This window comes from Rhinoraja longicauda, chromosome 6 (assembly GCF_053455715.1).
Source record: "Rhinoraja longicauda isolate Sanriku21f chromosome 6, sRhiLon1.1, whole genome shotgun sequence".
NCBI lineage: Eukaryota > Metazoa > Chordata > Chondrichthyes > Rajiformes > Arhynchobatidae > Rhinoraja > Rhinoraja longicauda.
Genome location: NC_135958.1, coordinates 33235223 through 33307311, shown reverse-complemented (window position 1 = coordinate 33307311; position 72089 = coordinate 33235223). Strand labels below are relative to the sequence as shown.

At 42.5% G+C, this 72089-nt stretch overlaps 1 protein-coding gene across 1 annotated transcript; it reads right to left on the bottom strand.

Annotated features, from left to right (window-relative positions):
• Window positions 1-14562: 14562 nt before the first annotated feature.
• mphosph6 (M-phase phosphoprotein 6) lies at window positions 14563-48848 on the bottom strand. Its single transcript, XM_078400760.1, has 5 exons — window positions 48582-48848; window positions 41470-41582; window positions 22765-22855; window positions 19166-19263; window positions 14563-15522 (listed from the first exon to the last, which is right to left on the bottom strand). Exons 1-5 carry the CDS (start codon window positions 48630-48632, stop codon window positions 15390-15392), a joined length of 486 nt encoding a protein of 161 aa, XP_078256886.1. The 5' UTR covers window positions 48633-48848; the 3' UTR covers window positions 14563-15389.
• Window positions 48849-72089: the final 23241 nt, after the last annotated feature.

Sequence of the window (72089 nt, the reverse complement as noted above, 5' to 3'; positions counted from 1 at the left end):
ATTCAAAAGCCTCTTAAATGCCATTATCATACCTGTTTCCACCACCACCCTTGACAGCACATTGAAGGCACCCATCACTCTCTGTGTACCTCGCTCCGCTCATCTTCTTTAAATGTTATCCTCTGAGCATAAAATGATGAACTCTAGTCTGTCATTTCTACCCTAGGAAAAACGATTTGGCCAGTTTACTCTATTTCTGCCTCTCACAATTTTATAAAATTCCATCGTCTCCTCTCCACCTCCAAAGCACCAGATAAAATAACCCAAGTTTGTCCAATTTCTCCTTATAGCTAATACCTTTTAATCCAGGCAGCATTCTGGTAAACCTCTTCTGCACCCTTTCCAAAGTCTCCACATCCTTCCTGCATTGGGGTGACCAGTACTGCACACACTACTCCTAATGCGGCCCAACCAAATCCTACAAAGCTGCAATATAACTTCCTAACTCTTATACTCAGTGCCTTGACTGATGAAGACAAGCACATCATATGCCATCTTTACCACTGTATCTTCATGTGATGCCACTTTCAGGAAGCTGTGGACTTGAAATCCAAGGTATACTTGTACCTCAATGCTGTTAAAGGCCTTGCCATTAACTGTACACTTTCCGCTTACTTTCCCCTTATGTTCGATCTCACAAAGATCAACACCTCACTTTTGCTCAGCATAAACTCCATCTGTTATTTCTCCGACCACATCTGGAATAGATCTAAATCCCTTTGTGTCTTTTGACAGCCTTTCTCACCGTCCGCAATTTCACCAATTTTGTTGTTATCTGCAAACTTACTAATCAACCCATCTACATTTGTATGCAGAAACAAAAAAAGACACAAAGTAATTCAGCGGGTCAGGCGGATTAGCGGATTCAGCGGATCTTTGGAGAACAAGGATAAGTGAACATTTCAGGTCAGGACCCTTATCCAGACTTCTGAAAGCCATTTTCTTTAATCCCCTTTTGGCCCTTCTAATTGCCCAATTTAGTTATTTCTTGCTCGCTCGATGTTCCTCAAAGGCCCTGCCTTATTTCATCTTCCTAAACCTGACATATACTTCCATTTTCTTTTTGACCAAATTTAGAACTTACTGATCATCCAATGTTCCCTTTTCCTTTGCCATCCTTATCCTTCTTCCTTACCGTTCCAGAACTCTGATCAGCTGGGCTTTAGATGACACCTACATGTCTGACATGGACTTACCCAATAAAGTCTGCTCACAATTTACTCCCTAGCTCCTGCTTAATAATGTCGCAATCTGCCTTGTCCCAATCTAGTACCTTCCCCAAAGTCTAGACTTATCCTTGTTCATAACTATCTTAAAACTTATAGATCTGTGACTACTGTTCCAAAGATGCTCTCCCACTGAAACACCAGTCACCTGAACCAGGCTTGTTTCCTTAGACAAGGTCCAGTATGGGCCTTCCTCATGTTGGACTATCTACAAATGGTTTCAAGAAACCTTCTTGTATTCACCTAATAAATTACACCCCATCAGCAAAAGGATTGTCAGTAATGATGCAGCATGTACAGATAGTTGGAGGCACAGTTTTATAACAACTTTATTGGTGTTCTTCATTAATTTATTTACCCCAGTTTTGCAGGGTATTTACTTTCCCTTCCCTATTGGCCTTTTCTACTCTTCTTTCATCTGACTCTGGACATTCTCTGACAAGATATTTCTACATCACTTCATATTTGATTTTCAAATAAACCCAAGATACTTGGAATAAAATTTATTTTGAAGTATCTCCAAGAATACTAATACTAGTTTAAATGTTATTGTCTTTCTGGGGGTGAAAAATTGACCAATTTTTAACTCCATACATTAGTGAGGTTTACTATTTTCCAAATTCAATGAAAAAGTTATCTGAATCTTCCCCCTGTTAGATTATGGAAATGCTGAATAGCAAAAATAAAACTTTTCAATATCTAGATATCCTCACCGTAATAGATTTTAAATGGCCGCATTTCTATACATATAGGGTTTTTTTCCCTCAGGCAGCAAAACAATCTTAACGTTCTGCATGCCTCTAAATGTGAACCTGAAGCTAAACAGCAATTGAATTTAAATTTGTCATTTCATAACCAAAGTGCAAGTAGAATTGGATTGACCCGAGGCGATGCTAATCTATAGCATTGGAAGGGGCAAATATCCATCTTACACACTTTTGTTGATTGAACAGTGCATGAAGAATAACATTTTAACCATTTGTAAAATATTAAAAGTGCCATCTGAAAGTATGTGGAGCTGAGTCTCCACAAATCAAGCATTGATATGGATGCAAAATAATGTTGAAATATCAGCGATTGTGAATTGCAACCTCACACTTTATTTATCTATACCAATCAAGACTTCTGGGCCTTGAAATGACAGCTGCATCTTGGCATCAGAATACTTTGTGCATTATCCTAGTCTCATAAACTAATGCATCAACAAGTCCATCATATGCAATGCCACGGGCATTCAACTAATACACAAATACCAGTCTAGCCCACACGCATCAATCATCTGCTCTCACATAAAAAAGAGCTTATTGACCTGGAATTTAGAATCAATTTCAATTGCCCTCTGGTTGAGCTCAGCAGGTTTTAAGTAGCTGAATTTGCTTATTCAGAGCAGGAGCAGAGCAGGTCAGCAGCTAAACATCTCCGCTCTACTTCAGATGTATGAGCCATCCTATGGGTGATGTATGAGGAACATAAAATATACCACATTTGGAGACAAAGTGCAGAAATGTTATACTGTTACAGGCAGCAGTGCAGTGATGCATGTTACATTAAGGCCTGCGGTTTAAGATATGATGAGCACCTTGCAAAATTCCAATAAACTGAGGGCAGGTGAATGATAATGATTGAAATGAATAAGGTCTCAGTAGTTCAACATTTTTCAAAGCTAATGAAATAACAGCTGTTCAATAGCAGATGCCACCACCACTTTATTTTGCATGTAGCTTTTCACCGAGACCACCTCAAACATGCACTGCAGCCCTGTTTTAATATGCTGTAAATTAAAATCAATAAACACATAGTATTGTCCTTGAACCTTGAGGTTAGTGCTCCTACTTAAAACTAAAGAAATACAGTGCTTGTTTCATCAGGGAAAGGAACTTAAATCAGACAACTGTCATACGTGCATTTACATTTCAGCATGGTTTCATGTGACAAGGACAGGGACACAACATTGGAGCAACTAATCATCTTGCAAGAATGAAGGTGACCTTCTTGTTATTCGAGCACAGTGTCAAGCATGAGCAAATATCTGCTTATCCGCACTGCTGATAAAATGCGATGTAGCACTTTTTAATTGGTGTCACATCCAAATATACAGAACTAATGCTATGTTTTAGCTACTTGTATAGTTGTTTATACAGAAATATTAATGTAATCATAATCATGGAAAAGGCTGGAAATTATTATAATGCCGAATGAGATTTAAGTTAAGAACTATTTTAGGAGACAAATCAACAGTTGTGAAATTTCGAGAAAATCATATCCAATTTTGCAAAGCTATTTTATTGAAAGGCTGCAGAGTATTAACTGGAGAAGCGCAGCACAGTGGTGCAGCGGCAGAGACCCTGGTTCGATCCTGACTACGGGTGTTGTCTGTAAGGAGTTTAAACGTTCTCCCCATGACCATGTGGGTTTTCTCCGAGTGCTTCGGGTTCTTCCAACACTCTGAAGACGTACAGGTTTGTAGGTTAATTGACTTTGGTAAGTTGTAAAAATGGTTCCCAGTGTGTAGGATAGTGTTAGTGTACGGGGTGCGGATTTGGTGGGCCTGCTTCCATGTTGTAACTCTAAGTCTAAAGTCTAGGTATCTTAGATATAATATATCCATATAATTACAGGTCAAAATTATTAAACACATGAAACAGCATTGCCCAACATTATAGTCATAATTACTTTAACTGGGAAATGGTTCCTGTGATGAACAATTTTAACTATTAAATGTGACAGAACATGCTAGTGTTACTCTTCTGGGAGCTAAGAAAGCCAAGAAGAGATTTTGCAGAGCTTTACAAAATCAGGTCTGATTTACTGTAGATGCAGTAAAAAGGTGGACGCTGTTCCATTTGCTGATGTTTAAGGACGATACAAGGCCTTCTATGCCCGCACCTCCAGACTCAGGAACAGCTTCATCCCCAGGGCCATAGCTGCTATGAACCGGTCCTGCTGAGCCGGATGGCCACAACGCATAGATCAACTTGCACTTTACCCTGTCCAAAACTGTTACAACTGTTTCGTTTCGTTGGGTTGCTGCTGTCTAAATTACCTAAATTATTGCATCGTATGGGAGGCGCATTCCCAATCTCGTTGTACCCCTGGGTACAATGACAATAAAGATATATTGTATTGTATTGTATTGTATTGTATAACATTTTAGGCATTAGATATGAATGAGGAGGTTAGGAAAACACTTTACACAGATAATAGTTTTGATCTGGAATTCACTTCCTCTGTCGGGGTTATGGAAACAAAATCTATGTCTTCAAAAGGAAATTAGAAGGTACTTGACAGAGAATAGTGTACAAGTCTAAGGGGAACAAAACTGGGCATTGCTCTAAGAGCTGGCAAAATCTCAATAGAGCAAATTAGTTCTTTCAGTGCTATAGAGTGTGATTAGTTCCTCAGAACTGCCTCCTTCCATAAAGTAATGGAAATGGTCACATAATGGTTAAGTTTTTGTATTTGTATCAAAAGCCTGAAGCATTGGTAATTAAAAATTAATTAAATACATTTTGAATAAAATAAAACTAGCAGCAGTAATTGGAAGGCTGAAATTACTTTACGGGAAAGATGGAGGTGGTCAATGCATTGTGAGTAATGCTGTCTTTAGATGCAATGCTAAGCTGAGCCCCCCTTCTGCTCTCTCAGACATAAAATAAATCATATGACCCTGTTTTAGAAGAACAAGGCAATTATTACTAATGTCCAGGCCAAGATTTAACTGTTAATCAAATCACAAAAACATGTTATCTGGTCATGCTCACCTTGGTCCTTTTTGGAGTAAGTTGTGTTTAAATTAGAAACCTTTTGTTCATTACATTGTAATACTGTAACTGGAACCTCAAGCATTGCATAAACTCTTTTGGATGAATCAAGTCTGTGAAAAGTGCAATGGTGTTCATTAACTTCCTGTTATTTCATTTGCCCTTTGATAATTTATTATAATATTGTGGAACTTTCATTTGCACTTTAATCTTACATCATTCTGCAGTTGTGCACTCGTTGTACTTATCATTACGGTTTGAAAACTGTCTACTCTGTAAGCTTCATGTGAACAAGGAACTGCATTGTTTCCTTGTGTATATGGCAATAATATAATCGGAATCTGCCTGTCCCGCTGAGTTACTCCAGCATTTTGTCTCAATCTTTGGTGTAAACCAGCATCTGCGGTTCCTTCGTATACATTTAGTCTGTTAAACTGCAAAGTCTCCTCAAGGTATGCCTACTTTGAAGAGGTTCTCCTCTGTCTGACGAGAGTTCTGCCACTCTCACTGCTCCCCCTCTGTGATTCCTCCTCCTCTCCAGCTCGAACCATTGTACATTTCCTTGATCATCTGCTTTGATCAGTCCTCTTCGCACCTTATTCTCTTTGTACCCTTCCATATCTCTCGTTTCCCTCTCCTCTGACTCTGTCTGAAGGATCACTCATTCCTTCTCTCCAGAGATGCTACCTGTCCTGCTATTACTCCAGTATTTTGCATCTATCTACAATATACATGACCTGTGTTTCAATCTTTTCATGATTTATGTACCGTTTTGTTCTCACCTTGCTATGTCCAAAGCAAATAATCTCACAGTAAACTACGATTTTTCCACTCCCTCAAATTTATATTTCTTTGTAGTTTAATGCTTTCATTTTCACTCTTTACAGGCCTGAAAATCTGGACGATCCATAATGTTGGAGTAAAAGACAACAAAGGCTGGAAATACAAAACAAAAGCAAAATTGCTGGGAAGCCTTGGAGGTTCAAGCAGCACCCGTGGATAGCGTAGCAGGGTCAACATTTCATGTAAAGGAACTGGAAAAGTGAGAAAACAGATGTGTTTAGTTACAGTGATGGGGAGAGGTGGAGACACAGGGTATGTCTGTGGTAGGGTGCAGACAAAAGATGCCAAGATAATAATTACTACTGAAAACTGGCAGTGGAGAAAGTGAGAGGAGGATAGAAATTGGCAGCAAAGATAATGACATTTTGGAAGAGAGACAAAAAAAAGCTGGAGCAACTCAGTGGGTCAAACAGTATCTCTGGAGAAAAGGAATAGGTGACATATCGGGTCAAGACCCTTCTTCAGACTTCTTCTCCATCCAAAACGTTATGTATTCTCTTTCTCCAGAGATGCTGTTACTAAACTAAAATAGACTGTCTGAAGAAGGGTCTCGACCCAAAATGTCACCCATTCCTTCTCTCCAGAGATGCTGTTTGCCCTGCTGAGTTACTCCAGCTTTTTGTGTCTATCTTCGGTTTCAACCAGTATCTGCAGTTCCATCCTATACATTTTGTCTACTAATGACATTTTGAAGTTCTATGGGTGTGCATGAGGCAGCTCCATACAGTTATCAAGGTAACAGAAGAAGAGTTGACTGAGGAGGCCTGAATAGAACTGAAACAAGGAATATTCCATGTATCCAATAAAGAGACAAACATATTCACTAATTCCTCTGGCTATAACTTAGAGAAAGGGAGTGGAGTTAAAGGAGAACGTGAGAACATTCAACGTGAGAACATGTTCAATCAGGCAGAGAGTGGCGGTAAAAGGGAACTGGTTAGACTTCTGTTCAAGGATGTGAAAGACTCTCTGATTAATGTTGTGTGGGGTGGAGGTACAGAAAATTGGACATCCAAAGTGAAGAGTTGTTTGGCACCAATAAACTATTAAACTGTTGAAGTGGTGAATAGCATCAGGGGAATCACATATGCCAGTGCAAAGACCTGGACACGATAGAAAGAAATAGAATCGAGGTAGATGAAATAAATTACATGGACAATGGCAGGGTTTACGGATGAAATATAGGGTTTTTGGATAGAAGGAATGGGTGCCGTTTCGGCCCAAAACATTACCCATTCCTTTTATCCAGAGATGCTGCCTGTCCCGCTGAGTTACTCCAGCATTTTGTGTCTATCTTCGGTGTAAATCAGCATCTGCAGTTCCTTCCTAGACATGAAATATAGGATTTACCAGGATGGTCGTGCGTGTCGAATGAGGACAAGGGAGAAACAACCATATGTAGGTTTGGGCTGTGAGGCCAGTGGTTATGGAAATAATTTCTTCTGAGGAAATGAAATTAGTGATCCTCCAGGAGACAACGGCATGTTATTCAATGGTGGAATAATGGGGTCTTGGTGAAGTGGGAGATTTGAGGCAGATTCTGAGAGCTTTCCTTGGGAAAGTTGGTGGAAATATATGGTGACTTGGTTACAGTGAAACTAGATGTGAAAGTGGGATTGCTTTGTGAGCTGTCATAATTGCAATGGGTTGAAATACCCTCCTATGCTGTAAGGAAATGTGAAAAGTCACAAAAATGTATTTTTTGAGTTGTTCTACTGGTCATAGAATTTTAAGTGTAATGTAGCTAATTAAAGGTTACTTTTTAAGTTGATGACGTAGTGAAGTCATTATTGGTCATCACTTTAGTGTGAGATGAATGAATAGGTACTACACTGAAATACTCTATTGTAGGAAAAACAGTAGTATAACTAAAGGCCACAGAATATATTTTATCCCTTAAATGAAATTAAAAGTAATGATGGGTAAAGACTGATCCTTTGCTTTGAAAATACATGAAGTTGGAAGCTGCTATCAAGAGATCTTTAAGTGACGCTCCAATCCAGGAAAGATGCTATTTTACAAGATTTAAGATTCTTGTTAATGTTGCCTGAACACAGAAATGAATGTACTGAATGCAAGGTTCATTAAAAATTCTCTTTACAGTAAGTTTCATGGCATTTTATGGCAAGAGTTGAAATTTATTTATTAAAACAAGCTTGTAGAAAATAATAATTTTAAATTCTGATTTCCAGCATCCAGCAGATTTTGCTTTGCCTTTGGGAGTTTTTTAGTCTGTGGATCAACTAGTTAACCAGATTAGTTTTTAATCTGAAGGTTTGTAAGACACCAGAAGGCAAGTTTTTTTTAAAGAAGGTACACATGCCAACTCCTATTAGTGTCAAATAAATTTTCTGAATGTAAATGTTATCAGATGCATTAAAAAAATCATTCTGTAAACACCAATTTGGATTCTTGTGATCAGCCAGTGAAATATTTTCTCTTCTCCAAAATCAGTTGAAGTAACTTATTGAAAGGTAGAACACAGAGATTTAAGGAAATCTTGGCAGCAGGAATGTATTAATCTTACAAATTGAATTGAAATAAGTGATGATTTTCAATTTAAGTTGAATTTTATTGTTATGTTGAGATTATAAGGTAAATTACAACATAGCTTTATTTACATTTTGTTTAATCTTACATCAGCATAAAATTACTAACACAAATTCTTCAATGGATTTGTATCAATTTTATAAATTAGTTTGTAAAAAGAACAAATATCAAATGTCTGCGTTTGGGTTTGCATTGTTTTGGAAGAGCATTTTGAACACCAAGGCTATTGGATGTTACTGTTGATAGTTTTGAGCTCAAATCAATGGCATTGTCCAAAAGGCATATTGGCACAATATTAATCAAATTAATGTGTGAATGTTGTAGTATCTTTGAATCAGTTTATGGCAATCACCACTCCGGATTGGAGCAGCTAATTTCAACATTTAGGTATCATTTTTTTTAAGGTATCCACACTGTTCATATTATTTCTATTAAATTTAACTTGCCAAAAGTATTTCTTTTGCAATATCAACTCTACATCATCTTTAAAATCTGCTTTATGAAACTAGAATTTGACATTCGAATATTTGAAGAAATAGTGTGCCTCATTGATCTTTCAAGAGTTTATTTTTTAAAATGCATTATGCAAAACTGCGGAATATCAGTCATTCCTGTTACAAACCATGACTCATTCAAAATTTCACTCACTGGAAAAAATGACACGATTTTCTGCAAAATGCTCTATGTATGTAAACGGATAGTCAATTAAATTCTACCCTGTCCTGGGGTGGAAAAGTTAAAGATTAGAGGGCATAGGTTTCAGGTGAAAGGGGCAAAGTTTAAAGGAGATGTGCGGGTCAAGTCAAGTTTTTTCCTGAACTACAGCCAAAAAGGAACACGATAGCTTGACAATTTTAGGCCCACCTTACTCACCGCCGTCCCTTTGGTGCTAATGGAAGAAGTTTCATTGAAATCGGTGTTATATTTTTAAAGTTGTTCACATTTTAAAGTTTAAATCTATCTCCTAGGCAGGGAGGGGGGGAGGGAGGATAAGGGTGTTGAGGGGGATGGAGTGGGGGGGGTACGGGGAGGGGGGTGGAGAGAGGGGGAGGGGGGGAGGAAGGGTAGGGGGGAGGAGCAGTGCTGCACCAATGCAGGAGAGGTTTGGGCCCAATGTGTCCGCTTGGTCTAGTTTATACTAAAGGCGGTGGAACGTATCGTCATGTGTAGTAGTAGTGGCGGCAGATGCAATAATGGCGATACAGAGACTTTTAGCTATCCCCTTATGGAGGGATATGGTTTATATGCTGGCAGTTGAGATTATTTTATCTTGGCATCATGTTCAGCAGACATTGTGGACAAAACGGCCTTTTCCAGTGCTGTAATTTTCTACATTCTATAAATGCTTGCATATATATATGCATTAAGAGACAGCTCTGAATTATTGTCAAGTCATTCACTGAAGATAAGCCTCACACTCACGATTGGTAAAACAAATGTTCTATAGATCCAGCACTACCCTTTTACAATAAATATCCACAACTCTAAGATAGATGGAAGATAGACACAAAAAGCTGGAGTAACTCAGAGGGACAAGCAGCATCTCTGGAGAGAAGGAATGGGTGATATTTCAGGTCGAGACCCTTCTTCAGACTGGTTAGGGATAAAGGAAATGAGAGATATAGACGGTGATGTGGAGAGATAAAGAACAATGAATGAAAGATATGCAAAAAAGTAACGATGATAAAGGAAACAGGCCATTGTCAGCTGTTTGTGAAAATGAGAAGCTAGTGCGACTTGGGATAGAGAGAGAGGGACTACCGGGTCTACCTGAAGTGAGAGACATCAATATTCATACCACTGGGCAGTAAGCCCATTCTCCTTCCCATTCCTACACAGACCTTACTGTCAGTAAGGTCTGTGTAGGAATGGGAAGGAGAATAAGTGTCCAGCAACCAGGAGATCAGGTTGGATCTTGCGGGCTGAGCGAAGGTGTTCTGTGAAACGATCGCTCAGTCTGCGTTTGGTCTCGCCGATGTATAAGACTCCACATCCTGAGCAACAGATACAGACGTTGAGGTTGGAGGAGGTGCAAGTGAACCTCTGCCTAACCTGAAAGGACTGTCGGGGTTCCTGGACAGAGTCGAGGGAGGAGGTATAGCAACAGGTGTTGCATCTTCTACGGTTGCAGGGGAAGGTACGTGGGGAGGTGGTGTTTTGGGTGGGAAGGGATGAGTTAACCAGAGAGCTGCGGAGGAAACAGTCTCAGCGGAAGGCGGAAAGTGGTGGAGATGGGAAAATGTGGCCAGTGGTGGGGTCCTGTTCGAGGTGGAGGGAACTTCGGAGGATTATGTGTTGTATGCGATGGTTGATGGGTTGGAAGGTAAGGACTAGGGGGACTCTGTCTCTGTTGCGACTAGGGGGAGGGGGAGCAAGGGCAGAGCTGCGGGGTACTGAGCAGACACGAGTGAGGGCCTCATCTATGATGGGAGAGGGGAACCCCCATTCCCTAAAGAATGAGGACGCCTTCGATGTTCTAATATGGAACACCTCATCTTGGGCGCAGATGCTGCGTAGATGGATAGATGGATTGCTTTCAGATCTTGGAACCCCTCACTGAAAGCAACATCGGTGATGAAATTCACCATCATCTTCAGCCTTTGGCATTCTGAAGAAAAAGGCGCTTGCAGATCAAGAAGTCAACCCTTGCAAAAACCATGGTCTACTGAACAATAGTGCTGCGCATCCTTCTTTAGATTATCAGATTGACAGGATTGCTTTGAGCTATCACAGATTTGATGGATCCAAGGCCTCTTTCAATATCATAATAAAATTATATGTTTATGGAGAATGCTCTTTGCTATAATTTTCTGAATTCTTTCACTTTGTGCCATTATGATGTGGTAGATTTTAGGAAAATAAATCTTACAAAGCAACTCACAAAAGATTCTCTTGGAATAGAAAAGAATGCTGTAAATTGTATTATTGATTAAGTGCAGGATTGTATTATTTCTTATTCCTAATTATAATTATACCCAAACAGCTCTAACGCAGAGTGCAACACATAATTCAGTTCTGAGGTAGGGATGTCCTTCCAATTAAGCCAAACACACAACACACACATATCTCAAACAGATTTTCATGACACCATGTTTCCCAAGTTGAACTTCATCCCTTATCCTCTAAAAAGATTGCACATTCTGAATCATGAAAGAAGCAATAACATGGTTTAATGCTGCCTATATTGAAATTAGTGTAGGAAAATAACTGCAGATGCAGGCACAAATCGAAGGTATCACAAAATGCTGGAGTAACTCAGCAGGTCAGGCAGCATCTAGGAGAGAGGGAAAGGGTGATGTTTCGGTTCAAGACCCGAAACGTCACCCATTCCCTCTCTCCTAGATGCTGCCTGACCTGCTGAGTTACTCCAGCATTTTGTGATACTTATATTGAAATTAGCCTGAGTTTTGTTTTAGTTTTTGACATACAGTGTGGAAACAGGCCCTTCAGCCCACCGAGTCCGCACCGACCATCGATCTAGTTCTATCCTACACCCTAGGGTTAATTTACAGAAGCCAATTAACTGACAAATCTGCATGTCTTTGGAACATGGGAGGAAACGGGAGCACCCAGAGAAAACCCACACGGTCACAGGGACAATGTACAAACTCCATACAGACAGCACCAGTAGTCAGGATTAAACCCGGGTCTCAGGTGCTGTAAGGCAGTAATTCTTCTGCTGCACCACTGTTGAACCTGCACAGAAACTAGTGCAAATTACTCAAGAGTCCACATTAACTGAGGTCGAGGTGGTAGATGAGGAAATAGCGAAATAGAGATTTTTTTTAAGTCTTCTGAATTTGAAACATTGTTTGGCAGAGGGAGATCAAATCAATGGCTAATATTGTTATACAGAAATAACAGTCCACAAATGGAGTAGGATTACATTTTCCAGTACACATGTGCAGTTCACAAAATTCAGAAAAATGCTGTACGTTTATATAATTTCCACACTATTTCAAAGCCATGAATTCATGATACCTAGTGGTGTACTACAGTCATGCAGACAAACTTGACAAACATTTGGTCTCAGGAAGATTTCAATAATGAGAAAGTAACATTTATTTTCCGGGATGGATTATTGGGCATAATACAAGAGGAATGATTGGAAATTCCTAGCATCTTTAGCATGCTCCACTTTAATCTGAAAATGCAATATATGTCACCAGGGTACAAGAGCTTCGGCTCGAATAAAAAAAGGTTGAGTCTGAGATAGGAATGGTACTCTGCCAAAACGATTTACTTGGAATGAAAGCTTTTGTGATAAATGGGTATAATCTACATTGACAATTATGGAAAATACTCTTAAAATATATCGCCAATACTTTTTGCATCAGCCCTTACAAGATGTAAATTTAACATTCAGCCCTTAAAAAGCGACTCAGCAGTTTGTTTCTTTTCAAAGTTCCCAGCGGTCTATGAATGTTGACAATGAAAATCGATGAAACCCTTGCTGCATTTGTAATGCAGAAATGCATTGTAATTCAGTCATGCTGCAGTATCCCTTACAGCTTTTCAGATATGAGTTGATTACTGTATCTAAAAGTAGTAATGACACTTATTACAGTGTAATTTCCATACAACTTTGTCACTACATTCAAGATTCACAGACTTTTGTTTTCTTGACAATATGATTTCCTTATGTGGTCCTGCTTCTTCTAGAAAGTACAGCCCATCTGTCGATAAGCCAGCAGTTATTCCGCATCTGTTCACAAATACCAAAGGAGTGTCTAATTTAATGAAGATGATTCTGAAAATTATCATAGCCATTGATAACCATGACAATACTTTAGCAACAAGCTATTTTGGTTGTCTTTCAAACACTTTTTCTTTCAGTGTATTATTTCAAATAAGATCTTAGGAGACAAAAACTAAACAATCAGGGGGCCAACAGGTTGCACATAATAAATGAAAAAATGAACTGCTTTCACAGCATTTTGTATTGTAGTTATTGAAATCCCAGCTATTGCAAGGATAGAATGAGAAAATACCTTTTATGTATCACAACATATCTAAAAGGCCAATCGTTGTTGTACAATGTGACACTATTAATTTCCAATACAAGATAACAATTAGGCTCTCTGCATAGATTGTCAAATGCAGATCAGTGTAGTGGCCAGACCTCGACTTAAGACTCACCCAAAGTCACTGTGTATGGACGCCATTCCCAGCATAGAATATTCTTATTCCAACAGTCTGGCCTTAATTTCAACTATCTCAATTCTTCCATTTTCCATATTTTTATTTGTCCACAAACTAAAATATCGTGTGAAAAATGTAATGTGGCTGGAATATGAAAAAATATCCAAACATTCACGATTATCTAAAGTTTCACAATTTGTCGAATCATTCATGTTGATTTTATTACATTTATCCAGGCAGAAAAATGTATCCAATTTTAAATGAACAATCCAGGCAAATTGCTCATTCCCCCACCTCACCAATGAAAAAACAGCTGCTGTTAAAATGCAAACCAGCCACTTCACTATTATTTTCTCAGGTCTTCTCAAGGTCACGCTGCTACATGGCGAAATAAAAGGCACCACGATAAAAAACTGATCTGATGTTACTCGTGCTCAAAATTCATCTAGTAAGTTATACCATTTCTTGTTCTCAACAAGTTCCCTCAGCAGCCAATGACTAGACTTGGACTCTTTAACTGGATGCATGACATCAGTGCTCAGTTGGACTCTCCTCTAACTCAATGAAATGTCTGAAATCCCAAAAGCCCAGTTTTTGCTGTTAATTTCCATTATTCTAAACAGTTCATAAGTCACAGGTGCAGAATTAAGGCCATTTAGCCCATCATGTCTACTTCACCTATCAATCATGGCTGATCCATCTTTCCCTTTCAACCCCATTCCCTCTCAACCCCTGCTCCCCATAACCTTTGACACCCTTACGAATCAAGTACCTGTCAATCCCTGCTTTAAAAATACCGAAAGATGGCCTCCACAGCTGTCTATGGCAATAAATCCCACAGATTCACCACCCTCTGGCTCAAATTCCTCCTCATCTCCTTTCGAAAGATACATCCTATTATTCTGAGGAGGTACTTTTGTAGTTAAATGTTGAAGTTCCAACCTACTCAGCAACAACATATCTTTTAACTTAGATATATAAATTTACCATTAAAGATCAATAAAATCTATAATAAACATCTACTACTTTTTATATATAGAGGCATTCAAAAATTCAGGATTTTTAAATGTACTTTAATTTTTCAAAACAAGCTGAAGTTCAACATGATGTTCAAATATGTTGTATTATACATTGCCTGTTAAATAATGTAATGGTTCTGCTGTTACAAAGCAGCTGACCTTCCAATTTGCATTGAAAGAATGATTTCAGCGGTTCTGGGCAATGTTCCTGGTGGAAGGGAAAAATCACACAACCACCCCTTGATAGAGAGTGACAGTCTAACTAGCACCATGCACAAATCTAATCTCAGGATTTTTTTGGAAACTTGCTAGGCTACAGAGACTTCAAATCCTCACATTCTTGATTCGGCTTCCGAATGCTATTTTTCATCTCATCGAAGGGAATAAGAAACCTGAACATTCTCATCACAGGATATTTATATTTTTAGTAATTTAAGTTATTACCAGTAGAAAAGTCCATCGGAAGGGAAGACTATTTCATTTCCTTTGAGAAATATAAAACCGTATATACTAAGTTTGGATCTTTATATACTTATATATTTCTGTCCCAAGGTAGTTTTCCCTTAAAGTCAAGACTGAGCATAATTGAACTGATCACTTGAGCAGATGCTGTAACATACTGCGGGTAAGCAAGGGAAAGCAGCCAGTAACCTTTCAATACAAGGAAACAGCAAAATCATTTCCCTTCACAAATTACCCAGTGCAACAACCTGCAACACTTACCAACTCCAAACTTCCATGCAAACCATACATTTCCTTAATTAACAATAAACAGCCAGCAGCTGCAGTTTCAGAGAGGAAGTCTATCTTCTTGCTTATGAAAATATTTAAAGTCACACTTGTGTAATTTATTCTTGAGGCTTCATGAATGTCTTCTTGACTTTGCCACCTCTCTTGCTACCTTCCGTTTCTTCTTGAAGAGTAGATCGATCTCGCTTCTTGGTAAACTTCCTTTTTATGGACCCCACCAAGCTCTCGTATCTGAAAAGGACAAGATTTGATAACTCTTCACTGAATGCCGCATTAACACAGCACAAGTTCTAAATTACAATTTTATGCTCTACTCTACATCTAACTCCAGAGAATAAACCACAACTAAATTTCTAACCACCTGTACATGGACAAGGAACGTTTGAGTTATTTATACAATAATTCACAAATCAGAATGGTACAAGCGCTGCTAAGTCTAGGATACAAACTGACTGAGTGGTGTAGAGAACAGAAAAGAATTGGAGGGTTACAATCTTTCCATCTGATCAAGGTTTGTCGTCTGGCCACCAGCGTGGCGAAAGACAGAGGATTTAGTTTATTATTATTTAATGCAATATTTTGTTACCACACCAAATAAAGCAAAGGGAGCTGATGGTTCTAAGAATTCATCAGTAGGTTGGGAAAGCATATTGAATATTAATTGCCAAAAATTAGATAACTTAGGACAATCCCAAAACATATGAATTAAAGTGGCTTGGTTCTTTCTGCCTGCAATGGTCACACATGGAGTCTATATTGGGTGTCAATTGGGCTGGTTTAGCTTTGGTCCAGTGCAGTCGGTGGAAAATCTTAAACTGCATTACAGTAGGCTTCATGCATATCAAAGATGAGTATATATACCCCCAATCACCTTTGACCAGATGGAGTCTGAAATTTCCATACCCAGATCAGATGGAAAGATTGTAACACTTCAACATCTGCACAGTGGATTAGGGATATGTTGTATTTTATTAAATTGGAGAAGATTAGGTACACTATTAAGGAGATCAGCTGACAAGTTTACATTGATATGGCAACCTTTCCTTAGCTGTATTGATGCTTTAGGCTCTGATAATTTTATGGTTGAGTAGAGTCTATGTAATGTGTGTATGTAATTAAGAGTGGAATTGAAGTATTAGAATGGTCCCTGATATGTCTTAACATTCCTATTTTTCTGCTTCCCTCTTGTCTGTTTCTATGCGTGTTAGCGCATAAGATAATATGGTGTACTGCTTTAAACCTCTAACAATTCATCTTTTTTTTTGGAATGCTTATGTTTGTTTATTTATTTACTTATTTTCCTTGCATAACTTAAGTTGTATACCCTCTGAATGGTATTGAGGGTGGGGGGTGGTGGGTGGGGGGGATGTCTATCAGTTCAAATCTGTTCATGCATTGAATTATCAAAGCTGTATTAATAAAAATTCAGAAATAAACTTTGTTCAAAAAAAAGAAATGAATTGGAGAGATACGACAATTGAGGAGTATTAATTGAGCTTAATAACGAAGGAGAGAATTTGAAGGAACATGGAAACCCGCGTCAAAACTGTGGAGATTGAGCAGGAATTGGGTATTAGGATCAAGATCACAGGGTATCATCTGTGCCTTTAAATAGGTAGTGAAAGAAACAGTGTTGAAGACATTAAAGAAGGTACCAAAATTATTGATTTTAAGATACAACAATATAGAGGATTGATGAAGGATGGCGGTAGAAGGGTGGAAGGATAAGCACCAGACCTGGAAGAAGTAGGTTTGCATGATAGAAAAGAGAAAGGGTGAAAGTGCTCAACGGAGAAAAATATAAGTAGGATGGGCTCCTATATAAACCTAAAACCAAAAGGAGCAGGCAAATTGAAGAAAATTCAAATTAAAGCCAAACCACATCGTATTATAATCATAAACACATGTTAGAGAGGAGTTTATATGATAGACTACAAAGTTAAATTTTGTGATGAGGTACAGGTCTTCCTCAACTTCCAAATAACCAAGTAATGTACAAATGAGCATTTGGGAGAGGGGCAGGATGGATGAGCCGGGTGTGGTGGGGCTTCAAGCATCTTCTACCATGTGGGAACTCAGTTTGTGACCGCATTTCCGACGCAAACAGTTCTCAGGAAAAGAACGCTGCCCTAAACTGGAAAGGACCTGTGTCCAGGTCTATTGTCATGGAGGGAGTGAATCTATGAGGTGGCCAAGAAGCAAACAATCAGTGGATGCTTTGTTGGAAATCATCCGTGGATGAGAATTCGTTAGACATGATCATGAACAAGCCAAGGTGCATTGTAGCATCTGCTACCAGTGGCATCCATCCATATATTCACTGTAGCAAAGAACTTTCGGAGTGAAATTAAAGGATGGACAACAACAAAGCCCAGCATACCAATCAAAGTCAGGATTTTGTCTGTTTTGTTGCTTTTTTTTTTGTATGACTGTATGGCAAATCAAATTCCTCGTATGTTGCAAAACATACTTGGCTAATAAAGTATGATTATGATTATGATGATCAGAAACTAGAAGAGTTTGTGGGTTCCCGAACAATTCAACCGTGAAGAATCACTGGAGATTATACAAAGGATGAGTGAAGTTGGTAGCCACAAGAAACAAAAAGCAAAGATCATTCAGCAGATGAAGATAGATATCTCAGGAAAATTCTCGTGTTTGAGAAGTAGACTTCCCTGTGTCTCACAACTCCACCCCTCCCACTCCCTTGGCTCCATCTGTTTATCATCCTTCACTCTGAGGAGGGGATGGTTTGGGTGGGAAGGGATGAGCAAGCCAAAATGTTACGAAGGGAGTGATCTTTGTGGAAGGCAAAAATGGGTGGAGCTGAAAAGATATAACTTCCCAGAAGCGTTTCCCCCCTTCTGTTGTAGATGGATCCTTCACTCACATCTCCTCTGGGACCCGTAGTTCTGCTCTTGCTCCGCCCCCCCCCCCCCCCAAACACAAGAAACATAGAGTTCCCCAGGTCCTCACCTTTCATCCCAGCAGACTCTGCATTCAACATATCATCCTCCAACATTTCCGTCACCTCCAATATGATACCACCACCATAGGTAATGTACACCTGTCCTCTACCTCCTCCCTTGCCTCAATCAGGGACCCCAAGTGAGACAGAGGTTCACATGCACCTCCTCTAACCTCATCTACTGCATCGGGTGTTCCCCCCGATATCCCCCGTTTTTCTTTCTCCCTCCTCACCTCCTCCCTTGCCCTACTTAGACTCCCACCTATTTCTCACCCCCCATCCCCTCCTGCTACTTTCCTCCTTCAAACGTTGCAAGTCTTTAACCTTGATTCACACTTGCTTTTATTTCTGGCCTTTGTTCCAACTATCTGGCTATCAAAAATATACTCCTCGCCTGTGTCCACCTGCCATGCTTTGATCTGCCTCTCCCCTCTTTTAGCTTTCTTCACCCCCCTTTCAATGTCTGAAGAAGGGTCTTGACCTATGATGTTCTCCAGAGATGCCGCCCAAGCTGCTGAGTTATGCAGCACTTTGAGTACAATTGCTTTGTATGACATTTTTGTTTAATATCAAAATAATGGCACCAATAAATCTATTAATCCATTTTTTCCTTGAAAGCTAGATAATTTATTCTATTCAAAATTCAGTGACTCTCTAATTCTTTACTGCTTAAACTTCAGCATTATTTTCATGGTTTATGATTTTTACAATGGGAGAAATAAAAACATCTGTGAATGATGTACTGCAACACCTCAAAATTTGGTGTAATCTGAACATCAATTATTTGTCTTGAAATAAGCATTTAATCTTAACCTGCAGTTGTTAAATACATTCTGTGTTCCAGGTTTGATTAATGAATTCAACCTAATGCATTGAGTCGTACATTTAAGAAATATAGTAGCTTACCTCTTTGCCATTTCTTCATCTGAAACGTCTACTTCCATATTAATTTGATCTTCAGGCTCTTCGTTTTCACTCTGAGAATACATCTGTGCTACTAGTTTCTGTAATAAAAGTAATTCTGCATTATTTGAACATTCAACATTTTGCTGAATGCAATTATATATTTGGTTGTCTTGAACAAATAGCTCATAATTTTTTGTTGTGGTGTTCTTAATTTAAAACAAATATAGGACGGCGTAGCTGTTGAGATATAATTCACTGGTATTTGCAAAACATTAAAATTAATAGGATGATTTTAGTTCTTAGGCTTCCGCAGCATTGACAAATCTCTATCAATAATCAAGACTGCAAAGACTGATATTGATTGCTTTACATCTCATTGGTTTACTAGGCTTCAGATGACTAATAGTGAAGAGATTGAAATTGTGTACCCCAGTGTAGGCACTTTGCAGGACATTAATGAGCCAAGTGATTCTTTTTATTTCAATAAAGAGCAACTAGTTCATAAATTACCAGATATATTGACCTCAATTTCAACTCCATAAGTAGTGATGGTGTAAATTTAATTAATGAATCTGATTTTCTGAGTACTGCAGCAACTATTCAATCTGAATTTTATTTCAGACCACGCTAGACCAACAGAAAATGGTTTAATCTCATCTGCAGTATGCCTTCTGTTCATGGTGGGTACTGCACACACTTTGCCGCTGCAATCTTAATACTCTGTGTACAATTCCAATTTTTAACAAAATACAATAAAGGGAATTGAATTGAATACTTCAGTGGTTCCCAACCTTTCAAATATAGCGACCCATTTTAGAACAAGCAATCATGAAGCGACCCCAACCCTTAAAATATCTTATATATACATTCGGTTTTTGTACAACAAACTGCCATATATTGCGATTATTGAATTATAGATTATTTATTCATAAAAAATTCCAAAGCTCCTACAAACATTAATTAATTGCAAATCAATTCAAAATTGTTCGAACACACAAATTTCCACCGTTATGTAAAATATGTTTATGAACTGACTTTAATGAGACGGCTGGTATTGCAGTTTTTTAGCTAGCAATTCTATCCTGGGCTCCGTTGTCGATATGGCACACCTCAAGTCGTCTTCCAGATTTAATTTATTTCGGTATTTGTTTTTAAGGATGAGAAGTTGGGAGAATGCTGCTTCACATAAGTAAGTTGTTGGGAAGGGCAATAAATTCCTTATCGCGATTTCTGATATTACTGGGAATTTTTGGAAACTTTTTGCCCAAAATTCTTGTAGTTGCAATTCACCAAACCATGATTTAGCTTCAAAATTGTTTTTTAAGTCGATGAACTCTTCTTCTGCTGCTTCAGGGATATTAGATACATTGGCATTGAATGGGTTGATTGTAAGGGAGAAAGATTTGCAACATTCATCAGGAAAATAACTTCTTAATCGAACAGTAAGAATTTCCAAATGCTCTTGTATCAAGCTATATAAGTCATCGATGTTAATTTCATTTGCCGCTTCTTCAACAAATTGGACAAGTGTTGGGAACATGTATAATTTCTTATGGTTAATTTTGGTGATCCAGAGTTCCAATTTCATTTTGAAAGACGATATGTTTTCAGACAAAGATATTATCGTACTTTCCTTACCCTGTAATCCTGTATTAACACTATTAAATATCTCAAAAATGTCGACCAGGTATGCCAATTTGCACAACGTAAATTCATCCGTCAACAATGATTCATATTCGCTTGCATTTTGAGAATCGAGAAATATTTGAAGCTCTCCTCTTAATTCAAAAAATCTCTTCAACGCCTTTCCTTTCGAGAGCCATCTTACCTCTGTGTGAAACAATAGTGCTTCATGCGTTGATCCCAAATCCTCACATAAAACTTTGAAGAGCCGTGTTGCAAGTGGCCTTGATTTAACGACATTTACTGCTTTAATCACTCGGTTAAGCACTTCTTTCAATGGTTCAGGTAACGTCTTGGTAGCTAATACTTGTCGATGAATCATGCAGTGAGTCCCAATTACTTCTGGAGTCACTTTTTTAACCAACGATTGGAAGCCAGACTTACAGCCGAGCATTGCAGGTGCCCCGTCAGTACAAACTCCGCATAATTTCTTCCATTCAATTGAATGTTCATTAAAGAAATCATCAATTAAATCAAAAATATCAGCAGCAGTAGTTGAAGTTTGCAGAGGCTTACAACACAAGAATTCTTCTTTAATTTTTTCATTTTTATAATAACGAACATACACAAGAAGTTGTGCAAAGTTTGTCACATCAGTAGTTTCATCAAGCTGTATGCTGAACAGCCCAGTTGGAGTTTCTTTTAATTCTTGAATAATTTGGCATAAAATATCCTCGGACATATCTGTTATCCTTCGTTTTACCGTATTGTTTGACACGGATAGAAGCGATAATTTATTTACCGCTTCAGGACCGATCATGAGACGTACAATATCTTTGGTGCATGGAAAAATAAGATTCTCAGCTATTGTGTGTGGCTTTTTAGCACGTGCTATTCTTAATGCAACCGTGTATGAAGCTTCAATGGCGGCTACATTTTTGTTTTGAAATAATCCACTGCTATCAAGCCGGCGGCTTTTGACACCAACAACTTTTGCTTTAAAAAAGTCAATACTTTTATCTTTCAAATCAGGGTGCTTAGTTTCGAGATGTCTTTGAAGTTTAGCTGGTTTCATAGACTCATGAGCAAGAACTTCCAAACATACTACACACTGTGGTCTTTCCACACCTGCATTAACTATGTCAGTGAATCCCCATTTCAAGAAATCATCACTGTACTTTCTCTTTCTTACACTCATTTTTAAAGGGTTAAGAATCACTCGAACAAAACTAACTACGTGTCACTGCAAGCGCGCGTACAACACTAGGTAAGTGGGAGGAGCGACAGCGGTGGCGCGACCAAGACAAAACAGAAACCAAACATGTTCAATACTGGCTTGAGTGACAACACGTTGTGTTGAGTGACTTAGGGAACTGTTACATTTAGTTTCATAGTATGAATTTATATAACTATCTTAATATGCATTTCACCGTGTTTTATATAATATTCATATCAGCTCAAAATCATTTAACGACCCCATGGCATTGGTGTCGCGACCCCGTTTGGGGTCGCGACCCACAGGTTGGGAACCACTGGGGTAGACAGTCACAAACCTTTTCCCCAGGATGAAAATATCAAATATTCGAAGGCATAGCTTTAAGATGAGGGGGGCAAAATTTAAAGGAGATGCGCGGAGTTTTATTTTAACATAGAGGGTGGTGACAGCCTGTAATGGGCTGCTGGAGGCGTTGCGTTGAGGCAGATACAATAGTGGCATTTAAGAGACTTTTGATTAGGCAATTGGCTATGCAGGGAATGGATTATGGGCAGTAAGATAAGATGTAGCCTTGGCACCAAATCTGGCACAAGACACTGTGGTCCATAGGGCCTGTTCGATGTACTATATAAGCATACTGACATCCAGCAACACATCCTATAATATGTTTAATTTAATTGTATGATGTTCAGACTATTTGTTGGTGTATAAAAGCGCACTCAAGTCATTCAGCATTCAGAACACAAAATACAAACCATACCTCAATCTCTGGATTAAAGCCTTTAAAAGACATTCGGCCAAACAGCAAGTCTTCACAAGGCACAAAACTTTTTTCTTCAATAACATGATTTCTAAAACAAATAAAAATGTTGGCAGCATTAGCTACAAATAAAAATAAAGAGAATTCAGTGAAAGAATATTGCAAGTAATCATTCATATTCCTCTGTAATCAGTAAATGACATTTTTCTAAAGGAGGGTCCTGACCCAAAACATCACCTATCTATGTTGTGCCTGACCCGTTAAGTTACTCCAGCAATGTGCATCCTTTTTTTTGTTATCCAGCATCTGCAGTTCCTTGTTTTTCTAGGGGGGGGGGGGGGGGGGGGTGTGTGTGTGTGTGTGTGTGTGTGTGTGTGTGTGTGTGTGTGTGTGTGTGTGTGTGTGTGTGTGTGTGTGTGTGTGTGTGTGTGTGTGTGTGTGTGTGTGTGTGTGTGTGTGTGTGTGTGTGTGTGTGTGTGTGTGTGTGTGTGTGTGTGTGTGTGTGTGTGTGTGTGTGTGTGTGTGTGTGTCCTCAACTTCTACTTCTGCATGCTGTGGCATAAAAGTACAGAAGGTCCTAGATGCAAGATAAGGCAACAGCTGACCTTCTGCTTTGCCACTGGACTAAGTACTGAGCTGGGAGGATGGATATTCAAACAAACTATTAGTTTGACCGATTAGTATTTGAGTAGTGGTTGTGATAAGGGAAGGCTCAGCGAGGAGCGATTTGAAAAGTTAGGGAAGGAATAAGCCAAAAGTCCAGAGTAGTGAAAAGGTAACCACACTTTGCCGGAAAAGATAACGTCCAACATAAGTGTATACATGATTAGAATCAGAGCAGGGAAAACGGTGAAAAGACAGTTTGAATCCCCATTTTATGAATGTATTCAGCATTCCTGACACAATAACTGGCTAAGTAGTTTTGATGGAGCAAAGAAACAGTAATAGGCAGGAAACATTGGTGAAAATTGTATGTAAATCTCCAATACAGATCATAACATTTATCAGGGAATTTCAGGTAAAACAAGGGTAATGCAGCAATTACATGGGACTTTAAGCTCCATGTGGCAAAGCAAATTAGCAGTAATGGTACAAAGGATAAATCCATGGAGTGCATAAAATTTGATTTTCTAGGTCTGTGTGCTGAGGAACCAATGAAGGAATAGACTATTATAAATCTCATGTTACAGCTGTAATACTGCTACAAGCAAGGTTTTTGCTGTATCAACACCTTGCCATACATGTGCAGATGATAATAAACTTGACTGGATTTAATTCATAATCTGGTAATTAAGGTACCTTTGGAGAACAGTGATAACATTGCAAATAATAATTGCAAGTGATTCAGTTCATTTTCAACAAGATTCTTAAATTGGACTCAAGCAACTACAACATGTAAATTAGTTACAGTAAATACGGAAATAACATTCGAAATGGAATTTTTTACACTAAATTGCAATACCTAACATTTCAAAACATCATACACTAAATAATAATAATAATAAATAAATAAAGCATTAAAAGCATAACTGTGATCTTGTCTCGGCTAACAAGGCAAGTTAAAGATAGTATCAGCTCAAAGGATAAGTTTTATACTTACAAGAAAGGTAAGCCAGAGGACTGAAAAATATATCACAATTTAGCAAAGAAAAGCCAAGACAAAACACAGAATGAGAATAATCCAAAAGTGAACATTAAAATATACTGGAAAAAGCGTCTATAATCAAGAAAAAAAAGAACCAAAGTTAATGTGAGCATGAGGCGGAAGAAATCATGTTGGTGTGGCAGAAAAATTAATGATTCAATCAAAATTTCAATTCAATGATACTTTATAGTCACATGTACCTAAGTACAGTGAAATGCTTTGTTTTGAATACAACCCGATAAATTACTTCGTAAGTTAAACTATGTAACGATTTTCATGAAAAGCAATGAAATCATCACAAAACAGCAACAAAAGGATCAAGTGTGAATGAGGAGCATTAAAAAAATAGCATTGTTTAAAATATATAATATTGGAGAAATTAATAGAACTGAAAACTCAAATTCCTAGGACCTGCAACCAAATGGTTCGGAGGAGGACGAGGGAGAGGAGAAGGAGAAGGGAAGAAACAAACGTTACTACAGCCACAGTGGTTGCTTTAGTTGTCGTTTTCCAAAATTCTAAAATGGTTCCCACAAATTGACAGGCAGCAAATGTAAATCCTTTATTTAAGGAGAGAGATAATAATGAACTTCCAAGCCAATCGGCCTGATGGCTATAGTTGGCAAAATGTTTGTAAAAACAGGATATGTTGCCATCATCACCAAACATTTGCCCTGGTCCAAACACGTTGCCACTCTGGACAAGAAAACACACCAATACACCAAATTCCTCAGAAGACGAAGAACATCTCCAACGACTCTGACCAATTCCTTTGGGTGCACCATGGAAAGCATTCTATCGGAATGCATCACAACTTTGTTTAGCAACTGCTCTGCCCAAGGCCGCAAGAAATTGTAGAGTTGTGGATGCAACCCAGTCCATTACACGATTCAACCCCCCAGCCCCCCCTCCCCAGTGACTCTATCTGCACTTCGCATTGCCTTAGAAAAGTAGCCAACATCATCAAGAGCTACTTACATCCCGATTATTCCCTCTTCTCCCCTCTTCTGTCAGGCAGAAGATACAAAAGCTTGAAATCACATCCCTTCAGATTCAGAAACAGCCTCTTCCCTGTTGTTATCGAACTTTGGAACAGACCTCCCATAAGCTAAGTATATTGCCCTGATCTTCCAACCGACCTCATTGTGGGCCTTCCACTTTTTTTTAAATCTGCACTTCATCTGCAGCTATAACACTGCAGCACTATGTTCTGCATTTCTTTCTTTGCACTACATGTTGCACTTGTGTGTCGCTTGATTGCACTTATTAATGATGTGATTTGACTGGATAACACGCAAAACAAAATTTATCACTGTAATTTGGTACCCATGACAATGATAAACCAATACCAACACCAAAATGTGGAATTATGACATCATGTTTGTGGTTGCAATTACATTAGATGAGGACAAGTGGATGTGGTGCATTTGTATTTAGAGAAGGCCTTGAAGAGATTATTAAATAAAATTGGTGACACAGTCATGCAGCTGGTATAGTTACTTTCTCACAGCGCCAGAGGCCCAGGTTTGATTCTGACTTTGGGCGCTGCCTGTGTGGATTTTGCATGTTCTCCATGATTCTGCATAGGTTTCCTCTGGGTGCTCTGCTTCCCCCCCCCACCGCCCCCACATCCCAAAGATGTGCAGTTTTGCAGGTTAATTCAGTGATGGCAAAACAGCTGTTCACACCATATCTATGAAAGTTTGGGGATCCAAAGCTGGATGGTACTGTCATTGTGAGTAGTTTGCAGAGAGCCTTTAGGGGAAATAGATAAGTTGAGTGAATGGGAAAGTACATGGGAAATTAGAAATAAAATATGGAAACTGAGGTCATCGACTGTAGTAGAAAAAAATGAGAAAGGCAAAGCAGTTTTCAAATACTGAGAGTTTGAAATGTAGATTTTCAAGGATTCCGAGATGACCTTGTATGAATCAATTAAAGTCAAGGTGCAGATGCAGTAAGTAATTAGGAAGGCAAAATGGTATGTTGGCCTTGACTGGCAAGCTAGTTCCGCACAAATAGAGCGATTATACTGAAATCATATAATTATATCTGGAGTATACACCGTAGATGTCGGGATGATGTTTTCCCTGCAGCGCTATCCAAAACTAGGGATAACAATCTCAAAATACGAATTAGCCATTAAAGAGCAAAGAAATGTCTTTGTCCAGAGAGTAATGCATTTTTGAAATTCTCTGCCCAAGAGGCCACGTTACTGAGTATATTCAAGGCAGAGAGGGTTAGATGTTTGAAGATGAAAGTATGCAAGGTTAATACAGGTGATTGACATTGACCTAAATGATCAGTTATTATCTGAATTAAGGCTGAATGATCTACTCCTGCTTCTGTTTCTAAAGTTTACACGTAATTGGGTTATTCATTAGTCTTGCACTGTTCAACGCCAAGGAGATATCAACTGCCTTACATTTTATTACTTTGTAAATTACACATTCCAGAACATAATTTTATAAGGCATTTGCATTTTTTTTTGGCATGCCTAATGTACAGCACTGCAATAGCATTTGTTTATACATTCGCTCTGAAAATGAATGTGTGATTTACAGAATTTATAAATTGGCCAAAAACAGTCAATAACTGAGCTCTGAGAGATGTTTTGAAATATATACAATGCACAGAAAGGTATGATATTACTCTTCACGGTTAAAATTATTCAGTGACAGTCTTTTGCATAATAATCAGCAGCTTATATAAAACAGGACAGAGGATCATAGTAGAAAATTTGCTTTAGCAATGTGTTTTTTTTTGGAAAGATCAGTGGTGGGAAAGTTACCGAAGGGGATTCTGAGAGACAGGATCTGCTTTTTGAACTGCAAGAACTATTTTTAAAAATAAAATTTTGGAAGTTAGAAAGACAGAGTCATCTTGGCAGACTTCCAAACTGCAAATTTATAGAACTGAATGACTTGAAATGAGCATGAACTGGAAAATAAACAATTTATACTTTAGACATATAGCGCGGAAACAGGACCTTTGGCCCATCGATTCCACGCTGACCAGCGATCATGCCGTTCACTAGCACTATCCCATACAGTAGGGACAATTTACAATTTTACAGAAATTGACCTACAAACCTGTATATCTTTGGAGTGTGGGAGAAAACCGGAGCACCCGGAGAAAACCCATGAGATCATAGGGAGAACAAACAATCTCTGTACAGACAGCACCCATAATTCAGGATCGAACCCAGGACTCTGGCGCTGTAAGGCAGCAACTCTACCTCTGTGCCACGGAATTATAATTCAGATTATAATTTCTGCTGCAGGAGATCAGAAACATGTAGAGTCCAATACAGCAAGAATTAATGGAATTTCAGTGTTTACATTTTCATTCAGCATCATTAAATCACACAGTATGGGAACAGGCACACTAAGACCATGCTGACCATTAAGCACCCATTTTACACTTTCCCTTCACATAGCCAATTTTTTTTCCTCCTCATATCACCATCAACATTCATCCAAATTCCACAATTTATGAATACATTGAGGAGCAATCTACGGTGGCCAATTAATCTGCTATCCTGCACTTTTCTAAATCAAGTGGTCACATAGAAAATGCATATTCTACACAAACAGCACTTGAGGTCAGGACTGAATACACATCACTAGAGCTGGCAGGCAGCAATTCTACTAGTTGTGCCATCATGCCATATTTTAATTTTAATTAACAAGGCCATAAAAAGATCAATAGAAACTTGTATTTTACAAATAAGGGATTAGATTACATCAGGAATGCACTCCAGTATTTATGCACAAGATTGCTTATCCCACTAAAGTGTGGGTTGATAAAGGTTGTTATATAATCTCGGGTAACCTATTTCAGTCGGGCCATTAAAAGCACATTTCGTCCTTTGAGACCGACCTCCTGAAGAAGCTCCAGAGAACATATGTGGTCCCTCGTCAGACCTTGATCTGGTTCCTGCCGAGATCCTTAATACAGACAACTAAGGTAAGACCCATTGTGAAGGTTAGTAAATTTCTGTTGACAATAGATCCCTGATATAGCGCTCTATACCAAGCACCTGTCACCGTTGGCCTCCACTAACGCCGCACACCAGTTTACACTCACTGAGGAACAAACCAAGGCTTTTGCAGCATTAAAACAGGCACTGGCTTTAGCACCCGCTGTAGGACAACCATTGTATGATCGGCCCTTCCAGCCTTGTTACCATCATCCAAGATTTTGCATCTGCTTTGCTCACTCAACGCCATGGTAATGTTAAACGACCAGTAGCTTATTTCTCCGTTAAACGCGATGCTGTCGCCTGTGGATACCCACCGTGCACGCAAAGCTTGCCTGGTATCCACGATGCAGTTGTTGCTGCAGCAAACATTACCATGCATCAACCTGCAGTTATCTTCACGACTCATTGTGTTGCAGCATTAATGAATGCAGGACAAACCAAATACCTGACACAGGCACGATTGGGCGGTTATGAATTGACTCTTTTGAATAAGCCCAATTTGACATTTCAGCACTGCTTTACGATTAATCCTTCAGCATTTCTGACACAGCCACCCAAACCATGTGTGGGTCCTCCACATGACTGTGCCCGAGCCAATGCAATTCTGACCAACCCGAGGGAGAATCTCTCGGATGTTCCTCTGGAAAATGCACAGTCAACCTGCTTTGTGGCCAGCTCTTCCATGATAATCCCTGAAACGGGCCAGCGAGCTTCCGGCTACTGCGTTGTTAACCAAACTACAATAGTGTTGGAGGAAGGACGATTCCAAAACTCTGTGTCTGCTCAGCAGGCAGAACTGTTTGCCCTCACCAGGGCCTGCATTTTGGCACAAGGTAAGTGCATTAACATTTACACTGACTCTCGCTATGCTTTCGGAATAGACAATAGACAATAGGTGCAGGAGTACGCCATTCGGCCCTTCGAGCCAGCACCACCATTCAATGTGATCATGGCTGATCATTCTCAATCAGTACCCCATTCCTGCCTTCTCCCCATACCCCCTGACTCCACTATCCTTAAGAGCTCTATCTAGCTCTCTCTTGAATGCATTTAGAGAATTGGCCTCCACTGCCTTCTGAGGCAGAGAATTCCACAGATTTACAACTCTCTGACTGAAAAAGTTTGTCCTCATCTCCGTTCTAAATGGCCTACCCCTTATTCTTAAACTGTTGCCCCTGGTGCTGGGCTCCCCCAACATTGGGAACATGTTTCCTGCCTCTAACGTGTCCAACCCCTTAATAATCATATATGTTTCGATAAGATCCCCTCTCATCCTTCCAAATTCCAGTGTATACAAGCCTAGTCGCTCCAATCTTTCAACATACGACAGTCCCGCCATTCTGGGAATTAACCTAGTAAACATACGCTGCACGCCCTCAATAGCAAGAATATCCTTCCTCAAATTTGGAGACCAAAACTGCACACAGTACTCCAGGTGCAGTCTCACTAGGGCCCTGTACAACTGCAGAAGGACTTCTTTGCTCTTATACTCAACTCCTCTTGTTATGAAGGCTAACATTCCATTGGCTTTCTTCACTGCCTGCTGTACCTGCATGCTTCCTTTCAGTGAGTGAAAGAAAGCACATGACTTTGGTGCATTATGGCATCATCGAGGCTTTCTCACCTCCGCTGGTACACCTATTAAAAATGCAGTCTACGTTAGTAACCTTTCATCTGCTCTCAAGCTGCCCAAACAACTCGCCATGGTCAAATGTGAAGCTCACACGAGAAAAGACGACCCGATTTCTAAAGGCAATGCACACGCCGATCGGGTTGCAAGAAATGCCGCTCTGTTCTCCCTCACCACAGTTCCCGAGGGTAACGCAGTCCTGGCAAACAGAACCGTCTTGCCAGACATGGGGGAGGTATGTTTCTTACAAGGGGACGCCTCTGATGGCCAAAAACAACTATGGAAACGAGAGGGCTGTGCCATTGATTCCACCATGGGAGTCTGGCGCACCCCTCACGGACAATTTATGTACCTGATGCATTTTTACCTGTCTTACTAACATATATTCACTCCCTTACCCATGCTGGAAAGGAGGGAATGATTAGGATGACAAAGGAAACGTGGTGGTACTGGAAATTCGGCAAGAGGTGCTGAAGCAGGCCTCTGAATGTAAAATTTGCCAACGAACTAATCCAGGCAAACCAATTAAGGTACCCTCAGGGGTGACGCCAATGCCATCACGGCCGTTTGAATGCATACAGATTGATTTCATTGAAATGCCAAGGGCCCATTGCTATAAATATTGCTTAGTGATTTTAGATTTATTTAGCAGGTGGATTGTAAGCTCTACCGATCATTAATAATATTGCTGAAACTACGGTAACATTGTTGTTCAGAGAAGTTATTCCCAGGTTTGGCCTACCTACTGTCATAAGCTCGGACAATGGTCCCCATTTTATTGCCACTATTAATAAGGAACTATGTGCACATTTTAATATCCGACAGCAATTTCACTGTGTACACCACCCACAAGCATCCGGGATGGTGGAAAGAGCCAATGGGGTGTTGAAAAGCAAGGTTACCAAGCTAATGGGAGAAATGGAACAGACATGGATTAAAGTATTACCCTTAGCATTATTTGAAATGAGGGTAACACCCCATAATGCTACGAAGCTATCCACGGCAGAAATTATCTATGGTAAACCTCTACGAACACCCTGGGGACCAAGCATATGGATAAAAAATAACAAAAATGAAACAATAAACATCACCTATGGAGGCCCGTGCTACAATAACTTTAAGGGATGGTACACCCCTCCCTTTAAACGAGACTGGAAATTAAACAGGACTGGCACAGCAGAGATACCCCGACTGCAGACAGTAAGAGATCCACACAGGCCAGTTGATACTACCTGTTTTGGCCACAACCAAGGCACCGGTGTATTTTTGGGAAACAGTCCGTGTATGACAACCCAGTCAGCCACCATTGTCGGCCCACCCAGACCGGTTAATGGCACATATTTTGTATGTGGATCCTGGGCCTACCCATGGTTACCAGGAATGTTGTCGGTAGACGAGGCAAATTGGGGACGACTAAAAGGACCCCATCACTGGACAGGATGTTGTTATGTTGCATATCTGGTCCCACACATGAGAAGCATGAACCAGTTACACCAGCACTCGGGGATTTCTAAGCGAAGCCTAACGAAGGTTGAGCAATTTTTTATGATCCTCTCCCCGCCCTATGGTAGTCTGGTAGCATCACGGGAACTCATTGATATGACTATGGAAACGCTTGCTAATGCCACTGCCGCCACCTTGAGTGCAAACCAGAAGGAGATAGAAGGGATAACAGCTGAGATGGAAGCTATGAGAACAGTGGTATTACACAACAGAATGGCCCTAGATTTTATCCTAGCAGAAAATGGAGGGACGTGCGTTATAATTGGCTGAGAATGTTGTACTTTTATCCACATTGCTTCCTCCAACATTACCGACTTGGCCACCCATATCAGAATGGAAGCGGCTAAAATAAAGAAGGTAGGAGCTGAATTCCATGATTATAGCTCCGGGGGAGGTTGGTGGCCATTTAATATGTTTGGAATTATTATCGACTATGGATTGACTATATTACTAATCGTACTCTTAATTTGTCTGTTGCGAGGCTGATGGGCTTTCTTATGTACTCGGCGAGGATTGTAATTATTATTATCAAAATGATAAGAGGAGGGAATGAAAGGGTTAAATGCTTTTGTATTTCTTTTCTCATTTAGCAGGCTTTCTCTAGTGGGAAGGTGCTGACTGACTACAACATATTGGGACCAGGGCCAATGCTTTTAGGAATTTATCTTCCCTGTTCTTCACTTGATGTACCTGGCTATCAACTTATTGCTCTTTGATCTACACAGTGGTGCAAACTGATAAGAGAGATAATCTCAGACTTGTCGGGAAGGTGCTAACTGACTACAGCATTTTGGGACCATGACTAAGGCCTTTAGGAATTTGTCTTTTTGATCTATACAGTATAAAACATCTGGTCCAGTCTTTGTTCTTTGGAATGATAGCTCGGGAGAGTCAAGTGCTTGTTGCTTACTTGACTCATGTACCCCCGACACTCCCGCCGGCTGATATAGTAAAGCTTGTGTTGGTCTACCTAACCCATTGTGTGTTGTCTGTTTTAAGAAGAAGCGAACTTTAACACGCCATTATGGCATCTCTGAGATCCTCTGGCATGTTCTCCTCCAGCCGGACCTGGAATTTGAGATTTGGAATTTGTGCCTAAAGTTTCTCTCTGCCAAGTTTTAAAATGGCAGTAGGAATGTAATCTGTTCAAGGCCCTGTTGTTTTTCAGTTGGCAAATGGCCTGTCAGTTTCTTGTTGAGAATGGTTGCAAATGGATAGCTTGTTGTGGAATGACGTTTCAAGGGTGCTCAGATCATGGGTAGAATCACAGTGAAGGGGTTCTTCAAAGTGTTCTTTTCAGTGGACACATGCTGCCTTAAGAAGCGTAGGAGAAAGCAAAAATGGAGATATTTCAAAATGTATACCAAGATGTGCAGTCTACCAAAGAGTCCTTTTGAAAAATGAAAAATCAGCTGAGAGTTAAGCTGTTCATGTGGACTGTATGCTACTAGTTCAGCATAAATGAGGCTGATCAGAGTACTTGACTGAAATGAAGCCAGAGGCCGATTTCTTTTGATATTGGCAACACTGCAGAATTTAAGCAAGTACTGCAGAAAGAGTATGTCATTTTTTTTCTATTGTTCAATTTTCATTACTGGCAAGGCCAGAATTTATTGCTTACCGCTAACTGTCTTTGAGAGTCTTAGGAATATTCAGCATAGAAATGGTCTGTTACAACCCATCTTGTCCTTGCTGACCATACCAATCTACTCTCATACCATTTGACACATTAAGCCTGTATCCCTTTACTCCCTGCCCATCTAAATACCTTTCCAAATTTTTATTTTTCAAACACAAGGTGGTTTTAAGCCAGCAGTGATGAAAGAACAGCAAAATATTTCTAATTCAGAACAATTAGTGACTTGGTGGGGTACATACAAGCTGTGGTGTTCCTAGCATCTGCTGCCCATGTTTTTGATGGTGGAAGTCCCAGGTTTGAAAGGTGCCCAAGTAAGTAATTGCAGTGCAATGTAAATGATAAACACTGTAGCCAATGTGCACTGGTGGTGGAGGGAATTAATGTTGAGTGATGACTATGTTTCTGTATGGAGTCAAGTTTCTTGCGTGTTGTTGAAATAAGCTCATTCAAGTTGCTGTTCAATATTCCATCACTATTTACAACACAATACAATATATCTTTATTGTCATTGTACAGGGGTACAACGAGATTGGGAATGCGACTTCTATTCGATGCAATAAATTAATTAGCTAATCAACAGAAATTTAGACAAAATTAGAAACAGTTAAAACAGTATAAAGTGCAAATAAGTCTGTGCCGGGTCGCTGTGCGAAGTGACCATCCGAAGGAGACAGTTCATGGGGGGCGCACTCAGCCGGACCGTTTCAGAGCAGTTATAGCTCTGGGGATGAAGCTGTTCCTATAATATGTGCATCGTACAAGGTAAAAAGGCTGAAGGTGTCAAGACATGCGTCTCGTACCACAGTATACCCAAATACCTGGACCTTTTCTTGCTGCCACACCATGTGTATGGTTTGACCAGATAATTTTTGCTCAAAGGTGCCAATTAGGATGTTGCTGATAGCAGAATTGTCAATCAGTGATGTCAGTTTTATTTTGGCTCCTTGTGTCCATACTCAATCAAATGTTTCCTCTATGTAAAAATCAGTCACGCTCACCTCACCTCTGGAATTCAACTCTATGGTCTATACTCAAACTAAACATGTGATAGGATAGACCAAAACAGTCTTGTTAAAATCTAAAAGAGCATCTGGGCATAGCTTTTGGCAAAGAAAGTGCAATTTAATGGCAATGCTGATAATACATTTTAGCATTTTCCTGGTCTGCGAGAAGATCAATTGGACATTAATAAGCCTCATTGGATTTATCTCGCTTTTCGTGAATAAGCAATATTTGGACAAAAGGGTAGACATTTCTATTGTAACTTCTTGAGCTGCTTAGCTAAGGTACAGTATAGGTTTCCAGCGCTAGAGCTGGAATGTAGTTGGGTCACCTTGCCTTTGTTATAGTCATTACCTTCAGTGGTCTCTTAATATTATGATTAATTAATATTATTGGTATCACAAAATGCTGGGGTAACTCAGCGGGTCAGGCAGCATCTCTGGAGAGAAGGAACGGGCGACATTTCGGGTCGAGACCCTTCTTCAGACTGATGAGAAGGGTCTCAACGTCGCACGTTCCTTCTCTCCAGAGATGCTGCCTGACCCGCTGGGTTACTCCAGCATTTTGTGCCTACCTTCGATTTGTACCAGCATCTGCAGTTATTTTCCTACACAATTAATATTATTGAATAAGTTAAAGTCCAGGTTTTGGATGGCAAGGATCTTATGAGGAAACCAAGATAGATCCACCTGACACTTCTGCCTGAACGCTGTAGCTAATGTTTCAGCCTCATTTTTTAGGACATGCATGTTGGCTTCATCATTATTGATTATGGTGATTTTCTTGGACCCTCTTCCTCCTGTCAGCTATAATTGCCCACCATCACTCAAGACCATATGTGACAGAACAGCAACATTTTGATCTGATCTGCTGGTTGTGAGATTGTTTAGCTCTCCCTGGTTGAATGTAATTTTGTGGTTCAGCACACACAAATTGCAGCTTCACTACAATGGCAGTTTATGCCTTAATGCCTCTGGTCTGTTGACTCTGACATTCAACATCATAAAGTGTTTTGACATGCAGGTCATGGCGAACATTAACTCTAGCATCCCAGACAGCCTTGACCCACTGCAATTCCCCCACTGTTGCAAGCAGATGGCGTCCAAGACAGATGCCATGTCCGTGTCCTATAATCATCCCGGAATATCTTTGTGCTGCCTCGGGAAGGCAACCAATATAACCAAGGACCACGAACACTCCAGTTATTCCCACTTCTCTTCTCCCCCATTAGGCAGGAAATACTTGCTTGAAAGCAAATACCATTAGATTCAAGAATGGCTATTTCCCTGGCCATTATTAGACCACTAAACAGACCTCACATAAGCTAATTGTGTAGCAGTTTTCCCCAACTTCCACTCCCCGCCCTGGGGAGTGAAATGACATCCCTTCTACCTTCCAAGGGATTTCACATCCATCATCATGACTGAGATCTACATCTGCCTCAGATGTATGGCTAGCACTGGAGGAGCTGCACACTGCAGTCAACAAACACTTGACAGTGTACTCAGACGTCTTTCCTATCACAACCTGGGACTTCAACACAGCTAGTTCGATGAAGTAGCTTTGTGACTGCTACCAGCTGTATCCTGCAGTAGCAGAGGATCAAATACTCTTGAACATTGCTACTCCATCACTAAAGATCTCAGTCGCTCCATGCCTCACTTTGGAAAATCAGCCACCTGGTTGTGCTTCGTCCTACATATAGATGAGGATTGCACAGATCTGGTCATGGGAGGCAGAGGAATGACTCCACAACTGCTTGTCGTTGGTAGACTGAGCAATGTTCAAGGTCTCGGCAACGCACCTGGACGAATGCACCATGGTTGTTATGGACTTCATAAGGAAAAGTATGGAAGTGTGTGTTCTCCCTAAGATCATGCGAGTGTTTCCTAATCAGATGCTTTGGATAGATCAGGAGGCCATAATTTACTGAGGCCAAGATCTTCGACATTCAAATATGGCAATGCATATTCATATAGTAAGTTCAAGTACGAACTCTGTAAGGCCATCGGACAGGCAAATAAACATTTCACTCTAAACTGGAAGATAAAATGGATGATCATTAGCTATGGCAGGGCTTGCATGCCATCACTTCCTACAAGGTAAAATCACGTCATAGCTCAAGCGACAGCGAGTCATCACTCCCGGGCGAGTTCAATGCGTCTACGTCCATTTCAAAAGGGAGAACATTAGCTTGCCTTCTCGAGCCCTCATTGACCCAACAACATACAATCTCAGTCACCGAGGCCAATGTCAGAAGATCCTTCATGGAGATGACCCCTTAGAAATCTGGCCGTTATGGCATACCTGGCTGCATTCTTAAAACCTGCGCAGACAGGTCAGTTGGTAGTTTTCAACCTCAATCACCATCTTCAGCCTCTCATTACAGGTTCCCACCTGCTTTAAAAGGACATTAATAATACCAATGCCCAAGAAGAGCAAGGTGGCCTGCCTCAACGACCACCGACTGGTACCACTAACATTCTTGGTGATGCAGTGCTTTGAGAACATATCAACTCCAAGCGTAGTAAGGACCTGGACCCACTACAATTTGCCTAACGTCACAATAGATCAACAGGATGCAATCTTGCTGGCTATCCACTCTGCACTGGGGACAATAAGAACACATGTACCATATTGTGTCATTCAACAACTACAGCTGGGTGTACAACACCATCATCCCCTCTAAGTCAGGTCAAGAGTTTAATTGCCATATGGCCTGAAACAGAACAATGAAATTCTGACTTGCAGCAACACAATAGATATGTAACCATAGTACTCTGTAAACACCATAATAAACAAAATAGCTCAGTATATGAAAAACAAGCAAATAATAGTGCAAAGACAAAAAAAACAATGCCCCCAAGTCTATGTAGTTTGGAGCTCAGTTGGAGGTTGTAGTGTTTAATAGTCTGATTGTTGTAGGGAAAAAGCTGCTCTTGAACCTGGATGTTACACTTTACAGGCTCCCATACCTTCTTCCCAGTGGCAAAATGTCAAACTTATCAAACTCAGAGAACTGGGTCTCTGCTTATACCTGTTACTGAATTTTAACCTCTTCATCGGCAAACCACACTCAGTATGAATTGGCAACACTTCCTCCTCGACAACCATCAATACTGGAGCACCTTACGGCTATGCGCGCTACCCTGTTCTACTGTCTCTTTACTGATGTCTGTGTAGCCAGATACAACTCGAACGCCATCTTTAAGTTCACAACAATACTTCCATCAGTGGATAATTAATGAGTAATTAATCAGTAAAGAGCTGATTGATAACTTCAGGAGGGGAAATCCATAAACTGGTCTTCATCGATGGGACGGCAGTGGAGTCAACAGCTTCAAGTTCCTGGATGTGTATATCTGCCCTGGACCCAGCACGTTAATGCAATCGCATAGAAAGCTCATCAACCCCTCTACTTCCTTTGAAAATTGAGATTTGGTATGTTAAAGATTTTATTGAACACCTACAGGTGTATGGTAGAGAGCACACTGACAGGTTGCATCACGGCCTGGTTCAAAAACTCAAACGCCCAGGAATGAAATGGATTACAGAGAATGACAGACACTGGCCCGTCCATCACAGCGACTGACCTCTGCACTATCAAAGCGATCTATAGGAAGAAATGCCTCACAAAGGCAGCCTGGCCACACTCTCATTTCGCTCCGACCATTGGGAAGAAGGCACATGAACATGAAAACCATGAGTGCCAGATTCAAGAATAGTTCTGACCAGCAACCTTCAGGGTCATGAACATTACACAGCACTAATCTCAGCAACTCAGAACATTTATGGACCGTGTCTTTGGTTGCACTCAGTATTTCTTTGTGCTAGTATCGCTGTTATTAATTAATTTAGTTAAAATTATTATATTTATCAGTGTGTACAGTACTGTGTTTACTAGCCTGTGTAGTTGCTGTACGAAATAATTTCCTGGTTCCGTTGTCAGTACATATGAGTTAAACATTCCAGATTCTCCTGAGCTAACCTTGATCTGTCAATCCACCTGGTTGCAGCCCTTCCACTGTTTTTAATCAGCAATATCTCTGTAGCTGTAACACTCTTATTTTTCTCTTTGTGCTTCCTATTGTACTTGTGTTGGGCTTGAATGTGGTCTAATCTCACCAGGTAGCATACAAAACAAAGTTTTCACTGGTGGTACAAGTGACGTTAATAAAGCAATATCAATATCATCTAGTCTATTCATAAATATAACAGACCTGAGGAGGCATATATTATGCATCAAGGAGATCCTTGGATTCTGTGGCAATGGTGCCAACTAGTTAGGTCAACTGAAAAATAGTGCATCCTGAGCAGGATAAAAGCCTGTGCCAGTGGAGAATTTACAGACAATATACAAGATTTTTTTTTAATGCAAAAAAACCTCTGTAGATCAGCCGGCATCTACGAACAAAAAGTTATTGCATTATTTCTCAATATATTCATAATTAGTGTCCAATCTAACAACCAGAAGCAATAAAATACAACTGCAGCATACATAAAACACCAGGGACGCATATAAACCCAGAGAGAAACTAATATTCAAAATGGGACCATCTATATATATATATCTATATATCCCCAGCCTAAATTATTTTCTATTTGCTGGATGAGGCACTGTGCACTTCTTATTGCATAGGGAGATGATAATGATTTGTTCTATGCCACAATGAACACAATATAATACAATGAATATTATTTCCTAGTAATAAACTGGGAATGAATCTTGCATCCCACTGATTATCATCTGATAAAACTGCTGTGATTATGTCACAGCTGTTGATGCTTCATTGCAAACATCATCAGGTAGCAACCACATACGGAATACTGATCACAATATTTTTCTCTGGTAAACAAAAGAACATACATTTAAACCAAGCTAATAAAACTCAGAAACTACACAATACATGAACATTAATAACTGAAAAGATACAAGGTGTAAGGGAATAAATGCCTGGCAGGAACTCAGACTTGGCATGCTGACAATGCTTAACATGTTTACACACACCTCTGGAATATTAGTAATTCTTGGAAAGAGTTACTACATGGGAATCGGTGCTTTATATTCTGAAATTTCTAAAGTAAACATAGCAAATAATGGATGCAAACAGAAGTGGAGCACTTGGGAGCGTTGACAGACTAAACAGTGAAATTAATCACCTGTTATGAAACTGCACAATAATGTGTCTTTTTTAATTCCTTTTTTTGGGCTGCAGTTCTCATTGGCAAGTGCAGCAATTACTGCCCATCTCTAAATGCCCTTCAAAAGGTGATTATGAATCATCTTGAACCTTCGCAGTCCTTCAAGCAAAGGCTATGCAAGGCTATGGGATAGAAAGTTCCAGGATTTGGATCTAGTGACAATGAACAAACAACAACTTTATTCCAACTCAGGATAGTGAACGACTTGGAAGGAAACTTGCACGAAATTTGGTCTAATCTGAATTCCCATGGTAACCATTCATCATGTTATTTATCAAGAATCTTAAATATTCAAGAGTACGCTTCCACTGTTCTTTGAGGAAGAGAATTCCAAAGAATTTACAGCTCTCACGATAAAATTATTTTGTTCCGTTTTAAAGGAGCAATACATTTTTAAACAGTGAACAAAAACCCTAACTCTATTAAACTCCAGCAAAGGCAAACCCCAGAATGTACAGCCATTCATCATAGGACAACCTGATGCAGGGCCTTGACCCGAAACGCCAATCATTTTCTGCCTCCACAGATGCTGCTTTACTTTTCACTCGTGTTCAATTTATAAATTCACAGACGACACCACCATTGTGGATCGAATATCAAACAATGATGAGACGGAGTACAAGAAGGAGATTGAGAACATCGTGTCCTGGTGTGGACACAACAACCTTTCTCTCAATGTCAGCACGACAAAGGAGATAGTGATCGACTTCAGGAAGCGAAACTGTACTCATACCCCAGTTTGCACTGATGGACCGAAGTAGAGTCGATTGAAAACATCAAATTCCTAGGAGTAGATATCACCAACAACTTCTCCTGGACCACCCACGTTGAAGCAACGACCAAAAAGCACACCAACGCCTCTACTTCCTTAGAAGGCTTAGGAAGTTCGTCATGTCCCTAACAACTCTCATTAACTTCTACAGATGCACCTTAGAAAGCATTTTATCAGAATGCATCACAGCTTGGTTTGGGAACAGCACCATCCAAGACCACATGAAGTTGCAGTGAATTGTGGATGCAGTCGAGGCCATCACACAAACCAACCTCTTTCCAATTACTCCATTTATGCCTCAGGCTGCCTTGGCAAGGCAGCAGCATAATCAAGGACAAGTCGCATCCTGACCACTACTTCTTATCCCCTCTCCCATCGGACAAAGGGTATAGAAGTGTGAAAACGCACACCTCCAGATTCTGGAAGTTTCTTCTCAGCTGTTATCAGACAACTGAACCATCCTACCACGACAAGAGAGCAGTCCTGAACTACTATCTCCTTCATTGGGGACCTTCGGACTATCTTTTATCAGACTTTACTGGCTTTATCTTGCACGTTATTTCCTTATCACGTGGCTGTACACTGCAAATGGCATGATTGTAATCATGTATTGTCTTTCAGCTGACTGGTTAGCATGCAACAAAAGCTTTTCACTGTATCTCGATACACGTAATAATAAATTAAACTGAGCTGAGCTTCTTCAGCAGTTTGCTTTTTGTGCTCCAGATTCCAGCATCCATGTCTAAGAAGTAGGTAGGAGAACGGAGACCACTGCTACCCTTGGAAAGGATCACGTGCAAATAAAGTGTAAAATAGAATGATGAATATTCAACTACACCGCAAATTTACACAAAATGAAACCATGGTCTTTTGTTTTTAAGAATGGAGACCCAAGAGACTGCGATTGCTGGAATCTTGAGCAGAGAAAAACTGCTGGAAGAATTCAGTGGGTCAGGCAGCATTCATGGAAGGAAATGGACAGAAGGCATTTTGGATCCTTATGAGCAATTAACATTCCTCCACTTTCAACAATATAGAAGCTCCACAAGCATACAAACAGGTTTGCAGACAATGGCCAAGCATCCCATCATGCAAAGTTAATAGCCATTAACTGTTTCATGAACCCTCCTTCAAAATGATGACTTACTACATATTTTATGTTTGATTTGCTTTCCAAATCAAGTTCAATTCAGTGAAGTTAGTTAATCTTACATTATTGTTGAGTCCATTAAGAATTCTGAATCTCAAAAACTAACTAGAGATTTTTCAATAGGAGTATTGCTAACTGGAGAGATCATTGAATCTTCAAAATGATTTGTTCACTTACTCTTTTTCTTTCAGTTCTGGCAAGTCCAAATACCAGTGCTCATCACTAATTATCTTTTTTTCCTCTTCTTCCAATTGCTGTTTGGTCTCCGTATCCAAACTCCTCTGCATAAACTGAAAATAACCAAAAAATTCAAGTCTTAATATAATTTTTTCACTTTTGAAACAGTAGCAAACAACTACAGAGCCACATTTACTTTAGATTAATGAATGATTAGTTGAATTTAAACGGAAAAATAAACATATTTACAATATGTAAGGTTTTAGTTTCTGATAAAATTACTTAGGCTCTAAATAGCGGGTGAACTTCAATAAATTGCAGCTAGGTTGCTAACACAAGACATAAAAATGTGGAAGAATAAGATTTAGTGCTGCTATTGTCAGTAATTTGCAAAAGTCAGTAACCATATTCATTTCTCAGAGGAAAGCACATTTAAAATACTTCAATGCTTTTTATACATGTTTTAAAACATTTGAATCATGTCATTTAATTGTGTCAGTTAGATGATCTTTTCCAAAGAACTATCATTTAAATATAAATCTGCAGTGCAGGCCAATTCACCGTACTAATCTAGGGAAGTGATTGGTTTGATTCATGGGCTCTGCTTGAAAAGCTGACCTTTCGAGATTCTTAGTCTGGAGACTGGAAAAGGATCGGCATAAGGCATGGCCCAGGAGTGGCACAGTAGAAAGAAAATCCAGAAATGGGCAGAAACCTTGGAGGGAGAAGCAAGTTGGATGATTAAGCCCACAAGTTGAAGTAGTACGATAGATAATACCCCAGGAAATATATAAACAATTAAATACAGCTGTAACGGTGCATATAAAAGATGTTGTGGCATGACTCAGAAGAGTAGCCTAGCTCTCTGGTCCTAACTGACATTTATTATTCAATCCATATGTTATCAACAAATAAACAAATCACCTCATTGTGTTGCTGTTCAAGAGATTTGACCATGCACAAAAGCCATTCATAGTCCTTGTCTATAAAACAGTAATGATCATTTTTCTTTAAAAGTAATTTATTGCCTGTTAAGTGTTTTGGGAGTTCTGAGAACACAACAGTAGTTGAGTACTTGTAAAAGAGGTACTTTTTTTCCTTAATGCTAGTCATTTATCTTGCAAAAATCCTTTAAAAAATACTACCAATTGATTTTTAAGGACTAAACCAATGCAAATTTAATTTCTTGTGTTTGGAGTAGCACCTAAAAGAGAAAATTAAAATGATATTTTCCCTTATTGTGCAATGCTCATGTAAATTTGTGTTCCCTACTCAGCGTACTTCTTAAAGTCCACTTAAAATAGAAAAATAGAGTATATGATACAAATCAATGGGCCGTTAACCCATAAAAAAACTTAATTACATTGTGCACAAAATATCATTTCTATAATGGGAGGTGATTATCTCTAAAATGTGTTGTCAACAGTTGAGGAGTAGTGGGGAAAGAGAATCCTGCTTGAATGCAATTATATTAATATTATCGATGATTAGACAAAATGAGAAAGTTTATACATTTTTCCTTTTTCTGAACTGTACTTATAACTTAACCTAACTAGGAATCTGACAATAATGGAAGAATCCCCCTTTTATCTTGGAGAAATTTTCAATCACCCATATAATACAAAATCCAGAAAACCTATATAACTTTGACAATACATTAACTCTGAACCTGTTTATTAAACAGCAGGGCAAATAAAACCCAGGGATCTAAGTCTTTTATTTTCCATTTTATGCCATTTTTAAATTAAGATTTATTTGAAACCAACTGATTGTTAAGGCTGCATTTGTTTGGACTTCCTGAACTGTTAAAATCTTTGCTCTTATGTTTACAGATTAATTTAAAAATATACAATAATGTTTCAAAATTGCACAGCCTGCATTTATTTTCATAAATTAATTACACTTAAAATTATATAAACTACATTTTTAAGAAACGGGTTTATTATATTGAGTTCAACATACATAATAACGTCGTGCAGCTCAAGCAGATTAGGAGAACAGTGAAAAGGCTGTAACTAATGCACTGATATATAGGGAGACGACAGAATATGTGAGATGCAATGACACTTATCTGCAAAATACAGGCTGCATCTACAATCCTAATGGTTAACAGGATAATACTTCCAAAAGTAGAACTGGAAGTGGCAGGCATGGAATAAGTAAAAGACCATAACACAGTGTGCATGAGCAATTAGACTTTCACAGGCAAGCTGCTTGAGCAGTGTTTTTGTTTATATAGCCAAGTTAAATGATACTTGAGTGATGGGATATATTCATGGATACTGTCTTTGGCTGAAAAATCTCTCCAAAACACAGATAATAAATATAGTCAAAGGTTATCATCATAAAATTACAAACCTAAATGGCATTATTGGAGTATTAAATAGATTCATCCTGTTACAATTGAGGAAATAGCCTTTTTTTAAAAATCTGCTATTTAATCATTCTTCTTTCGTATGTCAACTACAACAATCAAAAGTGGCAATTGGTGCTTCAGAGTACTGTAGTTGACGCTTTGCTGCAAATTTTGCCAGTTCCGTAGAACTACCCAGGGTGGACGACTATTTAATCATGCCCTACCTACATGATCAAAACTATGCTGAATGATAAATAGTATCGGCTTCTGATGCATACCAAGGGTTGATGATTCAAATGTGCTAAAATGCTGATGGCTTTACAATTCGTGCCAAGCAACGTTAGTTATGAAAATGTCTCATATGGTTAAGACATAAACTTTAAGACAAAGCAATTACTGAGCGTTCGAGCATACATATAAAATGAATAAATCAAATGTCGCTTTTCAAAGAGTTAGCTTGGTTAGAAGTCCATAACGAACAAATATATTACTTGAAATAATTAAATATCTATTGGATTCATTTTGCTTTGAATGATCCAAGAGGGACATGGAGCAAGTTACAAATAGATAAAATGCCAAACTTTCAACTGAACATATTTTCATCCTTCCATTCAGCACATTCTTACTCTCATAAGCTATCCGAGAAAGACGCATTTCAGTACCATATCAGCACAACACAGCTGCAGATTATGGCAAGTTCCTGCATGGGTCCAACTATTTACTGCTTAAAATACCACTGTCGTTTATATTAGCAACAAATGTGATTTCAGCACAATCTTCCACTGAATCATTTTAATGTGCTTATTTTTCCTGTTTTCAATGCTAATTAATGTGATTCTTCACCAATGCACAAGGTTTTTAACTACAAAATAATTCAGACATTTTCTTCAAAAGAAAGGAAATTCCCTAATCAAAAGCTCCAAAAGTGCTCCTCCATCCATAAGTGTATCCTTAGAGACCCCTGATCTACACCATTCAAATGCAATACTACACACCTGAGCAACACAGGAATACAGTAAAATCATGGAATGACAAAATAAAATTAGCATTTTGGCAAAATGCCCACCTCCCGAAAAAGAGGAATTTGCCAGTTCCGTCTGCAGGTGCTGATTAACTTGCTTCCTTATGCATCTGTTTCTTAAATAACAGCGCTGTGGTTGTTTTCTTACGATTGCATGCAATTAATATAATAATTAAGTTGTTAATGTAGTCAATTGTTTCACCTCCCAAGGCTGGGAAGCATCTCCTTATCAGCAAAACACAAGCTACTGGAGGGATTCAGCGGGTCAGGTAGGCATCTGACCTTTCTTCCGACTGATTGGAGCTAGGAGAAAAAAGCTGTCAAAGGTGGGGTGGGTCAAGGCCAGAAGGAGGGGAAATCCAGTGGTATCATTGCCCACATTGTTGCGGACTCACTGCGCCAGAGACACAAATTCAATCCTGACCTTGGGTGTTGTCTGCGTGGTTTGCATGTTCTCCTTGTGACCGCATGGGTTTCCTCTGGGTGCTCCGGTTTCCTCCCATATCATAAAGACATGCAGGTTTGTAGATTTACCGTAAAAATTACCCCATGTGTGTAGGGAGTGAATGAGAAACTTGGATAACATAAAAGTAGTGTGAACAGGTGATTGGTGTGGACTTGGTGGGTCGAAGGGCCGTTATCCTTGCTGCATCTCTAACCAAAACAAAATCCATAAATATAGACACAAGAACGGGGGGGAGCTGAAAGAGAGGTGCGGGGCAGGATAAAGCCAGGCAAGTAATAGGTGGATTCAGGTTAGGTCAATTCAATTTGTCAATGCGTGAACGAAGGCCAGAGTTGGGAAAATGATAAATGGCTGTGAGGTAAGGAGAGAAGATGCACGAACTCTGAAGTGATATAGGTGGAAGGGGATCTTCAGTCTGAAGAAGGGTCTCAACCCGAAACGTCACCCATTCTTTCTCTCCCGAGATGCTGCCTGACCTGCTGAGTTACTCCAGCATTTTGTGAATAAATACCTTCGATTTGTACCAGCATCTGCAGTTACTTTCTTATACTAGGTGGAAGGGGAAAGAGGGTGGGTTACTGGGAGAAACGGGTGCTCATCCAGGTGGGGCACAGAACAGGGGGGGAAGAGGAGAGAGAGGAGCTACCTGTTGTTGCTACCTAAAATTGGAGAATTCAATGAGTTGTGAGCCATCCAAGCGGAATATGACGTGTTGTTCCCACAATTTGTGTGTGGCCTCACACTGGCAATGGAAGTGGCCCAGGACAGAAAGGTCAACGTGGGAATAGTTATGTGAGTTAAAATCAACCGCAATTGAGATGCAGCGGGCCTTGACTGACTGATCGCAAGCGTTTGGCGAAACAGTTGCCGAGTATATCCTTGGTCTCGCCGATGTAAAGGAAGTCACATTGGGAGCACCAAATGCAACAGATAAGGTTTGAAGAGGTGCATGTGAACTTTTGTCTCACCTGGAAGGGCAACTAGGGTTCCTGGATGGATGTGAAAAAGGAGGTATACGAATAGGTGTTACATTTCCTGGGTTAGCTGGGGAAAGTACCTGGGGAGGGGGTGGTTTAGGGAGGAGGACCAAGCGCACCAAGTAGTTTGTACGGATATGGTTGCTATGGAAAACAGCGAGGGATGGGAATGTGAAGAAGTGGGAAGTGGCGGGATAATGTTGCAGGTGGCGGAAATGTCAGGTAATAAAATGTTGGATGCGAAGGCTGGTGGCGTGAAAGGTAAAGACCAGGGGAACTCTACCCTTGTTCCATCTGGAGGAGGGTGGGAGGAGGGGAGGAGCGAGAGTGGAAGATGAATGCGAGGGGTCCATTGATGACAGCCGGGAGGAAACCACATTTACTAAAGAAATAGGACATCTCGGATATCCTCCAGTGAAAAGCCTCAACTTTGAGCAAATGCAACAGAGATGGAGAAATTGAGGTTAGGGGATGGTGTCTTTGCAAGTAGCAGGGTGGGAGGTGTAATCGAGATAACTGTGGGAGTCAATGGGTTTATAGTTGACGTCAGCCTTGATGGAGACTGAGAGATTACAAAAGGGGAGAAAGGTGTCAGAGATGGTGCAAGTGAATGTGAGGGCAGGGTGGATTTTAGTGGTAAAGTTGATGAAATCGAGGAGTTCTGCATGGGTGTAAGAGGCAGCCCCAATGCAGTTGTTGAAGTAGCAGAGAAAGTTTGGAACAAGGACTATTCAATGTAACCAACAAAAAGGCTGGCATAGCATGCGAGTGCCCATGGCTACGACTTTAATTTGCAGAAAATGAGAGATGTCAAAAATAAGTTGTTGAGGGTGACGACGTTCCACCTGGCGGAGGAGTGTGTTAGTAGAAGGGAACTGATTGGGTATCCGCTAAAGAAAGAACCAGAAGGTCTTGAGATCTTCCTAGTGGAGAATGGAGGTGCAAAGGGACTGGATGTCCATGGTAAAGAAGAGGCAATGGGAGCCTTGGAATTGAAAGGTGTCGAAGTGTGTGTGAAGTGTCATCCATAAAATTTTCAGGATTTATTTCGAGTTGCAATAAAACCTACTGACTCACAGTTATCTGGACTACACTTCTTCCCACCCTGCCTCCGATAACGATGCTGTCCCATCGTCTCAATTCTTCCATCTCCACTGCATCTACTCCTAAGATAATGTTTTCCATACAAGATCAGAGATGTCCTCATTCTTTGGTGAAAGTGGTTTCCCCCCTACTATTATAAGATGTCTCTCACGTGCAATTCTGCTCTCGCTGTCCCCCCTCCCCAGATGCTACAACAGTTCTGTGGCCCTCACCTTTCACACCACCAGCCTCCGCATCTAACACACCATTTTCCAACATGTCTGTCACTTCCGACGTGATCCCACCACTAATCGCATCTTCCCATCCCCACCCCTTTCCACCTTCCACCCCGCTCCCTCTGCAATTCCTCAGTTCACACGCCCTTTCCCACTCAAGCCACCCCCTCTCCAGGTATCTCCCCCTGCAACCTCAGGAGATGTCAGACCAGCCCTTATACCTCCTCTCCCACCTTCATTCCCTGTGGTGGGGTCTGTGAGCGCAGCCCCTGGGGTAGGGTCTGTGCGGCCCCTGGGGTGGGAGGCGGCGATGGGGGTCTCTATGCGTCCCTAAAAGAGGAGGGTCTGTGCACATCCCCTGTGGGCAGGGGGCGAGGATGGGGGCTATGCCCGTCCCCATGTGTGTGGGGGGGGGGGCTGTGCACATCCCATGTGGGGTAGAGGGGGGGGGGGTGTCTGTGCGCGTCCCCCGTGTGGGGGCGAGGCTGGGGGCTGTGCGCGTCCCCTGTATGGGGGGTGGGCGAGGCTGGGGGCGTCCTCTGTGTGGGGGTGGGGGGTTGTGCGCGTCCCCTGTGGGGGGGGGGGGGGGGGGGCGAGCGATGATGGGGTCTGTGCGCGCTATGTGTGCGCGTGTGTGGGGGGGGGGGGGGGGATCTATGCGTATCTCCTGTGGGCGAGGATGGGGGTCTGTGCGCATCCCTTGTGTGTGTGCGCGGGGGCTGTGCACGTCCCCGTGTGGGGGGTCTGTGCGCGCTGTGTGTGGGGGATGTGTGCGCGTGTGTATGTGTGGGGGGGGGGGTCTGTGCACATCCCCGTGTGTGCGGGGTCTGTACGCGACCCCTGTGGGGGGGGGGGATATGTGCGCGCCCCCGGCCAGCGGTGCCCGGGCCCAGGGACGCCGAGCGAGGCTCCGGTTGTGACCGGTCGGGCCCGGCCCAGCCCAGCCGCTCGCACCCGCCAGGCAGCGCCGCACCTTCATCCTCAACAAGTTCTTCGACAGCTTCATGGTGTTTTCTCTCGCCATCGATGGCACGGGATGGATCCGGCTGAAGTTAAAACGAAACGCAGGTCGGACCAATACTCCCCCCTCCTCCCCCCCCCCCCCCCGGCAACACGCTGGCAACTGGCGCCTGCACTGCAGTCACCCGCACAACCCACCAACTGCCACAGCACAGGCCGCGGAGTCGATCACAGAGGAGAGGGGGAGAGAGGGAGTGTGAGAAGAAAAGGAAGGGGGGGGGGGGGGGGAGTGAAGGAGTGTGAGGGGGGAGACAGAGGGAGAGAGGGTAAAAAGAAGGGAGAATGAGAGAGTGAGAGGGGAGAAAGAGAGTGAGAGGGGAGAATGAGAGAGTGAGAGGGGAGAGAACGAGTGTGAGAGAGGGGGAGAGAGAAGGGGGGAGAGAGAGAACGAGAGAAGGAAGGGGGGGAGAGAAGGAGTGTGAGAGGGAGGGGAGACAGAAGGAGAGAGAGGGGAGAATAAGTGAGAGGCGAGAGAGAGAGAGAGAGAGAGAACGAGAGAAGGAGTGTGAGAGGGAGGGGGGGAGAGAAGGGGGCAGAGGAAGAGGGCAGAGAGAGAGGAGAGTGAGGGGGAGAGAGAAAGTGGAGGGGAGAGAGAGAGTAATTGTGCGAGGGGGGGGGTGATGGGGAGAGTGAGAGAGAGGGGGAGAAAGAGAGAGAGGGACAAGGAAAGTGAGAGGGAGGGAAGGGAGGAAAGGAGGTAGATGGACGGAGAGAGAGGGTTGAGTGAGAGGGAGAGTGCTGCTGAAGATAACACCTCCCAGGATATGATTAGAGGAGCACAACGTGCAATTAGGACATATATTTCTGACCCTGTTTTTCATACTATTAAACTCAAAGCATACTTTAAAAATAAATTACCTTTATAAAAATAAATCTCTGAAGGTATTGGACTTGAAACACACTCAATACCCCCCTCTACAAATATCTGACCTGCTAAATATTTCCGGCTTCCACAATATATTGCTTTTCTATTTTAAGATGTTGTTGTACATGTTGCGTCAGATATTGATTTCATTCCTTCAGGGATGTTTGGATTGGTAAGGACCAATGAATTATTGTACCACAGTGTGACCCAATGAATTATCTCTCCACAAGACCATCTATCTTCCACTTTCAAAGACACTCCACAGAAACGATCCAGTGACATCTTTGATCCCATATGTCCTGACATGCTGACCTAATTTTCTTGTCTTTTGAAGAGGTTGCATCTGCGTTTTATTTATGGAACAAATTGCCCTTAGAGGATGGTGATAAGTCACTTCTCGATTTATTGCAGTCCTTCAGAGCAGCACAGTGGCGCTGCTGGTAGAGCCGCTACCTCACAGCACCAGACACGGGTTTAATGCTGACCTTGGTTCTGTCTGTGCTTGTTCTCCCTGTGACTGCGTGGGTTTTTCCCAGGTGCTTCGGTTTCTTTCCACATGCTGAAGATGTGTAGGTTTGTAGGTTAATTGCGCTCTAAAATTGCCCCTAGAGTGTAGGGATGACGTATAACCTGTATGAACAGGTAGGTGATCAATGGACTCAGTAGCCTGGCCTCGGTGGGCCAAAGGGCCTGTTTGCATGCTCTGTATTCGTAAACTAAACTTTTGTTGGGTGTTCTAACTAAATTAAACTTTTGATGGGTGTTCTATAAGTTTTAGAACTTAGTCATAATGTTGATGAGACTGAAATATATTTCCAAGTCAAATAATGTGTGATGGATGAGAAGCAGTACATGGTGGCTTCTGATGACTTTTACTCGTATTTTGTGCATTCAGTTGAAGCATTGGATAAATTGATACTAGTCTTCAAAGTAATAACAGTGACAGATTGCAGAAATAAATAAACAATTTATCTATCAGTGTGTTGACACAGATAGAAGATGTTTCAAAATTAGATTTTTCCCCCCACAAAATGGCGAATATATGGATAGGACTCAAAAGACTGGGAATATGCATAGAAATAAAGAATTGTAGATACTGGTTAATACCCAAAAGCACATCAAGTGTTGCAGTAACTCAGCAGGTTAGGCAGCATCTCTGGAGAACATAAATGGTCTGAAGAAAGTGCTCTACCCAAAACATCACCGATCCATGTTCTCCAGAGATGGTGTGTAACCTGCTGATTTACTCCAGCTCTTTGTGTCCTTGTCTCAGATAGTTACACAACAAAACAGGGTCACTTTACACCCTAGCATCTAGATCATATATTATTACTATTGCAAAGCATTTCAACAAAAAATTCCACTTAATTTAAATGACCTTTGTTTCATTGTAAAGTCAGAAATCAAAATGTTTGCTGATGATTGCTCCATGTTCAATTTCATTGGCAACTCTTCGGCAGATGTACCTATCTATGCCTCTGGGCAACAACATGGACTGAGAAGTGGCAGTTAACATTCAGGATGCAAAAGTGATAGGCAATGGTACTACGAGCAAGGACTAATCTAACTAACTGTCCTTGATATTCAATCTCAATAACATTGCCAAGTTCTTCAGTCAATGAGCAACGGAACATGAAGGTTCCAAAATCCATTTGGATTAACCATGTAACTACTGTGGCAGAAAGAGCAGTTCAGAGGCTGGGTATCATGCAATGTGTGTCTCACCTCCTGACAAACCTAAGGTCTTGTACTATCTCCCAGTCAGTAGTCCAAAATTAGTATTTCGCAGGATTTAGGCATTGCTGGCAAGTGTTATTTAAACATCCCTAATTACTCTTGAGAAGTTAGTGAGTAAGTGAGCCACCTTCTTGACTTACTGTAATCGTCCTGGTGAAAGTATTCCCATGTTGCTCTGGGGGTCAGAGCAGCGATGTTGAAAACATGGTAGACCCAAAACGCTGAAGTAACTCAGCGGGTCAGGCAGAAGAACTGACTGTAGAAGGGTCTCGACCCGAAACGTCACCCATTCCTTCTCCCGAGATGCTGCCTGACCCGCTGAGTTACTCCAGGATTTTGTGTCTAACTTCGATTTAAACCAGCATCTGCAGTTTTTTTTTCCTATACTTCCTTGAAAAACATGGTGATGCTTTTGATTATCTGCATGTTGAGTGATTGGAAGGGAATTTGCAGATGGTTTTTGTTCCCAAGAGCAGCTGTCTTTGTCCTTTTTGTCCGCATTTGGAGACGTTGTTGGAGTAGTCTGGCTGAGTGACGTCAGTGTAGTTTGTAGGTGGTATATAATTTTGTCACTGTGCACCATTGGTGAGAGAAATTAATTTTAGATTGGTGGACACGGAGCCATATGGATGGTATGCTCTACCCTCTATGATGTTGAGTTACTTAATGTCATTGGAGCTGATTTCATCTAGGCTGATCCTTTAGAGTTGCGCCTTGTAGATGGTGGAAAGGCTTTGAAGTGTCAGGAAATTACACACTGGTCCTGTGCTTCCCTCACTTCCCCAGCCATATCCCGTTTTGTCTGATTTTATCAATATAAAAAACTATTGATTTCATCCCTGAATATAGTTGAACGACTGAGCCTGCATCAGGGGCAGTGATGAACAAATGCTCACTAACTCTTGTGTTGTAGAGGTTCATGTGTTGTATAAACACTCAGTTTAATATTTAAACGATACGGCTTAACAATTAGTACAAGAGGGCAAGGTGTGTGTTAAGGTGTTGACAGTGAGGTGAAGACTAGCTCCGTCGTCCGCTGCACACCGCCAGCAGCCCACCCAGGTCGGCGTTGAAAGTTGTAGAAGGCTCGACTGGCCCTGACCCAGGGTCAGATCGCCCGGCGCGGGGGAGCTAGGATCCCCCCCGATGCAGGAGCTTGATCGCCCCGATGCCGAGGGCCCGACTGCCGGCTACGGGAGCCAAGATTGTCCCGTCAATGGAAGGCTTGAGGCCTCCGACTGCGGGAGAACAAACAAAGGAAGTAGAATGAACTTTTTTTCGCCTTCCATCACAGTGAGGAATGTGAAGGAGTCACTGTGGTGGATGTTTATGTTAAAATGTATGTGTGTTTTGTTGCTTTTTATTGGTATGAATGTATGGCAAATCAAATCCCTGGTATGTTGCAAAACATACTTAGCTATTAAAGTATGATTATGATGATTATGATTATTCATTCACATAGAGCTCAGCCTTATAAACAACACAATATTAAATAGGCTCATCCCCAAACCTCTGGACCTTGCTTTCGGGACTCCATCTGCAATTGGCTTCTGGAGTTTCTGACGAGCAGTAGCTCTCCTCAACAGCCAAAAGTCTGTACCCTCTTTTTACTCTGGTACTTTTACTCACATGTTTAAATTATAATGTTTTATTTTTAATCGTGTTTTTATCCTTGCGTGCAAAGGACCAAGGCAAATTCCTTGTATGTATACATACTTGCTTAATAAAATTTTGAATTCATTTATTCATTCATTATTCATTTATCTTGCACTAAATGTCATTCTCTTTATGCTGTATCTGTACACTGTGGAAAGCTTGATTGTAATCATGTATAGTCTACGCTGACTGGATAGCACGCAACAAAAAATCTTTTCACTGTACCTCGGTACACGTGACAATATATTAAACTAAAACTAAACTAAAACTGGATTGTTTCATTGGATGCGACTCTTCCATGTGAAATAATTGAATCGTTTATTTTCAAATCAAGTCGCACATCCAGAACAATATGCAACCAGTCCATGCTCGCACGTAAGCTGAGCTTTGCCAACCCTTCCTCATCTAATGTTTTAGTTCACAGATTTGTGTATGACTTCTACCCTCATGAGATGAAGTAAATGGGATTGTAACTAATTCAGAGGCCTCCTAGATTGTTGCTTTGTTTCATGCTACTGTCAGTGTACTTCAAAATAAGTAACATGATACTTACTGTCTGTAGGGAAGTAAAGACTTTAGTCAACTAAAGATATAAATATCAACATCCCCCCCACCCCCCCAGATGACAAATCCCTGCAAAACCCCAGAGCCAATTCTATGATGTGATCTTGCGATAGAAATTCAGCTGGTGCTCTGCGATTACATGATGTATTGATTTAGTAACTGCAAAATTATTATTATGGGTAGTTTTTGTCATTATTACCACTCTGACTGTTATGATTGACAATGCTAGTAATCATGCTCCATTTAATTGATGAATGATGGCATGTATTAGAGTCCCAAATAACGCCAAATGTGTTATATTTAATAGTTGTTATTCAGCGATCGGAAGAGTTACTTTTATAGTATAATTTAAAATAAAGCATCAAGGAATTAATTGACATACAAAATAATCAACAATTAATATGATTGAATAGCTCATAAGTAATGAATCTCCTGGAACACTGCATAGGGGGACGTTTTTGCAATCAGTGTTTCCATTATTCCATCTGGATTTTAAAAAAACGGCTATTCAACATTATGAAGAAAAAAAAGAATACGTAATTTTCTTTGAGAATAAAAAGGTTTAATGGAATGCTATATTTGAAGAAAATGGACTTTCATTTCTCGCACATTACGAGAGGTTAAGAGGTCCTTGACAGTGAAGAATTTGTAGTTCTTTTTACAATGTTGCACTTGTTCATTTGATCACGAGATCTCACAATATATTTAATGAACCACATCCTTTCTATGTCGTTCCTCATTAACATTACCCAAAACGAAAATAAATCATCATGTTCCACACATACACCAAACACATTCAGCCGTATCATAGCGCCAACCTTTGCAAATCCACCACTCTCTCTAATTATTCATTCCGCTTGTCGAAGACCAGGGGCAAATTACAGAGGTTAATTAGTCTTTGAGATGTGGGAGGAAACCGGAGACCCGGAAGAAAACCACTCGGTCACAGGGAGAATGTGCGAACTCCACACAGATAGCATCCAAGATCAGGATCAAACCTCGGTACCTGGCGCTGTGAGGCAGCGGTTCCATCAGCTGCGTCACTGTACTGCCCATTTTCAGCGATGAGATGAATTGTGGAAAACGAGAGCTGCCTTTGGTTCCTCACACTAAGTAAGTGTTGTTCAGGCACCACAACTGAGTGTAGACATGACGGGAGCTGCACACACCAGGTTCAGTGGGAAATGCCAGAGATCTCCTAAATTTGCATCAATTATGGGCACAGGTCAGTACATGCCAATGAATTTAAGTGACTTAATGATTAGATACTGCATGTTGCGTAAACATGTCAATTGAAGGCAGCAGCCGTTAAGAGGATGAACAACAAAAGTACCTGGGATCTGAGGGCCCTGATGCAGAACCTTCTGAAGAAAGTCCACAGAGGCATGTACCTACCAATCTCATAGCTCAGCAGAGGATGCTGCCATTGGCCACATGGGATTATAAGGGACTCTTCACAATGGAGATTTCACATTGAAGCCTGGAAACTAAAGTACCTCAAAGCAACCAAGTGACACCCTCCATTTCACGGACCTTAACAGCTAGATAATACTTCAGTAATCAGTTGGGTGAGCATGGGTTATGCACAGAATCTCCTCAATCAATGTTCTGCAGGACAGAAAATAACGCCTGAATGAATAAATGCGTGTTCCAATTACTTTAATGACTGGTACAATATTCGACATAAAATGCAGGAGTAACTCAGTGGGTCAGGCAACAGCCCTGGAGAACATGGATGGGTGACGTTTTCAGTTGGGACCCATCTTCAGACCTTCCTCCCAAATCCTGCCTCTCCCCACTCTTTTTCAGGAATCGAGAGGAAAGTCTGGAGAAAGGTTCCAACAAGAAACATCACCAATCCGTGTTCTCCAGAGATTCTGCCTGATCGGCTGAGTTATCATATCATATCATATATCTACAGCCGGAAACAGGCCTTTTCGGCCCTCCAAGTCCGTGCCGCCCAGTGATCCCCGTACATTAACACTATCCTACACCCACTAGGGACAATTTTTACATTTACCCAGCCAATTAACCTACATACCTGTACGTCTTTGGAGTGTGGGAGGAAACCGAAGATCTCGGAGAAAACCCACGCAGGTCACGGGGAGAACGTACAAACTCCTTACAGTGCAGCACCCGTAGTCAGGATCGAACCTGTGTCTCCGGCGCTGCATTCGCTGTAAAGCAGCAACTCTACCGCTGCGCTACCGTGCCGCCCAACTCCAGCATGTTGTCTTTCTTTGGTATAAACCAGCATGTGCAGTTCCTTGTTATTATATAATATTCTTTATCCTCAGGATTCAAAGTACTCAAATATTTACACAAAATATATTTTTTATGAGAAGCCCTTTTCTATAGGTGTAAACAGCGGTGTCCAGATCACCCTGAAATATTTTGTGAGATCGTGATGTTCAGAATGTTCCATTGGTATTTTACATTCCAGGAGGAGAATATTGTAGCCATCCTCTGCCAGGGCTTGGCTGGTCTCCTGATCCCCTTGCACTCAGAATTGACCTCCTCTCAGTGAATCATGGAAGCCTCTCCCGATCTCCTGGGGTCCCAGAGACCATCTTGACAGGGATAGTATTGGGTGCTATGGTGTGGATTCCAGGAAGATTGTGCTATTAACTTAAGAATAAGAATCAACAATAGGCCAATCACCCCTTTGATTTGAACATTTTCCACTTTTGTAGCAGTATGACAAATTTTGTGTGATAATGCTTATGGAATATTGTAGTGGTGCGGATGTGCGGACCCGAAATAAGGCTAGATGCCAGGCAAGTAACGAGAAGGCCGTTTAATAAAGATTACTGCATCCACACACTACAAGACAGACAAAGGAATGCCACCAAACCCCTCAGGGAAACCCCGTAGCATCGGGTCGTCCCAGACCTGTCCATCCAGTGCCGAGTGGTTTGACCCAGGGAGTGGCCTAATCCCCAGGGGCCGCCACAGGACCCCCACCCCCCCAAAACTGGAGGCACAAATCGGACTGGGGGACGCACGAGACGACCAGCCCGAGTGCGCATATCCGCCGGCGCAGGGACCGGCAGAGGCACAGGCAGAAGGTGCCGAGACGGAGGGCGGCTCCGAGGTGAGGCTGGGCAACCAGCACCGGCTGGTCGATACCCATGTGAGCCGGCTTCAACCGTGCAACCGACAACGTCTCACGCCAGCTCCCCATGTCCAGTACGAAGGTCGCTGGCCCACGCTGCAGCACCTTCAAGGGACCCAAGATGGCGGTGCCGTAACGGCTGCGGCTTGCTGGCAGTCTGTCCTTTTTCCTTTTTTTGTTTGTGTGTTGGTGTTGGATGTGTGGGGTGGTTTGTATTTGTGGGGGGGTGGTGGAAACCTTTCTTTTTTTAGGTCTCTTGCTCGGGGTGCGGCTCGGCTGCGGGGCCTTCGATCGCCGGTGCGGCTCAGCCGCGGGACTAACCATCGCCGGTGCGGCTCGGCCGCGGGGCCTTCCATCTCCTTGCGGGGGCTGTGCGGATCGGTCACCTCGGCAGGGATCGAGCTGTCTGTACATGGGAGGGGCATGGGGGAAGAGAGAGGAAGTTTTTTTTCTTCCATCACAGTGAGGGGGTGTTTGGAGGAGTCACTGTGATGGATGTTTGTGTTGGGGTTGTGTGTCTTGAGTTCTTTATTTGCTCTGTGCTGTTGTGACTGATGGCAAATGATTTTCGTTCAGTTCGAATGACAATAAAGGTATTCTGTATTCTGTATACGGCCACTGGAGTGGCGTCCGGTTAGCGTCTCGGCGCAAGAAAACGTACAAGCAGTCCTGCAGGGCAGACGGGATGTGAGGGCGAAACGCCCCGTGGCGAGACATCGGCACCGGAACGAACTTGCCCACCTTCTCACGGAGGCGCAGCAGGGCGGAAGACAGCGGCGCCTGCTTCCCCTGCGATGACGGAACAAACTCCCCAAGCATCGTGAACGGGGCCCCATTGACGAGCTCCGCCGAGGAGGAGGCCAAGTCTTTCGGAGCGGTTCATATGCCCAACAAAACCCACGGCACCGCGTCCATCCAGTCCGGGTCCATGAGGTGAGCCTTCAGGGCAGCCTTGAGCTGATGCTCAACCAGGCCATTCGCCTGCGGGTGATAGGCCGTGGTGTGGTGTAGCTGAGTACCCAACAGGTGAGCCATGGCCGACCACAGCTCAGACGTAATCTGGGCTCCCCGGTCTGATGAAATGTCCAGGGGCACGCCGAAACGGGCAATCAAGTGCGACGCCAGGGCGCGAGCGCACGTGGCCGCAGAGGTGTCAGCCAGGTGAACACTTCCAGCCACCGCGTAAAGCGGTCCACCACGGTGAGGAGGTGAGTGACGCCACGGGATGGCGGTAGCGGGCCCACAATGTCCACGTGGATGTGGTCAAACCACTGGCGGGGCACACAGAACTCCTGGAGAGGCGCCCGGACATTACGCTGGGCTTTGGCAGTCTGACACGGAATGCAGGTTCGGGCCTAGTGACCAACCTGCTTGCGCAAACCGTGCCACTTGAAACGGGCAGCACAAGGGCCGCCGTCGCTCGGATGGAAAGGTGAGCCAGCCCGTGAAGCACGTCGAAAACCCTCCGGCGCCAGGCTGCAGGGATGATGGGGTGCGGCTGGCCGGACAAGACATCGCACAGCAGCGTCGCCCCTCTATGACTGAAAGGGACGCCCTCCAGACGTAGGCCGGAAATGGCAGTCCGGTAGGCGGACAGTTCGTCGTCTGCCCGCTAAGCCGCCGCCAGGGCAGAATAGTCGGTGCCGGCGGCCATTTCGATTACGGCATTGATGGTGGGGCGGCACAACGCATCAGCGACCCGGTTCTCCTTGCCCTCGACGCAGTGGATGGAGATGGTAAGCTGCCAACTGCCGCTGCTGCGGTGCGGACCACGGGTCGGAAACCTTTGCGAAGGCGAAGGTGAGAGGCTTGTGGTCCGTGTCAGCGGTGAAAAGGCGGCCTTCCAGAAAGTAGCGGAAGTGGCGCACCGGCAGGTACAGGGCGAGGAGCTCCCAGTCGAATGCGCTGTAATTCCTCTGGGCGTTGCTGAGATGCCGACTGAAAAAGGCCAGGGGCCGCCAACACCAATCCGTCAGCTGCTCCAGCACCGCCCGGACCGCCGCCTCGTGAGGGCGGTCGAGGCATCCTCCCGCGGGTGGACTAGCATCGCGGCCCGTGCAAGGGCCTCCTTTGTGCCGTCAAATGCCGCCACCGCCTTGTCAGTCCACTGAACGTCCCTGCGCTTACCCGCCAGTAGATGAAACAACGGCCACATGATCCGGGCCGCGGATGGCATAAAACGGTGGTAAAACGCGACCATCCCCACGAACTCCTGCAGGCAGTGTATAGACGGGGAAATCGGCGGATGGCGTTGAACTTGTCCGTCAGGGGAACCGTGCCCTGCGTGGTCACACGGTGGCCGAGAAGGCCAAACCGACACTTGGCGATGTTGATAGCTAAGTCGTGCTCGCTGAGCCGCTGACAGAGCTGCCGAAGGTGAGTGCAGTGCTCCTGCCGCGAGCGGCTAGCAACCAGGATGTCGTCAAGGTAGACGAATAGGAAACCGAGACTGCGGCACACTCCGTCCATGAGCCGTTGGAAAGCCTGCGCGGCATTCTTAAGGCCGAAGGACATTCTTAAGTCGTGGGTAAGAGAGTGGAAGTTTTGTTGCCTCCATCACAGTGAGGGGGTGTTTGGAGTCACTGTGATGGACGTTTGTGTTGGGGTTATGTGTCTTGTGTTCTTTTTTTTTTTCTTTTCTATGACTGCTATGTAGTTTCGTTCGGTACTTCGGTACCGAACGACAAATAAAGCTCTGTTATACCTGTTATACCTGTTAAGGCCGGAGGAATACGAAAACTCCAAATGGCGTGATAATTGCCGTCTTGGGCACATCATTCGGGTGGACCGGGATCTGATTGGAGCCCGGCACCAGATCCACCTTTGAGAATACTGTTGCCCAAGCCAGATGGGCGATGAAATCCTGGATGTGGGACACAGGAAACTGGTCCGCGGTGGTAGCGTCATTCAGCCGCCGATAATCCCTGCAAGGCCACCAGCCCCCGCTTGCCTTAGGAACCATGTGTGGCGGGGAAGCCCACGGGCTGTCGAAGGGACGGAGAGCCCGTGGACTCCCCAAGGACTCCATAGCGCAGAACTCCTCCCGGGCGAGGCGGAGCTTATCAGGCGGCAGCCAGCGTGCATGGGCGTGGAGGGGCGGGCCGGTAGATGGAATGTAGTGCACCACCCCGTGCTTGGGGCTCGACAAGTGGAACTGGGGGGGTCAGGATGTCACAAAACTCGGCCAGTACCTGTGCGTAGCAGGGGTCCACGGACGACAGCGGGCCAGCAGGCGGCGCAATCGGATCGCCCAGACGCAGCGCGATCAGCTCCATCGTAGCGGAGTGGACCAGGCGCTGCTGTTTGAAGTCCAGCAGGAGGGAGTGAGCCCGGAGGAAATCAGCGCCCAACAACGGTTGGGAGACATCGGCGACGGTGAATGGCCAGGAGAAATGACAGGCCCCGAAGATGAGCAGGACTGCGCGAACCCCTTAGGTCCGAATGGGGCTTCCGTTCGCCGTGGTGAGTACAGGTCCCCGCTTACCAGAATGAATGTCCGCTGTTGAAGGGGGCAGGACGCTCGACTCCGCCCCAGTATCAACAAGGAAGCGACCCCCGGAGCGCCGATCCCGGGCGAAGAGGCGATGAATGTGGCCGGCCGTCGCAGCGGCTACTGGCGGCCGGCCCCGGCGTTTCCCGGGAACGAGCAAGGCTGGCGGCACTGGCGAGCTGCAGCGCCCCAGCGCTGGTGGTAGCACCAGTGAGGTCTGCTGGTGGCGTGTGGTGCAGGCTGTGGGCCAGGCTGGAGCGGCACGGTGGTGGGTGAAGTCGCAAAGGCCGCGGGGAGCATTCGCGCATGCCTCCGAGGCGCAGCCGAGACACGATCGATAGCTCCATCAACCGAATCCCAGCCTCGTGGAGGCCATGTCCAGCACGTTCACATCCCGCCGACGGGCCATCCAAAGTATGTCAGCGCGCTCACCCAGGGCCTGCGGGAGCATGTCGCTCAACAGGGCCGATGGCTCCTGATCCTCGAGGCCATCCATCCGGAAGATTCTCGCCGCCTGTTTGAATTTTCTGAGGCCGAACTGACGGAGCAGGAGTGCCTTCAAACCACGATATTTGTTGTCCGCCGGAGGAGCGCGAAGGTAAGGCCTGATGCGGCTAGCGGTCTCCTGATCGAGGGCGCCGACCACGTAGTAGCAGCGAGTTGCATCCACCGTGACGCCCAGGAGGTTAAACTGGGTCTCCGCCTGCTGAAACCAAACGTCCAGTTCCGCGGTCCAAAGCGTCGGCAGCTTAAGTCCGACCGCCCTGAGCTGGCCCTGGTCTGCGTTTTGATCCATCTTAACAAATAATGGAACGTCGAGTCACCAGTGTAGCGGTGGGGATGTCCAGACCCGAAATAAAGCTAGACGCCAGAAGGCCGTTTAATAAAGATTACTGCATCCACACACTACAAGACAGACAAAGGAATGCCACCAAACCCCTCCAGGGAAACCCCGTAGCATCGGGCCGTCCCAGACCTGTCCATGCAGTGCCGAGGGGTTCGGCCCAGGGAGTGGCCTGATCCCCAGGGGCCACCACAATATTCTGGATGCAAGTACTTGATATAATTTATTTTCATTTGTAATTGATGTACTTTAAAAAAAACATTTTGTTTCTCTTCATTGTAAACATTTTATTTTATTTACAGGTTTCATATTTTTGTCTTCTTCAGATGAGCTTTCACTTTCACATTATATGCACCACCATATTCTAATATTTTTCATTGAATCAATACTAAATTAATTATTTCGAACTCTTCCACTTCCACTTTCTTTGGAACATATTATCATGTCATTTACTGCATTGAATTTGCTGCTAGTTTTGTACATTGATTGTCATCTTTTGCTTTCCCAACCAATTTTGATTCAGCCCCCTTCACCTAAGCTCTCTTCACTTTTAGTCAGTAAAAATCAGGTTTAGCTGCCGATTTTTAATCTTCAGCCTTCTTTAGAGATTTCTATCGAGTTGAATTGGGCAATTTTACATTCTTGACATCCAGCGCTTTAGATTAAGTGAATGGTTTGTTAGCATTGTACTTAAAAGCAATAGTTTTATTTGACTGTTGCATTTCATATGGCATGTTCTCTGAAATCTACTATTTATTGTGGTATTAGAGCCCGTGGATAGGAAGGAAAACGATACCATGCCCTAAACTGACCATTTTAAGCTCAGGAGTGTCATCATTTTCTCTCCTGTTATTGCTTATACATGTCAAAACAAGTCTATCAACATAGGTTGATTTTAGTTGACACAGCATTTTCTTGCAATAGTCTTTAAATTGGTCTTCAATTTTTCATAAATTAGTACGTTTGCAGTTTGAAAGAGGTAGCATCTGTGTGAAAACAATGTCTGATTAAAATCTCTTGTTTGCATAACAATATATCTTTATTGTCATTGTACAAGTACAACGAGATTAAGAATGCCACTTCCATATTGATGCCATAAAATAAATAAAACACGGCGAAAACAAAAAACAACAATAAGAAGGGAGAAAAAAAAGAAACAAGGTAAATTGCAAATAGGTTCATGCAGTGTCAATTGTGCCAGATGACCATGGGGGCAGAGACATATCATGGCGGGCTCTCAGCAGGTCCGATTCAGAGCAGCTATCGCTCTAGGAATAAAGCTGTTTCTTAGTCTGGAGGTGTGGGCATAGAAGGCCTTGTAACGTCTGCCAGATGGAAGTAGTTCAAACAGATGATGGCATGGGTGAGTCAAGTCCTTGTAGACGCTGGTGGCTTTCCTGAAGCAGCGTGCATTGTAGATGTCCTCCAGGGCTGGTAGCTGTATCCCAATGATCCTCTGCGCTTCACTAACAGTGAAGCGTGTGAAGTTAGTATGCATCATGCAATTCAGGAGTGAAATAATTGTCAAGAGAATGATGTAAAACCTTCAAACATTTCCTCAGCACTGACTCAAGGTTGGCTTATTGTGGAGATACAGTGTGGAAACTTGCCCTTTGGCCAACTGAACCTGCGCTGACCAATGATCACCCATGCTCTAGTTCTATCCTGCACACTAAGGCCAATTTACAGAAGTCAATTAACCTAGAAACCTACATCTCTTTGGAATGTGGAAGGAAACTGGAGGAACCCGGAGAAAACCTTCACGATGACGGGAAGAACATAGAAAGTCCGTACAGACGGCACCTGTAGTCAGGATTAAACCAGGTCTCAGTGGCTGTAAGGCAGCAACTCTACCGCTGCACCACCATGCCATCCCAATATTATTGTACCAAATAGCAAAAAAAACATCGCACATAATGTGAATATCTACCAGGGATCAGCAATACAACTATCCTACCAATTTATGATTGCAAAGCATGTCAGGAATACGACTATCCTAACAATTTATGATTGAAAAGCATATCAGGAATTTAAAATGTTAGACACCTTTCACACATAGATTTCATAAGTAATGTAATTGTCGTGAAAGTGGTTTATTTCTTTTAAACAAAAGGAAAATAACTTCCCAAATACCTTGTCATAATTTCAAGTTTTTTAAAAATCGGAATCAGATTCTGATTATTATCAGAATAATTGGATTATATTTTTAATATTTCAGAGCCTTCCTCATTTTGTACGCAACCACCCTTTAATGAACTATTCAAATTGTACTAGGTCCAATCGCATGAACTTTTTTTTTACTTAAAAAAAATTACTACAGCCACGGTTGGTTTGATTGTTATTAAATGGAGTTACAATAAATCAGTTTTGATTCTCATATGCCAACCATGTCATGACATCCTATTAGTCAAAAAATCGACATGCCTTCCTGATGAGGAAATATGATAGTAAAATGTATTGGTACAGAACCTCAAATGGTATATGTATTCAAAAGATGGATAATTAGAACTATGTTACCTATATATTTGTTTTTAATTGCAATAAAATATTTACAACATCATATAAATATGCATCAAATATAACATAAAGTAGCTTTATCATAAGTAATTACACGGAGTTCTGCTATAAAACCATACGTGGGTCGAATTCATTATAATGTGATTTTGATTAGGAATCAGAGAACAACTTAAAAGTTATTTTGGAAATTGAGAAGCAGAAACAAAATTGTCTTGCAAAAAAGAACAGTACAGGGAAAAAAATATTTCCATGTAAGCTCGCCATAGTAATCAGACATCATTATCTCTAAAACATGGTTCTCTCATTCCTTCTCACCCAAACCACCTCCTCTGTAGGTACTTTCCCCAGCAAGTGCAGGAGATGTAATACCCCCTCCCTGTACCTCACTCACATCAATCCAGGGACCCCAACGGTTCTTCCAGGTGAGACAGAGATTCACATGCACCTCCGCTAACCTCATCTACTGCATTTGATGCTCCTTGGGTGGGTTCCTTTATATCTGCAGGACCAAGCATAGACTTGGCGACTGTTTCGCCAAACGCTTATGCTTAGTCTACCAAGGGCTGCAGGATCTCGCAGTTGCTAACTATTTTATCGCTCCTTCCCATTCCCATACTGTCCTGGGCCTCCTACACAAAAACTGGAGGTACAGCACCTCAAGGTAAAAGAGCCATTAGAAGGTAGTGATCATAATATGATGTTTTAATCTACAATTTGAGAGAGAGAAGGGAAATTTGGAAGTGTCAGCACTACAGTTGAGCAAAGGGGACTATGGAGACATGAGGGAGGAACTGGCCAAAGTTGACTGGAAAGAGACCCTAGCAGGGAAGACGGTGGTACACCAATGGCAGGTATTTCTGGGAATAATACAGAAGGTGCAGGGTGAGTTCATTCCAAAGAGGAAGAAAGATTCTAAGGGGAGTAAGAGGCGACCGTGGCTGACTAGGGAAGTCAAGGACAGTATAAAAATAAAAGAGAAGTATAACATAGCAAAGATGAGCGGGAAGCCAGAGGAATGGGACTTTTTTAAAGAGCATCAGAAGATAACTAAAAAGTCAATACGGGGAGAAAAGATGAGGTACGAAGGTAAGCTAGCCAAGAATATGAAGGAGGATAGTAAAAGCTTCTTTAGGTATGTGAAGAGGAAAACAATAGTTAAGACAAATGTGGGTCCCTTGAAGACAGAAGCAGGTGAATTTAGTATGGGGGAACGAGGAAATGGAGGATGCTATGATGATGCAGGGTGACTCGGACAGGTTGTGTGAGTGGGCAGATGCATGGCAGATGCAGTTAAATGTGGATAAATGTGAGGTTATCCAGTTTGGTGGTAAGAACAGGAAGGCAGATTATTATCTGAATGGTGTCAAGTTAGGAAAAGGGGAAGTACAACGAGATCTGGGTGCCCTAGTTCATCAGTCACTGAAAGTAAGCATACAGGTACAGCAGGCAGTGAAGAAAGCTAATGGAATGCTGGCCTTCATAACAAGAGGAGTTGAGTATAGGAGCAAAGAGGTTCTTCTGCAGTTGTACAGGCCCTGGAGTATTGTGTGCTGTTTTGGTCTCCAAATTTGAGGAAGGACGTTCTTGCTATTGAGTGAGTGCAGCAGGTTCACGAGGTTAATTCCCGGAATGGCGGGACTGTCGTATGTTGAAAGACTGGAGCGACTGGGCTTGTATACTCTGGAATTTAGAAGGATGAGAGGGGATCTTATTGAAACATATAAGATTATTAAGGGATTGGACACGCGAGAGGCGGGAAACATGTTCCCAATGTTGGGGGAGTTCCGAACCAGGGGCAACAGTTTAAGAATAAGAGGTAGGCCATTTAGAACGGAGATGAGGAAAAAAAAATTCACTCAGAGAGTTGTGAAGCTGGAACTCTGCCTCAGAAGGCAGTGGAGGCCGATTCCCTGGATTCTTTCAAGAGAGAGTTAGATAGAGCTCAATGATAGCGGAGTCAAGGGATATGGGGAAAAGGCAGGAACGGTGTACTAATTGTGGATGATCAGCCATGATCACGGTGAATGGCGGTGCTGGCTCAAAGGCCGAATGGCCTACTCCTGCACCTATTGTCTATTGTCTATATTCCACTCGGGTAGCTTACAACCCAATGGTATGAACATGGAATTCTCCAATTTTCAGAACGCAACCACTCTCTTCCACTTGCCCTGCTCCTTCCCCCCTCCCCCTTCCCTGTGCCCCACCTGAATATGCACGCATTTTTACCCTTTCCCTATACCTCCTACCCATATTCCTTTCTCCTGCATCACGTTTCAAGTTTCCTCCTTATGTCCTTATTTTACACTTTTTGGCTTTTCAACTCTGGCCTTTGTGTGATCATCTGCCAATTAAACCCCTCCTCATGTATCTGCCTATCACTTACCAGGCTACGTCCTACTCCCCGAAGACAGACACAAAAAGCTGGAGTAACTCAGCGGGACAGGCAGCATGTCTGGGGAAAAGGAATGGGTGACGTTTCAGGTCAAGACACTTCTTCAGACCACTCCCCTCTCCCTTACAGCTTCCACCTCCCTAATATAATCTGTTTGAAGAAGGGTCCCGTCCAGAAACGATGCCTACCCATGTTCTCCACGAATGATGCCTGACTTGCTGTGTTATTCCAGCACTTTGTGACTTGTTTATAAACCTGTGCTTGCAGTTCCTTGTGTCCACAAGAACACAATCTGTCAGTTTCACTGTTGGTGGCCGTTGAAATAGACAAGCAATTGCTTTTATTAGCATTTGTGCAATGATACTCTACTGAACAATGTAAGACACAGCCTTTCATATTTTAAGCTCATTTTGAGATCATTTTCTATACCGCAAGGTTTCTGAGGAACACGCCTATCATTTTACATGGGAACCATCTAAACACATTGTCTTCCTATCTTGAATTGTGAGGTGTTGCAACAAGTGTAAGACCCATGATATCTCATTAAGCATTTTAGAGATTATGAACTCTTACATTTCTCCATTGTGATGAGTCTTCCCTATAGGGAACTGGGGGACTTCTTATTTCTCCAGATGGAGATAAAATAACTTATTCAGACTTCTAAGTACAATCTTCAGGATAACTGCCAGCCTAAAGTGAAGGCAAGTTTTTTGTTTAAACGTACCATTTTTCCTCTCACTTAAAGGTTATCTACTCAAGTCTGCAATTTGCTTTGCAATTTACTGAATTGCATACAAATGGAACTGCTTCCATACCAGTTGTTGATATCCACAGCATTGAATTACACACAAGTTCTCACCTGAGATGAATAACGATTTTTATTGTTATCGATAGATCACCTCTTTGCGGATTCAGATGCTGTCCGTTTTTCTATTGTTTAGTTTTGAATTTGAAGATACAGTATGGAAGCAGGGCCATCGGGTCCATGCCAACCACCATCACCCGTTCACTACTTCTATCCTACACACAAGGGACAATTTACAGAGACCAATTAATCTACAAACCTGCATGTCTTTGGATCGTGGGAGGAAACCGAAGCACCTGGAGAAAACCCACAAAGCGAACTACATACTTTGTACAGACAGCGCCGTGGTCAGGGATGAACCTGGGTCTCCGGCGCTGTAAAACAGCAACTCTACTATTGCGCCACCCTTTGAAAGAGTTCACTGCTTTAACAGTATTCAGATTTTTTTTCTATATACCAAGCCAACGTCATCTCCAATTAGTTCCAATCTAAGTATAAGAAATATTTTAAAAAGAAAGAAAATTGGGAGTTAAAGTAGTTCATAAGGTCCCTTGAGCCTGTTCTGCCATTCAACAGGACCATGACTGATCTGAACTTTAGTTTGAACACCTACCTACTTGTTCTCATTACAATTGATTCCCCTTTCATCTTACCTGTCTCAGCTTTGAATATACCTACTGGATTAGCATCCACTGTTCTCTGGGGTAGCGAATTAAAAAAAATTCCCTTGCAAGAGAAGACATTTTTCCTTGTCCTCATCTTTATGGGTGATGTAAGACTATGTTTCCACCCAGTTTTGTAAACAACCTTCAGAAAATACATCCAAACTGTATTTACACCAGCAATGTCTCTTCGGAATCTTGTGCATGGCAATAATGTCATCTTCTTTACTACTCAACCTTTCCATAAAAGGCAAATGCCAACTGCTTCATCTTCAGGAACCAATTTAATGACCCTCTCTGCAGTGTCTCCAGGGCAAATATATTTTTAATTAAATCAGGAAACCAAAACTGCACACTGTATGGCAGCTGTAGTCCCACAAAGATCTAAACTGTTAGGCAAGAAATTATTGGTACCACACACCATTTCTCTAGAATGAAGGACTACGTTGCACCTGCAGAAACAAAAAAACTGCAGGTCCTGGTTCGTACACAAAAGGACACAAGAAAAAAAGGACCCAAATGCAGGAATAATAGCAGGTACTGTCTTAATGTTTAAGGTATCACAAAATGCTGGAGTAACTCAGCAGGTTAGGCAGCATCTTGGAGAGAAGGAATGGGTGATGTTTCGTGCCGAGACCCTTCTTCAGACTGATGTTTAAGTCTGATGTTTAAGTTCAGTCATAATGTTTAAGAGACATTTGGACAGATACATGGATAGGATAGTTTTAGAAGGCTATAGGCCAAGCACGGGCAGGTGGGACTAGTGTGGATGGGGCATGGTCACTTCTCGAACGGTAACGTTACCTATCCATGTTTTCCAGAGTTGCTGCCTGACCCGCTGAATTACTCCAGCACTTTGTGTCCTATTTTTCTACATTCCACCTGGCTTCCGGAAATATTATTTGGATTCCTCTCTTTGTCATAGGTCCTCATTTTATACAAAAAGAGGCCTTGAGTCTGAAACTGTCAGAATACTATGGATACTCAATGGTAGGTACCCCTAAGACAAAACTAAGTATGAAGTCACTGCTTTACAAGCAAATTTACCAAACCCTTAAATCAAAATAAATGCTTCTTTGCAATCTATCATAAAATCTTCAAGAAATTAAAAGGGAAATAAGTCATGCTTTAGATATTTTTTTGATTTTCTTCCTTGAATAGAGAAAAAAAGAATTTTAAAACACTATAAATGTAGTTCTAGTATGTAACATAATGTGCAAAGCAACAATTCTGATAGATATTTATTATTAGTTGAGGAGGTCATATTCTACGATAAATGAGTGTAATGCAGAGGTACACGTGTTGTAATACACTCAGTTTAATATTTAAACGATACAGCTCAACAATTAGTACAAGAGGGCAAAGTGTGTGTTTAACGTGTTGACTGTGAGGTGAAGACTAGCACCGTTGTCCGCTGCACACCGCCAGCAGACCACCCAGGTCGGCGTTGATTGGTCGGCCCAGATCATGCCAGGTCCACACGAGTGCTCGACCTCGACGAACGACGGTTCGAAACCAAAGTGGCTCGGCCCACCACATGACCCCCCCATAACCGGAGTATTGGAGGCGGTTACGCTATCGAGTGAGGCGGCCTGATCTTGTGTACGTGTCTCCTGTGTTTGGGGTTGCAGCTGGTTGAGTTGAGGGCGGGTTTGGTCGTGATGGTGGATGCCCTCTGCGGCGAGGTTGTGCCTCCTGCACTGGTTGGTCAATGTCCAGGTGTGACAGCTTAAGATGGTCCATGGAGACAGTCCGTGTCTGCCGCCCATGTCAATGATGAAAGACGTGGCGTCGTTTTGCATATTCTGAAGGGTCCCTCGTAAGGCTTTTGCAGTGATGTATGGTGGGAATCTCAGCGAAGGAAGAGTACTGGAAGTCCTGGAGGTCGGGTGGGACATACGTGGTTGTGAGACTGCGTCGGGACTTTGAGACTGGAGAGAGCGCGCCCACCTTCTCACAGAGGCGCTTCAGCATGCTCATGGGCGGTTCTTGATGTCCACGCGCTGCCGGGATGAAGTCGCCTGGGACCGTAAGCGGGGCGCTGTACACCAGCTCAGCCGAGGAAGTTGCCAGGTCCTCCTTCGAGGCAGTGCGTATGCCTAGCATGACCCACGGCAATTCATCCATCCAGTCCGGCCCCGTGAGCCGTGCCTTGAGGGATGCCTTCATGTGCCAGTGAAAACCTTCCACTAGGCCGTTTACTTGCGGGTGGTCGGCCGTTGTGCCGGGCCATTGCTGACCACAGCTCGGAGGTGAACTGCGCACCACTGTCGGAGGAGATGTCTGCCGGCACGCCAAAGCGGGCGATCCAGTGCGCGGTGAGGACACGTGCACAGGTCGCAGTGGAGGTACCTGAGAGCGGGACGGCTTCCGGCCATCTCGTGAATCTGTCCACGAAGGTGAAAAGGTGGGTGACCCCTCTGGATGGGGGCAGCGGTCCAACGATGTGGATGTGGATGTGGTCGAACCCAACGATGTCGACGTGGATGTGGTCGAAACAAGGGTGTGTCAGGGCGAAGTCCTGCAGCGGCGCCTTGATGTGTCGCTGAATCTTGGTTTGACAAGGGATGCACTCTCTGGCCCAGTTACCGACCTGTTTGCTCAACCTGTGCCACATGAACTTGGCAGCCATCAGTGCCTTCGTTGTCCGCATGGAAGGGTGAGCTAGGCCATGAACCATGTCGAACATCCGGCGGCGCCAGATAGCGGGGATGATGGGTCTTGGCTGTCCAGTAGACACGTCGCAGAGGAATGTGGTGTCAGCGGGCCCGAATCGCACATCCTCCAACAGCAGGCCTGAGATGGCGGTGCAGTAGGCGAGCATCTCTTCATCCTCTCGCTGGGCGGCCGCCGCGGCCGTGTAGTTGACGCCTGGGGCCAAAGCGTGGATGGCATTGATGGCGGAGCGGGACAACGCACCTGCGACCTGGTTGCCCTTGCCTGTGATATGCTGGACGCAAGTCGTGTATTCTGAGATGTAGGTCAGGTGGCGTTACTGTCGGGCTGACCAAGGATCAGACACCTTGGCAAAGGCAAACGTGAGTGGCTTGTGGTCGGTGAAAGCAGAAATTCCGGATGGCCAGGTAGAGAGTGAGGAGCAACCTGTGGAAAGCGCTGTATTTCTGGCGAGGGGGGGGTCTCAGGTGATGACTGAGAAAGGACAGGGGCTGCCAGCTACCATTGATCAGTTGCCTCAGCACTCTGCCCACGGCTCCTTAAACCCACATTTTGTTTCTTAATTTGGTCCATTAGTATCATATTTTACCTTACACCACCATCTTAATAGGCATTTTCTACTTAACTTCACCATAGATTACTGTTTTGTTCTTAAATCCACTCTCCCCATTATACTTGTCGTCTTGTTTGCATTACATTCCTTTACATTTTAAACTTTTCAGTTCTGATGTGAAGTTATTGACTTGAAACATCTTTCTACTAAAACTCTCATTTGTTTGTTTGTTTGTTCTTGAACTACAGCCAAAACACGATACACGATAGCGAGACAATTTTAGGCCCACCTTTCTCACCAGCGTCCCTTTGGTGCCAATGGAAGAAGTTTCATTGAAATCGGAGTTATATTTTTAGTTATTCACATTTTAAAGTTTAAATCTATCTCCTAGGGAGGGAGGGAGGGGGTTGGAGGGAGGGGGGAGGGAGGGAGCGGGAGGAGCGAGGATAAAGGGGGTTGAGGCGGATGGAGTGGGGGGGAGGGGAAGGGTGGGAGGGGAAGGGGAGGAAAGGGGAGGGAGAGGGGATGGGGAGGGGGAGGGGAGTGGAGAGGGGAGGGGGGTGGGGTGGGGGAGGAGGGAGGACAAGGGGAGTTGAGGGTGATGGAGTGGGGGAGGATGGAGTGGGGGGGTAGGGAAGGGGGATGGGGAGGTGGGGGAGGGGAAGGGGGGATGGGGAGGTGAGGGGGAGGGGAAGGGGGATAGGGGAGGGGAGGGGTGGAGTGGGGAGGGGGAGGGTGTGGAGAGGGGAGGGGGAGGGGGGAGAAGAGGGTGCTGCACCAATGCAGGAGAGGTTTGGGCCCAACGGAGTCCACTTCGTTTAGTTAACTATTTCCCTCTTCATAGATGTTCCCTAATTTGTTGAATACTTTCAGCATTTTCAGAGTTTATTTCAGATTTCCAGGTCCCATGGTATTTTAGTTTTATAAAAAACTTGCCAGGTATCGAAAAAGATCTTAAAACTTAATTTTTTTTCAATTTCAAGCGTTGTTTTTTCCTACCAGTTAATAATTAGTGAGCCAGATAATGTTGAATTATCTGACACAACTGTGGCCTCTGATATTTATTGTGACAAGGAAGCCTTTTAATTATTTCCTTTTAATTATTTCCTTCAGAATGGCCATAATTCTTCACAAGCAGAAACCAAAGGTCTAATTTCCATAAGGCTTCACACTGTCTGGTGGAAATGGGATTGGAGGGGTAAAAATAGAGTCTGGAGGCATCCCACAGTTTTCCTGTATCGCAACATTTTAACTCTGGGTTCATTGATTTCTGGGTTTGTATCAAGTGCAAGCAGTTCACGTCAGAAGGTGGTTGGAATTGCATTCCAAAAACATTATCACCAACTGCTACCTTTCAGGGCCTAGGCAGCAAAATCTACTCAAATTGGCAGATGAGGCTGCAGCTGGAATATTGTGTACGGGTCTGATCTTCCTACCAAAGGAAGAATATATTTGTCTCAGTGGGAGCGCCAAGAAGGTGATTCAAGGGAGGGGGGTGGTGGGGTGCAGATTGTCCTCTAAATAAAAATTAAGCAGACAGGCCCAGTGCCATGTACTGTTTTGAAGAATAAGAGGTGTTCCCTTC

What these genes read in the sequence shown, in the direction of transcription:
- mphosph6 (XM_078400760.1), bottom strand. Translation starts at nt 48,632, where the DNA reads ATGGCGAGAGAAAACACCATGAAGCTGTCGAAGAACTTGTTGAGGATG. An exon ending in CCAGAACTGAAAGAAAAAGA is followed by an intron (nt 22,856 to 41,469) that starts GTAAGTGAACAA and finishes TATTTGTTTTAG; the next exon opens with AAATCATGTTATTGAAGAAA. An exon ending in GATGAAGAAATGGCAAAGAG is followed by an intron (nt 15,523 to 19,165) that starts GTAAGCTACTAT and finishes TGTCCTTTTCAG; the next exon opens with ATACGAGAGCTTGGTGGGGT.